We start from the raw sequence: 72,089 nt of genomic DNA, 5'->3' as shown, positions 1-72,089 counted from the left end.
CTTCAATTAATCCTGCAACAAGCATTCTTGCATCTAATGCCAGGCATACAGGTTCAAATGTTTTCTAGGATATGCACTTAGAAATTAAACTGTAGTATTGTAGTGTTTAAACTTTAATAGACTCCTGAATTGCTCTACAGGCTTGCTCTACCAATTTCTACTCTTATTCCCCTATATTTTTACTAGCATATCATATGGTCAGTTTTCCTACTTTGGGGTATGAAATAATAACACATTTATTTTTGATTTCTTTGATTACTGATTTATTTGGCCTTTGGGAGAAGGAAATGGCAACCCACTCCAGAACTCTTGCCTAGAAAATCCCATGGATGGAGAAGCCTGGTAGGCTATAGTCCATGGGGTCACAAAGAGTCAGACATGACTGAGCAACGTTTTATTTATTATTTATTATTTTGGCATTTAGTTTTCCAATTATGTGACCTGCCTCTATATTCTTTGTTCATTTTAGCACTGGGTTGCCTGGATTTTTTGTTGATTTGTAACTAATTTTTATATATGTGGGATCTTAAATCTTTCTGGTTATAGGCATTGGAAATATCTTCTCTCAGCCTATGGGCTATCTTTTAATTTTGATACATAGAATTTAAACATGTTAATGTCAATTCTTTTTTCTACAAATTGTGCTTTTGTCTTCTGGTTAAGAAATCTTTTTGCTGTCTTAAATCATAAAAAAATATGCTTCAGTATCTTATTCTAGTAATTTTGAAGTCTTGCTTTTCAAATACAGCTCTTTAATCTATGGAAAAATAAATGTAAACAAATTTAAATGTATAATTCTGAAAATACTAAATTCTGGCTTTTCTGACATTTGAGGGATAAGTTAAAAAAACAAGATCACATTTTTAAACAAATGACATCCAAAAGTATCTGGGAAAATATCAACAGTAGATGAAAGAATTTTGCCATATGTACTTTTTACCCTTTTTGTCACCTTTTAAGTACTTACAGGATCCTTTCTTCCATTTCTCACGCACTGTGTGATGTTTAGTTCATGCACCACACCAGATCTGCTCATCCTCATGTGCTCTGCAGCCCTGGTCACTTGCCCTTCTTCCTAGATTGGAGCCATCCCAGGGATGGCTCACACTCCAGCTGCTGCCACCATCACCTCATATCCTAACATCTTCAATTTTCTCAGCCTCCCCTGGGATGAGGACTGGGCTGAGACATGGGCTCCACTGTGCCAACAGCATGGGAGCTATAGCAAGTCTGGTGCAAGGCCAAACCTGGCTGAACTCCATGAAGACTGTAGTTTTTCCAGCCAGTGGTTGTCCAAAAGGGCTGAGTGAAACAGGGGCAAGAGTGAGATTCTCAATGCCTTGTAGGCAGGTTTTCACCAATGAGCCAGAAGATAGAAACAAGACTGCAGATACATGTCATGTCCTTATTCTTCTTTCACAAAGGACTGTTTTGAAAAGCAGTGAATCCACATGACTGACCCCTCAGGAGATTTCCCACATTAGCTAGCCATGTTTTCTTGAGAAGTGCAATCGTTCAGTCATGTTCGACTCTTTGTGACCCCATGGACTCTTTTCTTGAGAAGGCATACCTAAACTTGGCAATACACCAACTTCTATTGTTTTCCCTCCATCTCTACTTTAGTCCTTTTTCCCCTCTCTCCTGTGTCCTCAAGATTGCATCCTTTTCTCCAATAAGTGTGCAAATTTTGCTTCATACTCTCTTTTCTAGGGACTGTACACTAACAGAATTTGCTTAAAAATTAAAAAAAACGTGTGCTATCCATCAATAACTAAAACACAAAATTTTTAAATTAAAGCCATAAAGTTTTAATAAAATATTTTAGGAATACAATTTGAAAAATTTGTAAATATTATATAATAAGTTTGTTTGTTAGTGATTTTCCTTATCTGAGCCATATTAAGAAGACACATTGGGAATTTGTGATTGACTAAATGCGAAGGTTAAGGGATAAGGGATGTTAAAGTTTACACCTAGGTTTTTGTTTTGGGCAACTGAATGAATGGCAATGTCATTTGTTTCATTAAAGCAGAAGGAGGTCTATGTGTGCAATAGGGCAGGACCTCGGGGTTTAGGCAAAAGACTGTCAGGGAAAATGATGAGTTTATGGAATCTGAGAAGTGTGAGATAGGTGTCTTGCAGGTATTTGCTTAAATGGGACTAAACTTAATGAAGTAGATTAGGGTTGAAGATATTGATTTTGGGTGCTATGCTTGACATTATTAATTAACCATCCAATGACCACTCCCTCCCGTCTTCCTTGCTAACAGAACTCTAATTTTATTCACGCAGTGATGTACTCAGTTCAAAGAATGAAATAAAAATTGGTTAAGTCAATCCTTAGAGAAGGAAATGGCAACCCACTCCAGTACTCTTGCCTGGAAAGTTCCATGGATGGAGGAGCCTGGTGGGCTACAGTCCATGGGGTTGCAAAGAGTTGGACACAACTGAGCGACTTCACTTTTTTTTTTCTATAGTTCCTTTTGGAAATGGCAACCCACTCCAGTGTTCTTGCCTGGAGAATCCCATGGATGGAGGGGCCTGGTGGGCTGCAGTCTATGGGGTTGCAGAGAGTCGGACACGACTAAGCAACTAATACACACACACACACACACACACACACACACACGCACGCACGCACATGTCAATCCTGGTAACCCCATTTCTCTTTGTCATTGGTATGATACATGACTTACTTCTAAGGCAAGTGAAGTCCACTGAGGAAAGATTTTCCTCCTTATAAAGCAGAGAGCAACATGAGAAGAGAGCCCTCTTCTGCCTTCAAAACCCCCCTCCTTCCCACTTTAAAAGTATTATGTGAGAAACTGAGGTTTGGAGCTTCACCGGCCATCTAGAAACTGGTAAGATGGCTCCGTGAATGCCAGAGCTGAAAGATGTAAAGAACCTTGGTACCTTATGATATCTCTGAACTCCTGAGCCAACCCTGGAACACACTATCTCCAGATTTCTTGTCCTGTGAGGTATCTGATATCATCGTTAGGTCATTATTGTGTCCTCTGTTGCTGCCAAAATCTCTCTAAATAATACAGATATCACTTGCACATCCTGGTAACTGGAGCTATAGGTTAGATGAGACCAGCAGAAAAGGCTTTGGGTATAAGTCTAAAAAATACCAACGTTAAAAGGACAGACAGAGGAGAGTGGAAACAGCCAAGAGGTATGGGAATGATTAGCTCAGGAAATGTTAATAATCCCATAAACACAGGTAACAGGGGTCATAATCTAGCAGCACCACAAGGAAACAGATGAAAAGAAATGTAACTGAAAGCTGTCAGTTTAGCTCTGTTATTGCAACTCTGTTAAAATATTTGGCCAAAGATAAGGTAGAAAATGGGAGTTGTAGGTTTTTATCTAAATAATGGTTTCGGGTTTTTTTTCCAAATTCTGGAAACTTCTTTCTTTTCTTCACCACATTATCCCAATCTAGAATTTGTTTAGAGTCATTCATTGATAAAGCAAGCATCAAGTTTCATGCTTAAGAGTTTCCTGTGGGCTTGGGTCATGAAATTCACTTGCCCTGCTGAAATTATCACTTGTCACCATGAAGCTAGCCTGATGAATAATTTTGACAACACCACACAACAAATCAGAGAACTGGCCAACTTCAAATTTCTCTACTAGCTCCTGTTTATGCCAAGTTTTTAATTGTGAATGGAAATGATAAGGTTATCCCTCTCCCTTTGCATAGAATAAATATTTGTAGACTCATTGACATTACACTATCCATATAATCCATGTATTCTTTCATTGTGCTATGGGTGACTTAAGGGACTAATACTCCTTAGGGTCACGGCATAAGAAATGAGGTCAGAGAATACTTCATATGAGATAACAGTGCAATTTTAGAAATGTTCAAGGTAAACTAAGTTAGCACTAGGAAGAAAAAAGGTCATGGGAAAGAGCTCTGAAAGTCAAACAGAATTGGTATGAAATTTTGGCCCCACCACTTTGAAACTGTGAGAAATTAAGCAAGATGCTTATAAATACTTTCCGAATCTCAGTTTTCTCTCTGCCAGATAGGGGACAAATAACATCAACTTCAGTTTGTCCTCTTACTCTGAGAACTAAATCATGTCTGCAAAGAATTAACACAGTGACTGGATTATAAGTACATTTTTTATAAATATGTTGCAAAAACATTCTTCCAAGCAGTCATACATTTCTCAAATACAGTGTCTTTCTTCGGGTAAAATAACAGTGTCTTTCTTTGGATAAAATAATTTCTATTTTTCTGCAGTCAGCTCTATTCATTCTTTTTCTTCATGGTTCCTATGTTTATATTTTGCTTAGGAAAGTTGTTCTAATTTTCAAGATTTAAATACATTGTCACATATTTTTTCATAATAATTTCTTAGTTAAACATATTCCATTAATCTGAGACTTGATGTTTAATTATGACCTAACTTTTTTTCTTTTCCAAATCAATATTCAATAGTCTCTCTTTTCCAATGCTATTGAAATGATAATTTTACCATAAACTCCATAAATGTATGCCTCTGTTTCTAAATGTTATCTTCTCTTTCAATGATCAAATTATCTATTTTCACATTAAGTGTCACATTATTTTAATTAATATCACCTAATAGTACATTTTACTATATGGTAAGGCAAGCAGACACTTTACTCTCTGAGCCACCAGGGAAGCCCCTAAGGCAAGAACCTTATTCTTTCTTAAAATTTTTTTATTTCAGCTCAATTTTTTTCTAATCAGATGAACTTCAAAAATCAGTTTATTAGTTTTCCTTTTAAAAACATCTAGCTGTAATTACTATTGGGACTGAATTAAAGTGATACTTTTATGAAATTCAGTCTTCCCATCTAGGTCTACTTATTCAAACCTTCTTTTGTGTCCTTTAATAGAACTTTCTATACATTTTTAGGTTTATTTATATATATTTTACAGTTTTTATTCTGTCTACAAATCTTGTTCTGTTTCTGATATGTGTTTTACACTTTTATTGTAAGATAAACAGGAGTTTTATATTTTCTAATTGGTCATCACTGATATACAGGGAAGATGACATGGTTTCTAGTTTTTCATATGATCATGTATGTATCCTTCTGAATGTTTATATCAGTCTTACTAGCTTTTCCATTGTTTTTCTTGGATTTTTAAAAATAGTACATCAGACTTTTACCAAAAGTAACAATTTTATCTCTTCTACTGAAGTGTAAATATTTTCTTCTTTTTCTTATTAAGTTGTATTTTTAAGCCCTCCAGTGTAATGTTGAAATGGAGCAGTGATAATATGCCTCCTTGTCTTATTTCTGGCTTTGGTAAGAATTTTTCTGATGTATCACCATTATATACAATGATGCTTTTCTAACTAGTTTTGTTAGGCAATTTTATCAGGAACATGCATTGACTTTCATCAAATGCTTTTTCAGAATCTACTTCTATCTGTTGATAAATAGCTTTCTGAAAGTTGAAGCTTCCTTGTATTCCTGCGATAAACCCTACTTTGCTGTGATATATTTTTTTCTACATTGTTAGGTTTAATATGTTGATGTTTTGGGTTTTTTTCCCGTCCATTTATAATATGGGATGAGTGTAAATTTTCCCTGTTTATGTGCTCTGAGCTCTCTCAGTTCCAGTTCAATTCAGTTCAGTCGCTCAGTTGTGTCCAGCTCTTTGCAACCCCATGAACAGCAGCACGCCAGGCCTCCCTGTCCATCACCAACTCCCGGAGTCCACCCAAACCCATGTCCATCAAGTCGGTGATGCCATCCTAACATCTCATCCTCTGTTGTGCCCTTTCCTCCTACCCTCAATCTTTCCCAGCATCAGGGTCTTTTCAAATGAGTCAGTTCTTCGCATCAGGTGGCTAAAGTATTGGAGTTTCAGCTTCAACATCAGTCCTTCCAATGAACAACCAGGATTGATCTCCTTTAGGATGGACTGGTTGGATCTCGTTGCACTCCAAGGGACTCTCAAGAGTCTTCTCCAACACCACAGTTCAAAAGCATCAATTCTTCTGCACTCAGCTTTCTTTATAGTCTCAGCTCCAAGCCCACTCTTCTATATGTTGATTTGTGATGCTAGGTTTGGAACTGTACAAACCGCATTTCTGCTTTGCCAACTGGCTTCTTCCTAGTCTCTGACTAACAAAGGAGATGACAAGGCTAGAAGAGGAAGAAGGGATTTGCTTCTCCCTGACAGCTTGCCATGAGCTTGCTGTCTGCCTCCTTTTCCTGTGTACAGTATCCTAGCAACACTTCTTCACCCAGCCAGGGCAGTTTCTTTTCATAGCAACAGCTGAATCCAATTTGTTGTTTTTCTGATACTTGCAGAAGCAGCCTCAGCAACCACCACATCCCTCCATCTCCCCACAAGGCTGATACACCAGCACAGGTATGGCAGCAGCCTCTCTTCAGAGATCTGAGTTTCAGCTCATGGGCCCTTCTTCATATGTCTATATTTTAATATGTTCAACTTCTTTACTCCTTCACACCCTACCATGTAAACTGCTTTCTGCAACTGCTACAATTCTGATACCTTAGACTTCTCCTTTTATCCTTTAGGTTACCTGGGTAACAACTTTACAACTAGTTATCAATTCTTTCCATCATTTTCAACAATTGGCAAGATTTCTGTCTCTTATTGAACCTTCATTGGTCTTCTGTGCTTGTCTGGCTTTGTTAACATGGTCTGGTAGCCTCTTAGAATGAATGAGAAACCTTTTTATAATTTTTTCACCTGTTCTTTGAAGTTCAATAGAACTTTCCTATAGATCCTTCTGGGCCTGGTGCCTTTTAATAGGTATATACTGAATTTAATTTTCAACTTCTATGAATACAGGTCTATATTTTCCAAGAAAATCATCCATATCAACTTTATTTTCAAAGTTGTTCCTATTAAGCTGTCCACATATTCTCTTAAAATTTTACTATCACTCATATTCTAATTTGCCTGGCTATAGAATTTTAGATTTCAAAATCAAATCCTCTAAAAATTTGGTCTGCTAACTTTTAGTATTCTGGCAATGAGAATCCTGTTCCTACTCGGCTTCTCTTTATTTTATACAGAAAGCTTCCCTTTCTCTTTTCTTTTTTCTCCCTTTGTAGAAGTTTTCCATTTTTTCCTTTATTCTTTTAGAGTTATGAATTTTCACAGGGTGGATGTGGTTGCACTCACTCTGCTTATAATTTCTTCAACCCCTTCAGTGTAAGAGAAAGTATCTATTCAGTCCTAAATTTTTTTTTCTATTGCTTCAATAATCATTGATAATTTTCTCTCTGTGTCTAGAAGTCTTATCAGTTGAATATTGGACAGCTTATTCACTTTCACATGCTACCACCATTGATGGGATAACAGGGACTGAATTTAAGCTCTTACCTTAAACAACTAGATAAGCAGACAAAATATATGAAACAATGGGGCTTTTTGGACATTGGATAGTAGAATTCAGGATTATCATCCCTGTGGAAAGTGAAAGAAATGAGGTGAGTCTTATGACTGGCCCAGCTTCTGCATGGAGACAGTTTCCATGCCACAGGGCAGGGAGGATGCAGCCAAACAGAACTCACTTGGCAGTCTTGCTCAGTTGAGGAGACAGACCTCAAAGTATGGGAAGGTACCATTCCTCAGCTATCAGACTGACAAAAATTAGAAATTATGACTGCACTTTCTATTGACAGAATGTGGGAAAACAGGCAGGCACCCTCACACATGCTGATGGCTATACAAACTGGTAAAACCCTTCATGAAGAAAATTTGGCAACACATTACAATAACTACATGTATACTTATTTGTTGAACCAACAATCCCAATTCTACAAATCTACCTTGAAGATATACCTCAACAATAAAAAGTATATATACAAATACTCATATAGTTATCCATTGCATCATTGTTCACAAATGCAAAATACTGAATAATCTAACTGCTCAAATATAGATTAGTCAGATAAACTATGACATATTCACACAATAAAATGTTACCCTGCTATAAATAAATAAAGATGGGAAAGATTTCTATGAGCAGATACTATGGTCTCCAGGATATACTGTCAACTGAAAAAGAAGCCAAGAACAAAAGAATGTATATAGTATGCTACCTTTCCTGTAAGAAAGAAGTGTATGAGAAAACAAACACATTTCCATGAAAAAGAAATTCAGGAAAGATAAACCAGGAACTAATGAGACTGTTTTCTGTGAGGAGTGGGTGGGATGAGATGGGAAGAATGGAGGAAGGGGAATGGGGTAGCAGGGATGAGGTGGGCAGTGATACTTCTCTGAACATACCTTTCAGACAGCCTTGACTCTTAGAATTATGGGAATGTTTCAAATGCCAAAAATAATCAGTTAACATCAACTAAGATAAGGGTACGAATGGAAGCAGGGAGGCAGTGGGTGGGGAGGAGAGACCCAAACAGAATACAAATAATAAGTGAATCTAACAGTATTTCAGATGAATAATATACCCATACTTGCTGCAACCCTGCAAAGCCGAATCAGAATCCAAACCATACGGCAAGGATTTACTGTGCAAGTCTAAGACTGCCATTTAGCCAGAGACCTAACTTTGTCCTCATGCTTCATGCCCAAACCTCTGGAACCCTCCAATAGTTTTTACTGAATTCCAGTTATTTGTCATCATCCTAAGTGACATTCTTGGCTAGCATCCAGAGAAGCTGTAAGTTTAGGAAAACGTTCATTGTTTTTAGATTTGGCTCTTAGTTTTAGAAATGTCTACTACTGGGCCCACAATCATGCCCTGCCAAACAGGGGGCAGAGAAAGGAAAAGGGTTGGTGGAAAAGGAAAGTCTTCCCCTATGAAATAAAAGGCACTGTGGTAGATGAAAAGGTTTCATAATCATCAGTTTCCACATGACTTTCAAATGCTCTTCATGCTCATTAACACAGATTAATTATAGTTAGCCTTTTCAGTTTAATCAAAGTTGCAAGAGAAGCAGACACTAGTTTTAAAAGCCTGGTGAGAAACTGAATAAGCGAGTGTTTAAATGATTCACCGTTGGGGACCTTAAACTCTCAACTTATCATCAAAATGTGTTAGGTATAATGCTGAGAAATGATCAATTATCAAGAAGTCATTTTTTTTAACCTTTAAAATACTGACTGCTGATTCCATGTTTAGCAATTTCTCGTGAGGAAGTCATCAGTCACACACAAATATTTACATGCAAAGATTGCAGCATTATTTTTCATAGCATGAAAACGGAAATGAATTCCAAATAGAGCAACAGCTAAAGACATTATGCTACAGCTATACTGTGGTACATTATTTATCTATTAAAAATGTCTTCTTAAACCATCTATTGACCTAGGGAAAAATATTCAGAATATCAGAAAATAATGCTACAAGGAAGTTTGGTGGTATTATGCTGCTTGCTGACAGAGAAATGCTGAATATGAATAGCTCAAAGATATAATTAGGTTAAGATTTTTTTAAAAGCAGGATAGGGACTTCCCTTGTGGTCCAGTGGTTAAGAATCTTCCTTGCAACACAGAGAACATGCGTTCAATCCTTGGTCGGGGAACTAAGATCCCACATGTCATGAAGAAACTAAGCCCACGCACCACAACTACTGAGCCTGTGTGCCACGGCTAGAGACGGTCCACCACAACGAAGACCCTGTGTGCCACGACTAAGATGTGACACAATCAAATGAATGAATAGTTTTTAAAAAGCAGGATAAGTATGTTTTCTGTACAGAGAAGAAGAGAAGGGGACAACAGAGGATGAGATGGTTGGATGGCGTCACCGACTCGATGGATATGAGTTTGAGTAAGCTCCAGGAGTTGGTGATGAACAGGGAAGCCTGGTATCTGCAGTCCGTGGGGTCACAAAGAGTCAGACATGCCTGGGCGACTGAACAACAACAGTAACAAGATGATGTCAGGAAAAAGATGGGCTGGGCAGATGCCATTCCTGCATTGTTTTCTAATTGGCTTCATGTGAGTATCTCATTCATCTTTATATGCCCTACACATACCACAAGACTCTTCACAAAGTAGGTGTCAGAAAACAGCCATAAAAGGAATGGATTAATGAGTGAGGAAGGAAAGAGGAAATGGAGGGATGGAGGGTGGGGGAAAATGAATGAATGAACGAACAGATAATAAGAACAGCTAGTGTTTCTGGAGCATTTTCTCACAGTTCTAAGGGTTTCCATGTATTAACTCATTGACTGGAGATTACAATTCAGTTCCCCTCGGCTTTATGCACCTTGTATATTTTCATTATCAGCTTCACCCGCAATCAGATTCATGGTGCAAAGAAACTCTCTAATGAGACGGACAGAAAAAGCAGATGTCCTTAACTGAAAAGAGGATGCTCATCAAAGTTGTTCTTATGTAAGTTGTCCAGGTGCTGCTGGCTTATGGAAAGGCATATGAGTACCAGAGGCTAGAAACTCTGAGGGGATGTCCTCATCATTCCATTATATGAACAATCAAAAGTGACAGGCTGAGTCAAAGCAAAGTAATTATCCTGTTAATTAAGGCCTCCCCCAAAGCTGCTTGTCTTGGCAGTTTTCTTACTTAATAATAAACCTAACATAGCCTTACAATTCCCACCCCCAAGGTCCTTGAGTACATTCTCCTCCATCTAGTCATTTGAGTTTGCTGAGCACCTACAATGTCACAGGCACCATTCTAAGTGTGGGTCCAGCAGTTAACCAAACAAATCACTGCTCAGAGTTCACACCGTCTCATAATTGAGACAGCAGAACAGTGATCCCCATCTTACAGAAAAAGAACTTGGGGCTCAGAAAGATGAAGTAACTCTGACCATGATCAAATAGAGAGATAACAGCACTAGATTTCTGATTCTTGAGTCTTAAAAATACTGTGTCTTACATAGAGTGACTGTTTTTGATGAAATAGTGTAAGTATTTTGGTTCCTCTTCACACTGAAAAATATTTTGCCACATGACGCACACATACCGTGAAGGTTCTTGAACCCTCAGCTGCCTTGCAGCAGAATTGCTTAGAAGATTCAGTGGGGAGATGTCTCGTGGGGAAGTCACAGGTATCCTTGATTCCTCTCTTTCTCTCAAATCCTTCAGCAAATCTTATCCAGAACCCAATCATTTCTCTCTCCCTCCATTGCTACCACTCTGGTCTAAGCCATCACCATTGCTTGTCTAGATTTTTGAAGGAGGCACGTATCTGGTGGGGCCATCTTTCTCCCCTTTCACTTTCCTCAACACAACAGCCAGTGGGATCCTTTTACAAAGACTCCCCCATTTCACCGAGAGTAAAAGCCAACCAATATCTTACCTGTAACCTATGAGGCACAATCTGGCCCCCGTTCCGCCTGACCTCATCCCTCCTACCCCACCAACATTCTTCGCTTCCACCCTCACCATGGCTGTCACACTGACTATCCTTACTGTCTCCCAAACCCATAGGACATGATCGCACCTCAGAGCCTTTGCAGTAGCTCCTCTCTCTTCATCAAACATTTCACTTCAGATAACTGTATCTTTAGCCCCTTCAAGTGTTACCTTCTGAGTGAAGTTGCCCTGACTACTCTATTTGAACATGCCCCTTACTTTGCTCTATTTATTTCCCCCATCACATAGATCACTTTGAAAAACTACATAAACTGTTTCTATATTATACTGATTGTCTTTCTTTCCCCACAAGGGCAGAAATTTGTCTTGCTTTTTAAAAACATACCCCAGAAGCTAGAATAATGTAGACACACAGTAAGTATGTGTTATAATCATCACCATCATCATCATTATTTGTGAATGTCAGGAGGTAGGAACTATGAGATCTGTACTGAGATTTTCCCACCTGGAGACACTAGACTTCAGAAAAAGAGACCAAAGATTTTCATAACAGATCTGAATAAAGAGATTTGAATCCTAGTTCTGCCATTTACTTGAAGTTTGGGGTAAGTTAGCCTCTGTCAGTCTCAGATCTCTTGAAAGTAAAAGCAAAAGATAAGTTCTATCTCAAAGGTCACACTACTGATGAAGTATGTGTATAGAATCTGCATAGAAAATGTCCAGTGTAATCAGAGTACAATTCGGATGAATTCTCTCCAATTAGTACTAGCTTCATTTTGCTTTGGCAGATTCTTATTTTACAGTGTGGCTTTAAAAACACTACTTCCCCTTTTGGAGCCTCATTTCACACAGCTATATAATAAAAAGATTCCTTGATGTTCTCCCTCACTGGCTCAGAAAGTCTCAAGAGGGCTCGTGGGAACCCTAGGCCTCACAAGACATTGCTTCACCCTGCTGCTGTTCGTTACTGAGCCTTTTAAAAAGTCAACAGATAATAACGGGAGATAAATAAAACCTTTGTCACTTACTGCTGCCTCAGTTTTACACAAGTGCTGCCAAAAAAGAGTTGCAAGAGGAACCTTTGGACAGTAGACCAGTCAAATGGTACATGCTGATAAACGTTTGTTTAAAATGTAGCTTTTTTTCTTTCCTGGAATTTCTCAGTAATTAACCAACCACATTAACCAACATCCTTTCAGATAGTCCTTTAGAGTAATTGTTCCCAAATTTCTTACCATGAGGCACTCCCTGGGTTCCCCACAGCCTCCCCCAGGAGAGACCCAGGTTTCTGAAGTTTTTTTCTACCAAATAAACTGGTGCCTCTGAGAGACAATGCCTGTATTTTTCTTTTACATTAGTCAAACTAATGAGTATAGTCAAAGACTTATGCTCTTAAGAACTTTTGATCAGCAGGAGTTAGACACACTTTCATACTGAATGGTTATCCTTCCAGTCAACCCCCCCCCCACCGCCCCCCCCCCCAAAATCTGTTATTTTAAATAGCCTAAGCAGCCTAATTTTAAGTATATTCACTCATTCATTCTGCAAATATTTAACACCTATTATCTGGCAAATGAAATTCTAGGTGCTGGGAATATGTGGATGAACACAATGCATCAAATTTCTTACTCTTACAGAGTTTGCATTTTAATGAAGACAGACTATAAATAAGAAAATAAAATATATAGATAGAATAAGTTCTAAGGGAAATACAGCAAGAAGGGAGATGGGATATGCAAAGTACAGTGGGGGGACAAGGGTGTTCTTTTCAACTGTGAGATCAGAAAAGGTCTGAGCGAGGAGGTGACAGTGATCCTTGAGATCCCTGGGAGAAGAGGTGCAGGCAAGAACCAGAAGAGAAAGCCTACCCAGTGCAGCTGAGTACCACCTAGAAGGCCGGGGCATCTGAGACAAAGGGTGGGGCCAGGAGATACAGTTAGAAAACAGACTGAAGAGAGCCTTGGAGCTTGTACTCAGGATTGTCTTTTACTACAAGTGATAAGGGAGTCATTGGAGCATTCTGAGAAAAGGAGTGGCCTGATCTTCCATTTTAATGGCATCATTCTAACATCTGTGTGAGCCAAAGGGATGTTTCCAGTAGTCCCCTTGAAATACTGAAAATAGCACATGAATGTAGAATGTAGTAAAGGCAATCTTAAAATGCAGGATTTAGGCATTATTCATAAAAGCCAAAAAGCATAAATAACCCAAATAACTGATGAATAGATAAAATGTGGTATATCCATACAATGAAATATTATTCTGCCATAAAAAGGAATGAGGTGCTGATATCTGCTACAATGGGCTTCCCAGGTGGCTCAGTGGTAAAGAATCCACCTGCCAAGGCAGGAGACACAGAAGAGGCAGGTTTGATGCCAGGGTGGGGAAGATCCCCTGGAAAAGGAAATGGAAACCCACTCTAGTATGCTTGCCTAGATAATCCCATGAACACAGGAGCCTGGCAGGCTACAGTCCATGGTGTCACAGAGGGTCAGACATGAATGAACAACAGAGCTTGCATGCCTGCATATGCTACAGCATGGATAAACCTTGAAGAAATGCTAAATGAAAGCAATCACAAAATACCATATATTATATGATTCCATTTATATGAAATGTTCACAATAGGCAAATCCATAGACAGAAAGTAGATTAGTGGTCGCCAAGAGATAGGGAAAGGGGAATGAGGAATGGTTGCTAATGAGTACAGGGTTCTTTCTGGGGTGATAAAAATGTTCTGGATTAGACAGTGATGTTGATTGCACAACCTCTTGAATATATGAAAACCACTGAATTATACACTTTAAAAGAATGAAATGTGTGGTATGTGAATTATATCTCAATTTAGAAACTAAAAGATTTAGGTTTTTGAAACGTGGTGCCAGGCTTTTTCTCTCTGCTCTTTGCCCTGTCATTCAGATAACACACAGCATTACGTGAATTTAATTCTGTGAAACTGATCAATATAAATGCTCACCAAAATAATTTAACGCATGAGGGTAAGGCCACCCTTCCCTCCTAGCTGTTACACTACTGACCCATCATCATGACTTGTGACTTGCTTTTTTTCCCCAGATGCCTCTCACATCCACCCTCGACTTTATGTCCCCATCACCATGACCCTTATTCACTGCATGCGGATAAATACACCAGCATGGCTGGGGTACCTACCTCTTTCCTTTTCTTGCCTCTAATCTCCAATCTGCTCTTACAGAACAATCCTAAAACATCACTTTTATCACTCCTGTGCCCCTAGTTAAGGATACAAAGTTGCTTTCTTAAATGACAAGATTTTTCATATCAGAGTAGCTATTAGGTTGGTACAAACGTAATTATGGTTTTGGACTGTGAATTTTAAATCATTATAACTAAGCTCAAACACATCATTATTAACCAAAATAGGAACCATTACAATCAACACATTTTTGCCAATAAGAAATAAGTTTGTTTGTTACTGTAGTATAAAAATCCATGCTTTGGGATTCAGTGAACTCTTGGAAAGCATTTTCTGCCTCCTGCTAGTTATGGAAGCATTTTCCCTGAAAAATGTTAAGATGCTTGAAGAAGCGGAAGTCAGTTGGCGAGAGGTCAGGTGAATATGGCGAATGAAACAAAACCTCAAAGCTCAATTCATTCAGCTTTTGAAGCAGTTGATTGTGTGATGTGTGGTCCTGCACTGTGTGAAGAATTGGGTCCTTTCTGTTGACCAATGCCAGCTGCAGGCATTGCAGTTTTCGGTGCATCTCATTGATTTGCTGAGCATACTTCTCAGATGTAATGATTTCACTAGGATTCAGAAAACTGTAGTGGATCAGACTGGCAGCAGACCACCAAACAGTGACCAAGACCTTTTTTGTTGCAAGTTTGGCTTTGGGAAGGGCTTTGGAGCTTCTTCTCCAACTCATCTTGTTGTATAAAATCCACTTTCCATTACACATCACAATCCAATTGAGAAATGGCTCATCATTGTTGCATAGAATAAGAGAAGATGACACCTCAAAATAACAACTATTTGATTTCCAGTCAGCTCACAAGGCACCCACTTATCAAGTTTTTTCACCTTTCCAATTTGCTTCAAATGTCGAATGATGGAAGAATAGCTGACATTGAATTCTTTGGCAACTTTTCAATTGTAAAAGGATCAGCTTCGATAATAGCTCTCAGCTGGTCAGTATCAACTTCTGATGGCCAGCCACTGCACTCATTATCTTCAAGGCTCTCATCTCCTTTGCAAAACTTCTTGAACCACCACTGCATTGTATGTTCATTAGCAGTTCCTGGGCCAAACGGCTGTTGATGTTGCAAATTGCCTCTGCTGCTTTACAACCCATTTTGAACTCAAACAAGAAAACTGCTCAAATTTGCTTTTCGTCTAACATTACTTCCCTAGTCTAAAATAAACAGTAAGTAATAAGCCATTAGCAAAAATGAAAAGCAAGAAGTGTGCATTAAAATGATGTATAACATAACCACATTTATTTAGACTAATTTCCAATATCAAATGGCAAATTTCAACAATGCAAAAACCACAATTACTTTTGTACCAACCTAATATTTTCTAAAAAATAGTCATTTTAAAAAAAATTCATCATTTTACTATGATTTTGTGTTCCTTCTACCTTAGAGTTGGAGTTTAGATGCTCAAATGTTAAAAGATGTGTTGCTGATTTGCATGGAAAATGGAACACAGTATTTCAAATTAGCTAGTCTGGAAAATTCAGGAAGAATGGTCAATGTACCGACAGCTTATCAAATCAAGTTAACAAGTCGATTCCTGGCATTACTCATTCTGCAATATCTAGTTCCTTTCCCTGTTGCTCCTCCTACATCCTTTCTGAGAGGAAGGCTTTCTTCTTTGCTCCATGTCTCTAAATCTTGCCTTCCCTTTAAGACCCAGCCCTGGTTCCTGCTCTTCTCTGAGGTTTTCAGGCTAGCCAGTGGTCCTGCCTTTTGGCTGCTCTATGGGATCCTTTTGGCATTTCTAGTTGTCTGGAGTACAGCCTGGGCATCACCCCACACCCTCCAGAGCATAGCCAAGGTTGAGGACCATTACAAAGACACATTCTCATCCTTGAATAAATAGGAATAAACAAGACAGACAAAGCCTTAGCTCCCAAAGACCTTAAATTCCAATGGGGAAAATAAGCAATAAGCATATTTTTAAAAAAAGAGATAATTTAGAAAGTGATAAAATAGATAAAAGCATACAAATAATAAAGAGTTGCTAAGAAAGTGGAAGAGGCAACTTAAGACATTCTGAGGGTTCTATTATGTGGAATCTAAAACAGATAAAGTCGGGACCTCCCCTCGCCACCACTGGTGAGCCAGTGGTTAAGAATCCATTCTTCCACTGCAAGGGGCATGGGTTCAGTCCCTGGTTGGGGAAGTAAGATCCCATTTGTTGCACAGTGTGGCCAAAAAAAAATGTCGAACTCACAAAAGCAGAGTAGAATTGTGGTCACTGGGGTTAGGAAGCAAGGAAGGGATATGAGCAGGTGATGGTCAAATGGTACAAAATTTCAGTTATGCAAGATAAATTCTGGAGATCTATTACACAGCATGGTGTCTAGCCAACAGTATTGTATACTCAAAATTGACTAAGTATAGATCTTATGTTCAGTGTTTTCAGCACACACTAATAATAATGGGAGGAACTCTTTGGGTGGTGATGGATGTGTCTATGACCTTGACACTGATGATGGTTTCATGGGTATGTATATATTCCCAAACTCATAGAGTTATATACATTGAATAAGCATAGCTTTTTTAATGTGCCAGTCATACCTCAATAAAGTGTTTTTTTTAATATACTTTTAGTGACATTTAACTAAGACCTAAATGACAAGAAGGAGCCTAGATATGAAGAAGGAGCATTTGAGACAGGGAGAACAACAAGGTTAGGTCATTTGAGTAACAGAAAGGAGGGCAATGAATGAAGGGAGGCGTGGAACAATACAAAATTGAAAAGGAAGTCAGAAGATGTAGGGACTTGGGAGCCATAGTGAAAATTTGGTTTTTATTTTAATTGAGATGAGAAGTTATGGTAGGTTTGCTGCAAAGATGATCACTATAATCCTTGCAACCCAATATAGATGTCCCATTGCAATGTGATTTTGAGGCTCCTTCCATCAGCGGGTGAAATCTATCATCCCTCTCCTTGAACTGGGGATGGCTCTGGAACCAAAAAATGTGGGAGAAGTGACACTGTGAGGCATCTGAGACTTAGCCTCAAGAGGCCCCTACTGCTTCCATTCTCTCCTTCTTACAATATAAGAAGTACAATATATCTATTATATCTATAACGTCTATCATGTAATGAAGCTGGGTCTAGCCATTCAGAGGATGTGAAGCCATGTGTTAGAGAACCAGGGCACCACAGGCAACAGCTAACACCAAAGCCAGTAAAGCCATCTAGGTCATCCAAACAAAGTCAAGCACAAGATGACTGCAGTCACAAGGGTGACCCCAGGGAAGACCAGTAGAAGAACCACCTGGTTGAATCCAGCTGAAATAGCCAACCCATAGAGGTGTGAGCCAGTACATAGTTTTGTGTCTCAAAGACATAAAATCAGTGGTGATTTGCCCTGAAGTGATAGACAAGTAATACAGAAATCTCTGGGGTTTTAAATAGAAGTAAAATAACATTTGCATATTTTAAATACCAGTTTCATCCTTAAAACAGTAATGAATCCATCCATAAAAGCTATGGTCTTCGATCTCTCTAAAAAAGAAAAATATTATAGCCTTCATCAGAGAGAGAGTGCAGCTCACAGAGATATGCTGAACAACTGGTGCCTTAACTCTTTCTCTACAAAAAATGAAATCTTATCCTCAAGCATATTAAAACTGTGTGAAACCACAAACACTAGACAAAAAAGAGCCCAAAGTCATTTGACTCTTTACCCCATTTCAGCCAAAAATAGAGTGAGAGAAATTCTGATGAAAACCAGGATCACATTTTAGACCAAAACTCATTATGAAATGTGTTCCTAAAGAAGATTAAAAAGGAACTATCTGCAAACCTCAAACCATGGAATTTCCATTTTATGTTATGTTGAAATAATCAAGAAAGCATTACATCATTCTTAAAAATGTGATAGACTGAAAGATGATCTTTGAACATGAATCCTTGGGAACAACTTTAAAACAATCAACACTATCAAAATATAAAAAGCTATTTTGTGGGAAAAAAATTCTGTAATTAGTGAAAGTCAAGATGCTTGCTCTTGCTGTGCATAATTGTTTGATCTGCAGAGAAATGGGATTCACTTTGGTTATATAAATAGCGTTATTTCTTAATGGTTCTTCAAGTGATAATATTTAACCAGGCTTTATGGCTATTTATTCACAGTACTTCATAGTATTTTCCATTAATAGTTACATTCCAATCAAGGATGTTAACACTATCTTTCTGTGGTGTTTCTCATCACCCTTTAGCATTTATCATGGTCAAACATCATGTAGCTTGAAAAGACACCATGCAGGTACTTTCAAAATGAGTTTATCTACTTAATGTCAATATTTTATAATCACTACTAGGAACCATGTGAAAGATGATAAATAAATTGGAGAAGTTCCTGCCTACCTGATTGCCCCACCACTCCAAGCCAAGCTCCCCAGTGGATCTATTAAACAGTAGAGAAAGAAGAAAGGGGGTATGGAAAAGGATTAGCACAAAGACTCCAAATGAAGGAAGGAGATGGGAACTATGATAGAAAATGAAGTTCCATGAAGAAAAAAGAAGATAGGACTATAAGAAGGCCAGATGCCTAAGCTAGAGAACCAGTCTTCCACAAAAAGCATCTCAGGCAGTGACTACAATTTACTAGATTTCCTTCAATTTAGTACTGGTAGTTCTAGTCAAATCTTATTTTATTTTTTTGGCCATGCTGTGTGTCTTGTGGGATCTTAGTTCCCCGACCAGGGATCCAACTAGTGCCCCATGGTAGTGCAAGCCCAGTGTCCTGACCACTGGACTGCCAGGGAATTCCCAGTCTTTGACTCTTTGGGATCATGGAAACCTTTGAGACTATGACAGCAGATAAGTCTTCTCTCCAGATGACTTTTGGAGAGAAGTCACAACTTACCATCTGGTTCACATTTTCTTGGGTGTTTGCAGACCTCATGTTGAGAAATCAACAGGTCTCCAGTACCTACACCTCACAACCACGACCCACAACATTAGTGGCTTTAACCCGCATCAGGGGGCTTCCCTGGTAGCTCAGGTGGAAAAGAATCTGCCTGCAATGCAGGAGACCCCGGTTCCATTCCTGGGTCGGGAAGTTCCCCTGGAAAAGGAAAGAGCAACCCACTCCAGCATTCTGGGGCTTCCCTGGTGCCTCAGACCGTGAAGAATCTGCCTGCAATGCAGGGGACCTGGGTTCGATTCCTGAGTTAGAAAGATCCCCTGGAGGAGGGCATGGCAACCCACTCCAGTATTCCTGCCTGGAGAATCCCATGGACAGAGAAGTCTGGCGGGCTGCAGTCCATACAGGACTAAGCACACAACCGGCTTCAGGATCTGTCTTTGCTCCTTCTTTCCTGTGAGACTGTATCTGTATGAAATTTGTGGCAAAGTTAATTTCATCAACAAATGTTCCCCTTCTTCGCCTCGTTTTCCTATGGCAGGTTAGTTCTGCTCGGCCACAAGCCTGACTGAAACGTGGCTCCATCCAGTCCCACCGGATTAAGCTGAGGAAAAAAAAGAGAAGCAGATCCATCTGGGAGCAATTCTCTAGCCTGTTTACCCGGATCCTACAGAAGTCATCATACGGATAGTCGAAAGGGTCCAAAGTCTCTCACATCCATGATTATGTCTAAGTTATTTGACTTCAGCTTTACTTCAGGATCCAGACGTTATGATTAGGCACGAGAAGGTTAACTCAACTTGTCAGGATACCAAGATGGCCCCGCCCACATTTGCAAATCACATCTCAGTCTGCTCTTGACAGGATACACCTGACAGGGAAATCTAACCCCAATCAGTCCTCCAGCTCAGTGTTGGTGAGCTCATCTCCTTCTAGAAAATAGGACCTGCACGCCTTATTAGGACATCCTCGACCTCCTAGCCAAGCACACCCAGCTTCTGAGTTGTCTCTTCTAACATTTTGTAAAATTTTTCTCATGTCCCAAATCCTTGGGAAGACTGCTTCACTGCTAGTAAGCATTAAACTACCCTTTCCTACTGCCCCTCAGCCATGGGTTGTTTCCCTTAAATAAAGGACACCAAAGTCATTACTAAATTGTTTTAATTTTGTCATGTGATGGCAGAGAGAGAGAGAGAGAAGGGAGAGGGGAAGGGAGGAAAGGGGGAAAAAGAAGAGAAAGAGGTTACTTTGTGCTGTTCCTGTTTCTGTGTTTAAAGAGCTTTCCAGCCCTGGAGTCGTAGTCACCTCCCAGACTCAAAATTCTCTCTATCTAGCCGTATCTGCGTCTCTGGACATTTCTTCCTTTAAAAAACAAAAAACAAAGAAACCTATTTTTGTGTCACGCACGCAGTGACACAACTTTTCTTCTCTTTTAGATTAAGGTTTGTTCTACTCCCTGCGATGTTGGGTTTCCTCCAATTACCTTCCTCCCTGTCAATGTTGGGTTCTGTCTTTAGTATCGGAAACTTTTCTGAACTCTCAGCAATCTTTGGCTATCTATTCATATGTAAGAGGAAGACAATAAAAAGTCCAGCCTTTGTTGAATACACTCCATCAGGCTTTTATCCTCACCGCTACATTGAAACGATTCTTATCAAGGTCACCAGTGACCTCCATGCCACCGATTCCAATGGCCCATTCTTAGCCCTCTTACTTCATTTAACAGCAGCTTTGATGCAACTGACTGTGCCCTGACCCTACGCTAACAATCACCCCTCCTTCAAGCCATTCTTTCTTCACCTAGCAGCAGGGTGCCATCCTCTCTGGGTCCCCTTCTCTAGCCCGCCTCCTCCCTTTTCCATATCCTCTGCCAACTCCTCCTCATACCCTACGTCTCTCTCTGTTGGAGTGCTCCCAGGGCTCAGTCATGTGCAAGTCTTGATGATCTCATCCGGGTCTCGTGGCTTTAACTACCATCGGTGTGATGTGACAATGACTCATGAATGTACAGCTCCAGCTCTGACCTCTGCCCTGAATCCCAGACTGCCTTCTACTGCCCACTGGTATTGCTACTCAGCAATCAATCAGTTCAGTTCAGTTCAGTTGCTCAGTTGTGTCTGACTCTTTGCAACCCCATGAACTGCAGCATGCCAGGCCTCCCCGTCCATCACCAACTCACAGAGTTCACTCAAACTCTTGTCCATCGAGTCAGTGATGCCATCCAGTCATCTCATCCTCTGTCGTCCCCTTCTTCTCCTGCCCCCAATCCCTCCCAGCATCAGAGTCTTTTCCAATGAGTCAACTCTTCACATGAGGTATCCAAAGTACTGGAGTTTCAGCTTTAGCATCATTCCTTCCAAAGAACACCCAGGACCAATCAATAGGCAAATAAAATTTCCAAGTCAAACATGTCCAAAATTTTTGATCCTGGATTTCTCCCCCTACCAAGTCTGATCCTCCCCAGTCTTCTGCTTCTCAGCAAATGTTCTGTCTTCCTTTGAAATATGTCTAGAACCTGACCACTTTAAAAGACTTGGTGTTCTCTAAATATGCCAGGTATATTCCCACTTGTGGTGCACGGCCTTTGTACTTGCTTTTTCTTATTCCTGGAACCCTTGGCCCAAATAGGCTCCTGACTTGCTTCCTCACTGCCTTTAGGTCTCTGCTGAAAGTTCACTACATCCCTGAATATGCCAACCCCCTCACTCCCTGTCCCCTTACCCTGTTCTATGTTTGTCTTTAGAACTTATCACCCTCTCACATGGCATATACTGAATTTAATTATCAACCTGCTTACTTGCAGTGTCTGTCCTCTACAATGTAAGCCCTATGAGAGCATAGACTTATTTTGTTCACTTATTTTCTATTCCCAATGCCTAGACCATTATAGGAGAAGGCAATGGCACCCCACTCCAGTACTTTTGCCTGGGAAATCCCATGGATGGAGGAGCCTGGTGGGCTGTAGTCCATGGGGTCGCTAGAGTCGGACACGACTGAGCAACTTCACTTTCACTTTTCACTTTCATGCATTGGAGAAGGAAATGGCAACCCACTCTGGTGTTCTTGCCTGGAGAATCCCCGGGACGGGGATGCCTGGTGGGCTGCCGTCTATGGGGTGGCACAGAGTCGGACATGTCTGAGCGACTTAGCAGCAGCAGCAGCAGACTATTATGGGTGCTCAATAATTGAAATGCTCATTATAGATGATAAATAATTGTAGATTGAATGAATGAATGTTTATTCCCATTGGAAGGGCATGGTGGGTGGCCTCCATAGGGAAGGATTGGGCAGGGGTCTACTTATTTTGATGGGGAAACCCCCAAATGTCAATGACTGCAAGCCTTTCTCTTAGAAAGTGAGTTCCCACCCCTCACACTGTAGATCCTTAGGTCTCTTGCCTAGAGGGTATGAGCTTGATGACCAGCATTTTGGAAACTTGGCGCATGAATGTGGCTGAAAGTTTTCAGTGTTTAGGATGGAAACTTTTAATTAATACCCCTGTGTCTACTGAGGTTCATTCATTCATTTATTCACTTATTCAACAAATATTTACCAAGTGACTATTAAATGCCAGACACTGTTCTAGGTACTTGAGATTCATCAGTGACCAAAACAGACTGAAGTCTCTACCTTTTGGAATTTATATGCAGCTATGACAAGTGTTCTTGAATCCAGAGATTTACTGTCCAGAAAATAAAGCTCCCATTTTGTACTAGGTGTGGGGAGGGGCAGTTTAGTGGTTGAGCTCTGCAGTTATAACTGCTTCTTACATGCACTTCCACTAGGGTTGCTACATCAGGCATTTCTAACCTTCAACCAGCCCTGTGTTTTCAGTTCCCCTCCTCTAATGTCAGTCTACCCACTCCCTCTGTTCTCCAGAGGTACCTGTCCCTGGTACCTCCAATGTCTCAGCTTCCCCTCATTTGGTAACACAAAACAGCTTTTTTCTTTTCTGATTTAGTTCTGCTGAAGTCAGTTAAGGCTGATGTATCCCTATTTCACTCCCCAAATGTGGTTGTCTCTTCCTTTCTCTTTGTCCTGGAAAATTTATGTGCTCTTTTATTCCTTATTTATAGTCTTAGGAAGTAGACTTACATTTAACCTGCCATGTTTGACCAATCAACCTGAAAATCACCTCCAGCATAATCATCCTTAAGTACATCAGATTTTGAAGAATATGTTTATTGAGCCTCTATTCTGCGCAGGGCATGTACTTAGCATCTGCAGAGTGTTTGTGTTTCCATATCTTGGATGTCTGAGAGAAATTCAATCTTCTGGCAACCCCCTGCAACTCCACAACAACACCACCACACACACACACACACACACATACACACACACACACACAGAGTAAGCACTGGGTTCAGCCTTCCTATGGGGTAACCAGGGAAAATTGGGAAAATAGAGGGGCCCCTATTTTCCCTAGGGGTTTTCTTCCATCTCACTCCAGGTCAGCAGTTGGTGAGAAGAGGGATCTCACCTGTTCATCTGGTTTTTCACCTGGCCCTGTACTGGGATCTGGATCAAACTACCAGAGCTCATTCCATCAGTTTGCTCACACCTTCCTGAAATTACTGGGACATTCTCCTGACTTTAAAAATTACCATTGTCTGAAATTACTGCACCCAAGAGAAGAGGTGGAGAACAGATTAAATATTGAATTAAGATTAATATTTAGTTAAGATTAATATGATATTGTAAATCAATATACTTCAACTTTTAAAAAAGAATTAAGATTAAAATATGGCCATTAGAATTCTTGACTATAAGTTCTGCTCTGAAACACCATTTATATTTTAATAAATAGTTAAATACTTGGGAATAAATAGTTGAAATTTCCTCATTGAGTGGCTATGAGAATTAAATCAGATTATATATGGAAAGGGCCTAGCATAAGGTCCAGGATCCAGTGAGAAATGAAATTTAAAGAAAATTTCAGCTTCCTTAGCTTTTCAGAGTGGTCTGCGTGGCTATTAAGGCCAGGTTTGAATCAGACCAAAATCTACTGTACTTTAATGACTTTCGATTCTAATAAAGATAGTAATCTCTGTGGTTTCTCCTGGAAGGGGCCCAAATAGCCCTTCCATACAAGATTTGCTCCGTATAACTTAGTTCCAATCTCCCAGAAAACCGTGTAGCACAGTCACGGCATTTTTGGCACTCAGGGTTAGGAGAATCTTTCAATATGCCAAGTGAGAGTTCACAAGACCCCTACTTAGTAGAGTTGAGTAACAGAACTAGTGCTCTCTCAGTAATTCACATGCTCTCCTTTATTCTCCACCCAAACTAGGAGCAGAAATAACACTGCATTTCCAGGTAAGGTAGTGAGATGCCAGTGTGCCTCCTTCTCCCTCCCCACTTCTTTGTTCACAGTGAAATCAAATCTTATAGAGAAGTGTGGTATATACATACAATGGAATACTACTCAACTATAAAAAAGAATGATTCCCATGCTAAGTGAAGTAAGTCGCACTGAGAAAGACAAACATATAATATCATTTATATGTGGAATCTAAAAAATTATACAAATGAATCTACATACCAAAAAAATAGACTCAGGCATAGAAAATAAAGTTACCAAAGGGAGGCGGGGGGAGGGGTGGATGAGTTAAGAATATGTGTTAAGAGATACACATGACCTCATATAAAATAAACAACAAAGATTATTACACAGGGAAAAATATTCAATATCTTATAATAACCTATAATTGTTCTCAGGTTTCTTAAAGCTGAGTGCTGAAGAATTGATGCTTTTGAACTGTGGAGAAGACTCTTGAGAGCCCCTTGGACTGCAAGGGGATCCAACCAGTCAATCCTAAAGGAAATCAGTCCTGACTATTCATTGGAAAGACTGATGCTCAAGCTGAAACTCCAATACTTTGGCTACCTGATGCGAAGAACTGACTCCTTAGAAAAGAGCCTGATGCTGGAAAAGATTGAAGTCATGAAAAGAAAGGGACAACAGGGGATAAGATGGTTGGATGGTATCACCAAATCGATGGACATGAGTTTGAGCAAGCTCCGGGAGTTGGTGATGGACAGGGAAGCCTGGTGTGCTGCAGTCCATGGGGTTGGAAAGGGTAGGACACGACTGAGCAACTGAACTGAACTGAACCTGTAATGGAAAAGAATCTGGAAAAGTACATTTAAAAAATTGCTTATATGTTCCAATTGTGAACAACAAAATCCTGGGTACCTGACTGACTGGAATAAGCCTCTGGTCCACTCAATCCAACCCACACTCAGCTGGTAACACAAGAGAGAAATAAACATTTGCTGATATTTGAGGTTTAATTTAATACCACAATAACCCTAGGGAAATAAATTAGTTCTAGAGAACTTGTAAAGATAAATTAAAAGGGACTTCAGCATCCATTAATGGCAGACTAGGTAGTTCAGACCAACTCCACACTAGAAAAGACAACAAAAAATGTTTTTAATGTCTGCTCAAAAGCACTGTGGAACCATCATGGCAGTGAAAAATCACCTGGCCACCATCTGGCCATCTGGGAGAAGATGAAAGTCCAGAGAAGTAAGCCTGACATTTGAGGTCACTTTTCTCCTGGGAGCATTTGCTAATTATAACAAAGCCAGTATTTGATATCTGAGTAGTTTGATAACCTGGTATAGACATAAAAGTTGGATGCTGGGGAAAACATAGTAGTGTGGGATGGGACCCTGAAGTACTGTATTCCAGGAACAAGAGTGAATTGAAAGAGAAAGAGCCTCCACACTGCCTGTAGCCCAACTTCAGATCATCTAGGTGGCCCAGAATATCTCAGGCCTTTCAAATGAATTAAAGAGATTCCAGATTGCTAATGCCTTCAGGCTCTTAAAAGAAGTAAATGAAAATCCTTTCTGGAGAAAAAGGAAGCAAACACACACACACACACACACACATTATTTTAAGCCTAAAATAAACATATTTTTTCTAAAATATTCTGCAAGCAATTTTCAAATATAATTTTGGATACAATCAAAGAAAACGAAGTGTAGACTGAGATAAGATACTGTGAACAAGAGTCAGCAAAACCAGTCGAAAAATAGACGCACTCCAGATAGTGAGACTGATCATACTTTAATTAGCTCCTTGAGTTCCAGGAAATAAAATACAGTGTTGAAAATTTCAGTGGAGAACTGGAAATATTTTATTTAAGGATATAGCAGGATTGAAAAAGAACCACTAAATGTTCTAAAATTGAAAACACAATAACTGAAATTAAGAACACAGTGTGTGGAGTTTAACTGAACCTTGTAGAGAGAGAAATAAAGAACTTAAAAATAAGTCAGAAGATATCCAAAATAACACAGATAGTGGCAAAAAGCCTGGAAAATACAGAAGTGATGGTCAGAGTGCTACCCGCAGACTAGCATCCATTTTGGGTTCTCAGAAAGAGCCTACAGAAAAAAGGGGCCAAAAGCAGTATAGTAGGAGAGAGTGGCTGAAATTTTTCCAAAAGTGATGTAAGACATTGAGCTCCAGATTGAAAATAAAATTAAGTGGACTTGGCAGGGAAGAGAGAAAAGGCTACTTTCTTAAAAGTCAAAGATGACTCAAAGATTTATTTCCAGTGAAAGGGTGATGTAATTAACTGAGATAAGAAACAGGGAGGGAGGAAAAGGTCTGTTGGGCTCAGAAGGAATCAGTGTGAAATAGAAATAGTAGGTTCCAATTTTTACTTTGAATTTAACACCCAGGCAGGGATAATAAATGTGTCATTATTTCTTAAACAATTACTATTTTTCTTGTTATGTTCATGTTCCAAAACTTTCATTGTTTAAAAAGGACCAGTCAAACTTTCTTGTCTCAAGAATCTAGCACCTCAGGTCTCCTTCCCTTCTTGCTAGAATCCATAGTTTGCCTCTAAGAACTGACCTACAAATGGATATTTGCAGCAAAATGTACAGTGACTTGCAAACCATTCAATACATTTGCCTGATGTTCCAATATAATTATTTGTTCATTGCAACCTTTACTAACCCCATCACAACAAAATAATGTGTTTTCTACTTTTTAACACCATAACTTAGGACCCCATTTTTTAAATACTGTAAGGACAAGTGACAGGTGCCCTAAAGGCTTTGATTTATCAAAGTAATTTGTCAAATTTCTACATATGCTGCTGACTTCAAATGTTGGAGTAAGTACAACTTTGTGTCACATTCTGCAATATTGCCTTAAGGATTACCATGAGTTCTTAAAATAGTTATTGACTTCATTAACAGAAGGAAAAAAGAAAACGCTGGCCACCATAAATTTCTCTCTGTAATTTTTTTACTTAGAAAATGGCACAACTTTCACAATAAATCCTATCAAGAGTGAAAATGAAACAGCATGCTTTCTTTTCAACCCATAAAAGGTTAAAATATGATAATGATGATGATAAGTAATGTTTATTGAGCACTTTCTATGTGCCAGGAATTGTTCTAAGTTACATAGTTTCACTAAAGAGATTTAAACACATATAATAACATAAATGATATACCAGTGACATAAATAATACTATTTGATAGAGAGTCAGGCATTTTCCCCCTAAAAGTATTCTTTTATAAAATACATTATAATTCTGCTGATACAGTTAGGGACCAGAAATATATATATATGGGAGAAACTAGAAAAAAAAAATCCTACTATAACAAACTATAAGTAAATTTACCATTTTTTCTATAATACTATCTTTTTCTTCTGAAAGTAGAATTTAAAATTTCAAAAACAATAAAAAGGAAAATCATTTTATTTTCAAGCAACATTTTTACATGCCAACATTGTTTTCAAATATCATTAAATTTTAAAATATATTTAGAGAGTATCATGTTATTGCCTTATGCAAAGATAAGTTTTCCAGCACTAACTATGGATCTAGTTGTCCCAGATGTTTACGTTCAGTATTTCACTGTTTAACTACTGCTATGTTATTGTGGTTTCCCTGAATATCATTCTGAGTAAAGTCAGGAATACTTCAATCATAGTTTTGTCTAGTTGATCAAACTTCCATCACCAGCCAAAATGCCTAAAGACATACATTTTTTTTTTAATAGAGGACTCTTCTAAGAGAATTTTACCTAATAAAATGCATGAACCAACTTCTTAAATTACTAAATGTCTTAAAGATTTACAAGTAATGTGGGACATTATTTAACCACATTGTTGACATTATGACGGGTTTAAATTGTATTTTTTAGCTCACACAACACAGTTTGTGGGATCCTACTTCTCTGACCAGGGATTGAACTGGGCCCCCTGCAGTGGAATGGCAGAGTCCTAACCACAGGATGCCAGGGAATTCCCTGAAGGGGTGAAATTTAGTTTACTTCTTCTCAGCCATTCTGACCATCAGATTCCGGGAACTTTGCTATTTTGCTTAGTTTTTCATTTTTCCTAACCTATTTGAATCTCTCATATAGTCTGTAACTCTTGTTATTAAAAAAATATAAGAAAAGTATGAATTCACGTTATGAGCTTCCCTGGTGGCTCAGGTGGTAAAGAGTCTGCCTGCAATGCAGGAGACCTGGGTTTGATCCCTGGGTTGGGAAGATCCTCTGGAGAAGGAAATGGCAACCCACTCCAGTATTCTTGCCTGGGAAATCCCATGGACAGAGTTGCCTGGCAGGCTACAGACCGTGGGGTCGTAAAGAGTTGGACACAACTTAGCAACTTTCACATATATATGAATTCACAGACTCATCTGGCTCTCAGATTACCTAGGGCCCTAAGGATCTTTGAATCCAGTCCCCCATATGATGTTTGAATGTTCTCTGCCACATCAACCCAAATGTTCTCCATCCTCCATGCCTGCCAAGATAGGGAATTAACCACATGACAACACACTCCATTTACAGTTTTCATTATTAAAAATATCTCTTCTAACCTGAAGCAAAACCTTCTTCTCCAAAATTGACATCTATTTTGGACTCCACCAATCTCAACACTTGGAGTAGGAAATGGTAACCCACTCCAGTATTCTTCTCTGGGAATCCCATGAACAGAGGAGCCTGAAGGGCTGAAGTCCATGGGGTTGCAAAGAGTTGGACATGGCTGAGCATGCATGCATGCACACAATCTCAGCACTGCCTCTGGCACGATGACCCTGAGCAAGTCCATCTTTTGTTGCTTTCTTTTCCTCAGTTGTAAAATGGGGATAAGCATTGTTATATCATGGGGTGTGGAGATTAAATGAGAATGTAATAAAGCATCTGGCACAATAGAGGGCCTTTGAAAGCAGTGGCCTTTATTAGGAATAGGAAACCCACCCCTGCATGGCTGCTCTCAGAAAGGTAGTAACAGCTATTTTTTTCTCTCCTCCAGGCCAAATATCCCCATTTCCTTCCATTTTTCTTTGAAAAACATGGCATTTTGTCTCTTATTCTTCCAATCATTCCTTCCTGAATAGTTTATTCTTTGAGATAAGAATCAACTGCAAATCAAAAAACTTACAGCCATACATTTTATGAACTTAGAGTAAGTTGTTTCCCTACTGCTGAATAAATCTCTCCCTGCTCCCCGACATGCAACGTCCCTAGAGTTAACCCCCTGGCAAGCCAGCCTATGGAGAAGAAAATGGGTATGGATACTTTCTGGTTCTAGAGTGCAGAGGAGCCAAAAGTGCCCCTCAGACATTAGGATGCATCTGAGAAGTCTTCCCCTTCATTCTGGTAGGATGTCAGCTCTTCCTCGTTGAGGGTCACCCCTCTCTGTCCTCTCCATTCCTTTCTCTGGGCTTCACAATTCTGGGTGGTGGCTCCATATGACATCTTCTTTCTGGGACTTGCAAAACTCTCATGGTTGAGTTCTGTCTCCTCAGCTAATTCATCCTGGTCAATGATTCCACACTTCTCCTCAGAAAGGTTTTCGGGATCTGCCCACTCCTGTTTCTCCCCAGAAGCAAAGACCCCGTAGAAGATGACGCCACTGTAGTGCACCAAGGCAGCTATGAGGAACACATTCTGCCACTCCTCACGGGTCTGAACAAGAAAACAGTACCAATTAATATTTTAACCAAAAACGGAAATTAACAGTATCTTCTGGAGTCCTCCACTGGGACAAAAGCACTTAGTCACCCCAAAGCAATGCTGTGCTTCCTGGGAAGATGTGTGGCAGATGCATGCCCAGGACCCAAATGGAATTTGAGTGTTTAAAAAAATCAAAGTTAAGACTACAGTGAATATGCATTTTTTTTTAATTTAGAAAAATACTTTATAAAATAAACCTCCTGTAATTTCCTTGCTGCACCATTTCACAGCTCTCCTAAATATACAAATGAGGTTAAATTAAATTTGCTTTAGGAACCCACCATTGTAAATATCAGAGGTCTCCTTCGTGCTTGCTTTGGATACATGACAATTTGAGTCACGAAAATGCTCAGTTTGGACTGCCAGTAGCTTATGTATAATCATATCTTCTGTGAAAATATATTGTATAAAAAATAATGGGAATTTGTGTTGAAAGATTTAATAACAGAATTAATAATCATATTACTAATCCTATCATCTCATGAACAGAGACATAGTTTGGCTCCTCTGCCCGTAAAGTCATCAGAGCCCACCTTTCTTTTCTATCAAAAATAAGAAATGTTATCCCACACTTTCTTCTCCAAGAAACAGGAAGAATTTCTGAAGTTATATTTTTAATAGGATGTGCAACAACAAAGAAATAGTTGGGTAAAAATGCCATAGTATCAAACATGTTAATTTGCAGAAGGCAGGATATCTAAAACCCTTTCAAAGACAGAGATGAAGAATGTGGCCTGTGGCTGAATTCTGGATGGATCTGGGATCCTCCTGTACTACCCACCTTAGTCTAAATACACAAATGTGCAGTAACGACCTGCTGCCGCACCTGCATAGGTTCTTAGGAAGGGTCATTAATGTCTTGTTTGTTTTCTTCATAATAAGGAAGTATAACTGCACTAATATTTTCATGCTGGAGCATGCTAAGCAATAATTGGAAATGGTGATAAAGTCTAATTACTTGGAATTATAAAACAACCTTGGGTAATTTATTTATCTTGAGTTGATTGCCTCAGTTTCTTTTTTGTGTCTTTAAACAGTCTTTATGGTATTATCACTTCTTCTACACACACACACACACACACACACACACACACACACACATACACACACCACACACACACACCCCCCTTCTATTTCTCAGTTTAAGAAACATAGAACCAAACATCAATCAGTCCTGCTGCCATCAATAAATGATAATTTTTTTAAAAGAAGAAAAAAAAATAGAAGCTCAAGTGACTCAGCCAAGTCAAGGACATACACATTTACACAGGCTGGGATAGGGCCTTGAGACTTTGTACAGTATTTCGGTCCTCTCATACTGTAACCCACAGCCCCAAAGGAAACCATTACCTTGTGCTTGGTCATTGCACCCACAATAAGGGGACAGACCATTCCAGAGAGGGTTCCCACTCCATTTGAGATTCCCATGAGAATGCTGGCATAGCGAGGGGCAATATCCAAGTGGTTGACATTGAAACCTACAGTGAAGCCAAACATCTCAAAATCAGACTCAGGAACAGAATTCCAAATACATTTTGGAAAATATTTAGCTTTCCCCAACTCTCATCAATCTCTTTCCTCTACTAATGGATACCTTTACCAAAAGGACTGGCTTGAGGATTGTCAGGCTGTGTCTGCTCATAGCAGAAAACCATGGTATGATTGATTCAGTTCAGTTCAGTCACTCAGTCGTGTCAGACTCTTTGTGACCCCATGAATAGCATTAGCAATGGCTAAAATGGGTTCTTCATGGGGAGAATTATGGCACCTCTATCTTCTCGGCTTGAAACCCCAAAATAATGATGTTTGGGGCAATACTGAAAAGCACAGCCTGGATCACACATATTCAGAGTAAGCCATCACACAATCACATTGTTGTTGTTTAGTTCCTAAGTTGTATTCGACTCTTTTGCAACCCATGGACTGTAGCCCTCCAGGTTCCTCTGACTGTGGGATTTCCCAGGCAAGAATACTGGAGTGGGTTGCCATTTCCTTCTCCAGGGGATCTTCTTAACCCTGCACTGCAGGCAGATTCTTTACCACTGAGCCACCAGGGAACCACCTGAGCCACCAGGTAAGCCCACACAATCACATACAGTGTGATTAAAACTATACCTTGCTGCATAATATCCTCCTTCCTAGCTCTCAGCTCACTCCCAAAAGGCTACCACAGGCAGGTCTGCCTTAGTACCACAGGGCATATTATAAAGGGCTCTTTTTGGATAAGAAAGATTTATACAAACATTTGCAGGATCCTCTGTAATTTACAAAACACTTCAACATACAGACTTGATTTGGAATTTGTAAATCTGGATTCGAATCTTATTCTTATCTCTTAAACAAGTCATCTTTAGGACTTTGTTTCCTCATCTCTATTTTGAGGATCATATTACTCCTTAACTCATAAAGATGCTGTGAGATGAGACTTGGGGGAAATATGTATGCGAGAGCTCTTGGCAAACAGCTGAGCTCTAGCAACTATCACGGTGCCAATATCAGCATCACTGCTATTGCTGCCACTGTAAAACACACCCGTCACTCTGGGGTCTTTTATGAATAGGTAATGCTGCAGGGAGTGGTAAAATAAAAAATCACCAGTACCTCACTATTCATCTGTTTTTCAGGAGAAAAGGATGAGTGGAATGAAGGAAGCGGGAAGGCAGAGGGACAAGGCTTTGAAAGAGGAGGCATTGGGCACTGGGAACCAACTCTGCCAGTGTAGCCTAGCGTTGCATTTTAGAGTCAGACCTTGGATCTGGCTGTTTAATTGAGATGCAAACCTGGACAAATGATTTAATCTTTCTGAACTTCAGCATCTTCATCTATAAACTGGGATGATCATTCTTATAAAACTGTTGTAAGAATTAAGATAAATAATATATGTCAATTACATAGGTACAAAGAGGTGAAAGCCAACACGTTCTTTGCAGTACAACCTCCATCTACCCAGTTTACTTTCCTGAGCTGGCAAAGTATCCGGTGCATAGTAGGTACTCTATATATAGTTGTTTAATTAATTACCAACTTGAACTCTGAAATTACAGCAGTGGGTTATAGGTCTTATTTACTCATATTTTTATTTTCCCTTGTCTTGCTTTTTAATGCTCTATTTTGTGCAAATAACTAAAAATATAATTTAAAAAAAATTTCTAAACCAGCCTATTGGCTGCTTGTTTTATTTCCTACCTCTGTTCAGAGAGAATTTTAAGAAAACCTTTCTGGAATAAACATACCTTCTCTTTCAGACCAAAGTGGCAGAATATCAGAATATAAAACAGCTGCAAGATTAATTAATCTTACTATTTATTTGAATGTGATAAACACTTTATTAGAAAAGAACCCAGAGATAAGAAGCAATTAATATGATTGGCGAGTATTATATTCTGATACAAAGCCTAGACATCTGCGTTCAGCTAAAGATAATATGAGAAAAGCCATTTAGGTTTCTAGCTACACAATCCTGGGGTTTGGGGGAAAAATCATTGGGAAACTGAGATACTAATAGATTTTTTTTTTTTGAAGCAGACACATTAAGCAAGTTACACACAAGTTGAGAGAGTCTGTCTTCTCTACATAAGACATCTTCTAAAGCAGATATCACCCATTCTTTGTATCTTTCTAATCTCACCTGTCTCAGCTCTTATATTTATAATCCGTTCCTAAACTGAGCAAGTCCCCCGTGGCATCCCTATTAACTCCTTGTAAAGTTGACATACAGCAGATCCTAAGGAATCATCCTCCCCATGACCATAGTCCCTCCCATAGTCTCACTGTGGATCAGATAAACCGTTATTCCAATCCTAATCACTTAATTTACCGAGTAAGTTAAGTCACCTCCCAAGCCTCAGCGTCCTCACTAGTAAAATGAACATAGCAATACTCTTCTCATCAGGCTGCTACAGGGATTAAATGAGTTCATACCTTAAAAGTGACCAGCACGGTGTAAGTGCCAGAAAAAAAAAATTTCTGTCTGTTTGATTGTTGCTTAAACTGGCAATCTGGGGACAATATGAGCCTGAATATTTCAATATCTCTGTGGACAGGATATGAATCTCTTTTGCATTACAGGGCTATCAAAAGAAGATGTCCCTTAACATCCTGCTGGGAACAATACATGACTGCTCTATCCTTGCTCCTCAAAGTGTGGACTATTGATCAGTGGCGTCAACTTCACTGCTCGAAATGCAGGATCTCAGGCTCCACTCTACACTGGCTAAATCAGAATCTGCATTTTTGCAAGATCCTAAGGTGACTTGTATGCACCATTAAATTTTGAGAAGTATTGGGCTAGATTGAATAATAATTGAACAACCGTAGTGAATATTTTTTAATTGTTTTATGCATTTAGTACTGGGACTAAGAGCTTCAAAAGCTTTATTTCCACTAGAATGTAAACTTTATAAGGACAGAAACTTTTCTCTTTTTCACTGCAGTATCTGCTGTGCCAAGAACAGTGTCTGACTCTTGGGAAGTGTGAAGGAATGAAAGAATGACCTCAGTTCACTGCAATCTCCCAACAACCCGATGAAGTTGCCATTATATCTCTCTAGTCTCTAGATAAGGAAACTGAGGCTGAGGGTTTAAATAACTCAGCTTTTTTTTTTTTTTTTTTTTTTGCCTTCTGTAAATAGTAAGTACTAAAGAGGGGCCTTACACCTAGGTCTTTGCATCCCTAAACTCAAGTTGTTAGCTTCAGGCTACTTAAAGTGCAAACTTTTTTTTTCCAATTTAACTATTCATCAGCTCTATTTATAGTTGACCCTTGAACAAAGTAGGTTGGAGCTGCATGGGTCTAGTTACAGGCAGATTTGTTTGTCAGTAGTAAATACTACAGTATTGCCGGAGATGCAGGAGACACGGGTTCAATCCCTGAGTCAGAGAGATCGCTAGGAGGAGGAAATAGCAACCCGCTCCAGTATTCTCGTCTGGAAAATTCCATGGATGGAGGAGCTTGGTGGGGTACAGTTCGCAGGGTTGCAAAAAGTCAGAAATGACTGAGCAACTAAGCATGCAAGCACGCATGCACAGGATCTGTGGTTGATTGAATCCTCAGATGCTAAATCGAGGATACAACAAAACCCAGGATGCAGAGGAATACTTTGTATAGGAGGGCTTCTCTCATAGCTCAGTTGGTAAAGAATCCGCCTGCAATGCAGGAAACCCTGGTTTGATTCCTGGGTTGGGAAGTTCCACTGGAGAAGAGATAGGCTACCCACTCCAGTATTTTGGGCTTCCCTGGTGGCTCAGAGGTTAAAGCCTCTGCCTGCAATGAGGGAGACCTGGGTTCAATCCCTGGGTCAGGAAGATCCCCTGGAGAAGGAAATGGCAACCCACTCCAGTATTCTTGCCTGGAGAATCCCATGGACAGAGGAGCTTGGTGGGCTACAATCCATGGGGTCGCAGAGTCGGACTCGACTGAGTGACTTCTCTTTCTTTCATTTGTGGCTCAGCTGGTAAAGAATCCGCCTGCAGTGCAGGAGACCCGGGTTCAATCCCTGGGTTGGGAAGATTCCCTGGAAAAGGGAAAGTATATCCACTCCCGTATAGTCAGATTTTTGACTATGTGGGGTAGGGGATCAGCACCCATAACCCCCAAACCGTTCAAGGGTGAACTGTATTTTGATAAGACCAAGGCCCTGTTTAAGAGTCGTTTTGACCAGAGGTCAAACCAGAGGTGTTTTTCTGTTCTAGGATGTTATCACCCTGTTTGATCTTTAAGACAGCCCAGAATCATGGAAAGAGCTCAGGCATGAAGACCAAGCAGGACACCTTAGTTCTTCCTTTGTCCCCAGTTGTGTAACAATAGGAAAGTCCTTCATTTCCTAAGCTTTAAGTTATTCCTCAGTAAAATAATGGTAATATCATTTGCTTCACAATGTTGTCAGAAATGCAATACATGTCAAGTGTTCCGTTAAATGACAATTTTTAGTATTATAATCTTTTTTAAAGATAGGAAAAAAATCCCTAAGTTTTGCTTCTTCATCCAGTTTTGCACAGGGAACTTCTGAAGTCTGTAATATGCTAGCGCTGTTACCGCTCATACAGTAGCTGGTTTCTGCTTCTATAAAATGGGGAGACTGAAGGCCCTAGGGTAGCTGTTAGAATTGCAGGGATTAATACACAAGAGTAGGCTGTGAACAGCCCCCAGCACAGAGTTTGTGCCTGATCAATGTTAGCTCACATCATCATTACTATTCTTCTTAAGTCTTGCTGGCTTAGCAAGTCACATCACCTCTCTGGACCTGCATGTCCTTGTTTGGAAAATGAAAGCCAAGGATGAGACAGAAAACTAAAAAAAATTCCATCCTTAAAACTTTTTGATTCTATTTGTGTATGCATGTGCTCAGTCGTGTCCAACTCTGCGACCTCATGGACTGTAGCCCACCAGGCTCCTCTCCCCTTGCAATTCTCCAGGCAAGAGTACTGGAGTGGGTTGCCATTTCCTCTTCCAAGGGATCTCCCCAACCCAGGGACTGAATCCACATTCCTGGCACCTTCTGCATTGGCAGACAGATTCTTTACCACCAGCGCCACCTGGGAAGCCCTTCTGATTCTATAACTTTATGTCAGATGACTACATCATTTGATTGTGAGTTAATGTTAGCAGTTCTCCTGTAGGAAGTGAGAATCAAAAGAGTCACAAGAGTCTCTGTTAGGTCGGGTGGCCTGGTGCTTAAGTTTGAAGGTGCCACTTTGCCCAGCAACACATATTCTGCCCATGCCCCAGAGAGGGCTCCTGCATGTTGTCTTTCCAAAGATGGAGAAAGTAGTGATAATTCCAGCTTGACTGGGCTCCTAAGCCCAGTTCTCAGTGATACTCAAAATCATCCCCACTAGATCTCTAGACAGTGGCCCTGATCCTTGGGAATGGCCTGGCTGCCAAAGGTAGATGCTCAATATCCTTTCCTTCCTTTTTCCCCAAGTGTTGCTATGGAAAAGATTTGGAAACACAAAGGACACTTTACCTGAAATAGCAAAACCACTAAATCCTACAGCAAGCACCAGAAAGGAGATAGCCATCCCTTTGGTATGGGAAAAGCCAACCACAAGGAGCAAGGTTGCCTCCATGCCAAAACCTGTGAATGGAAACAGCAGGGGAAAATGTCATTTTCGTGTCAGTCACCCCAAATTCATGAATTCATCACAAAGAATCTATTTTCATGGACCCAAGCTTTTAGTACACATATTCTGGCACAATATTTACAATCTTATAGGGATATTTCTTGACTATACGACTTTGCTAATATTACCCAGGTGTTCTGTGAACTTTTCAACAATTTCCTGGTGTGCCTTGAACACTGTATAGTCCCAGGAGGTACAATGATGCCCATGGGATGAGGAATGTCTATTATCAGTTGCTCATGGGTAGTTGCCCCTGCCATTTCTAAGACTGTCAGTGATTCTCCATTGATTACACCAGTGATGGTCTTTCATAGAAAATGAAACAAAAATAAAATAGTATTATTATTGCCAAAAGTGATTAGAAAGCAGTAGTGAATATCTGAAACATAAAGCAGAGCCTCACCACCTAGAAAGCATAAGACAAAATTCTTCCTTTTCAGAAGTTTGCCAAGCCTTCAGGCCTCTTTATAATGCCATGAGATATTTGCACATAAAATACAGTGGGACAGAAGTACTTTTTGCTACTTTCATTCAAGATAAGTGAATCCAGCACAATAAAAAAGGGTAAGGAAATGATGAAGATCCTTCTCACCAACACACAAAAACACATACATGTTCAGTTGATAGCAGATAGAAAGATGATATAAGTACTGTTTCCAGGGACAGGAAGTACCCTGGGAGGCAGAAGACAGTGAAATGATGCTTCATCCTAGAGACGGTTTGCTGATTCCAGACGTCGCTACACGATTGTCCTTTGAGTTAGCTCAGAGATAACAGGACCAAATCAAGTCTCTGTCCCCTATATTCACTCCAAAACATACAAAAAACCACCACCACACTCTTTCTTCTCTCAATTAATCTATCTGCCTGTGTTTAGAACCCAGACTTTAACAGGGTTCAGATTCCTGCTGGGTTCAGATTCTATCTCAAAATCACTAATGGTGTGATCTTGGACGAGCACTTCATCTCTTAGAGTCCTCATTCCTCCCTGCCAAAAGCTCATAATACAACCTTGGAGCATTGGAAGATTAAATGAAATTGGGTATACAAGGTGTTGAGCAAGATCGCCAGCCATGGGCATGACTCAACAAATGGTAATCGAATGTTTAACGCAGAAATCTCAGAATGAACTTGGACTTTTTTCTCTTCTTCAGTGTTCAGATAAGAATCCATGACATTGGCCTTAGAAATATCTGCTTTTCCTTCCCCTACCACTGTCTTAGTTCTGGACGCCACTACCTCTCACCCGGACAACTTCAAAAACCTCTTTATTGGTCTTCCTATCTCTTTTTCCTCTGATCCAGTCTCTGGATCACTATTTTTATAAACTACAAATCTGATCAGTTGCCCCTTTACTTAAAACTCTTGTCAGTGGTTCCATACTAAGTGCCTATAATAAATTCCTCCTGCTGTCCCGGTTTCATTTTCTGTCACTCTTACCCCCTTGCTCACCATCCGAAGCCCGTGGAAAGCCCTCTACTGTTGCACACGTCTCTCCACCATTTCCTGACCACAACGCTGTTTTGTGCCACACTGTACTTCCACAGACTGTTCCTTCACCTGCAGTACTCCTCTCGCATCACTTACTTCTCATTTCTGGAGAAACCCTACTATTCTTTAAAGTCCAGTTCAAATATTGCTTTCCTTAGGAAGCTGACAGCCCTGCCACTCACCACCAGTGAAGCTGACATCTCCTTCTTCTTAATCATTTCATAAAACTTTTCAGCATTGCCCTGTAGTTTTTCATTTGTGTTTCTGCCTTCCCCCACAAAACTGTGATATTATCCAGGGAAGGTGCCATGGATATAGTACAGAGCCTGGCAGGTAGGTAGTGGGAACTTGATAATTAATGCAAAGGAAAGAAAGGAAAATCAAGATTAAGTTGAAATACAAGCCAAGGCACTTTTTTGTAAACCTTAATAAGTTGCTTACCTTTCTGAATCCATTCTTCAAAACTGTTCTAGAACTAGGGCAAGCATCAATGATTGTTTTAGATGGTCATCTAAAGAGAATCAGTGAAATTATGGGCACAGAGGTGCTTTTTAAACTGTGAGCTTCACAGACTCACTGATATACAGAATAAATTAATGCTTGCCAGTGGGAGGATGGAGAGAGGGAGCGGCAGTATAGGGGTAGGGGAGTGGAAGGTACAAACTACTGGGTGTGAGACAGGCTCAAGGATGTGTGTACAACACAAAGAATATAGCCGCTATTTTGTAACAAGTCTAAATGGAACAAAAGCCTCAAAAATTGTATTTAAAAGTTTTTAAATTTTAATTAATCAATATTTTTTTAAGCTGTGGACTTTATACCATTACTGGGCATCCATGTCCCATCACCTCATGGCAAATAAATGGGGAAACAATGGAAACAGTGACAGACTTAATTTCCTAAGGCTCCAAAATCACTCCATATGGTAACTGCAGCCATGGAATTTTGCTCCTTGGAAGAAAAGCTATGACAAACCTAGACAGCATATTAAAAAGCAGAGACATTAATTTGCTGACAAAGGACTGTCTAGCCTAAGCTATGATTTTTCCAGTAGTCATGTATGGATGTGAAAGTTGGATCATAAAGAAATCTAAGTACCAAAGAACAGTTGCTTTTGAACTACCAGAGTCCCTTGGACAGCAAGATCAAGTCAGTCAACCCTAAAGGAAATCAGTCCTGAAGATTCATTAGAAGGACTGATGCTGAAGCTGAAGCTCTGGCCACCTGATGCAAAGAGCTGACTCCCTAGAAAAGACCCTGATGCTAGGAAAGATTGAAGGCAGGAGAAGGGAACGACAGAAGATGAGATGGTTGGATGGCATCACCGACTCGATGGAAATGAGTTTGAGCAAGCTCCAGGAGTCGGTGATGGACAGGGAAGACTGGAGTGCTGCAGTCCATGGGGTCACTAAGAGTCAGACACAACTGAGCAACTGAAATGAACCGTGCATCCACGCTCAGTTGCTTCAGTTGTGTCCGACTGTTTGTGACCCCATGGACAGCAGCCCCCCACGCTCCTTTGTCCATGGGATTATCTCAGCAAGAATACTAGAGTGGGTTGCCACTTCTCCCTCCAGGGGATCTTCCTGACCCAGGGATCAAACCAGTGTCTTTTGCATCTCCTACATTGGCAGGTTATTTTTCCCTGTATATAATTCAAATTGTGGAAACAAAATTAATAACAAGTAGTAATGCTATAAGGGCTTCCCAGGTGGCTCAGTGGTAAAGAATCCGTCTGCTGATGCAGGAGAAGTGGGTTCAATCCTGGAGTCAGGAAGATCCCCTGGAGAAGGAAATGGCAACCCACTCTAGTATTCTTGCCTGGAAGATTCCATGGACAGAGGAGCCTGGCAGGCTATAGTCTAGGGAGTAGGAAAGAGTTGGACATGACTGAGCACACACACACACACACACACACACACACACAAACACACACACACACAAACACACACACACACCATTGTATACTAACTATTTGTGTTTTGAAACTGGCCTGTCTTATACAACAAGGTACATGGCTCAAACTTCCCTTATCTTAACACTATCAAAAAAGTGGAACCAGAAAGTTAATTCCCCCAAAAGAATTAGAATAAAGACATTGTGTGAAAAACCTATAAATGATACATTGATTCATCAATAAGGGAAAAAAAAAAAGATTTTTGCCAAATAGTAGACTTTCAAAGAAAGAAAAATCATTTAAGAGCATAAGTGACTCCTATTTATAGTGAAAATGCTAGGACTGTATGTTTCAGGAGCTGAAGGATAAAATTTAAACTTTATGGGTAATCAAGAGATCCTAGGAAGTGAAACTATTCCAAGCTGAGAAGAACTAGAATTGAAAGGTCTGAGGAATTTTTTCATTTCATGTTAAAACAACCTGAGGTTCACATAGGCAACCAATTCAGCCAGACTAGGATTTTTTTTACCTCAGTCACACTTTCCATCTTCTATGTTGTTGTTCAGACACTCAGTCATGTCCGACTCTTTGAGACCCCATGAACAGCAGCACGCCAGGCTTCCCTGTCATATATTTTTAAAAAATATCTCTTTTTTGACCACATGACCAAAATAGTACCCCACATCTTAGTGCCCCAACCAGGGATTGAACCCAGGCCCTTGTCAGTGAGAGCACAGAGTTCTAACCGCTGGAGCACCAAGGGATTCCCAAATTGTCATATCTCAGGTTGCACAAGCACAGGCTGAATGACCACTAGGCAGGGGTGTGATGGACTTAGGGGCCTTTAAGAGCCTTCTCAGTGCTTAGACATAACCTCAAAAATACGGTTTGCAATTCAGTTTCATCTCATTCTACAAAAGCTGCTTAAGCCACCTATGAAATCCACAGTACCTCCACAGTTCATGATTTTTCTGACAGCAGTTGTGGTCAAAATTTTTCTGCTTCTTAAATAATCAGCCAATTGTCCTCCAATAGGCACAATGATCGTCATAACCATGTGCGGGACTGCTGACAAGAGACCCACCTGGAATGAAAAGAAACAGTGAGCTGTTTTTAGCTACTTCTGAGAGATGTACTTCTTGAATGCCCTCACCATCTCCACTGAGCCCCTCACCCTCACCACCAAATTTAATCATCTAATTATACGGGACTGAGACAGGCCTGAATTTTGTAATGAATAAACAATGAATGAGTGAGCAACTTTAAGAATAGACCTACTCGTCTCCTCTACCAGATAGGAAGCTCCTGGAGATGGGCAGGTCTATTAAAATCGTTCACAGAGGCCCCACTACCCAGTGGATGTTTAACTACCTGGCACATAGCAGTTAGACCCTTGGCACAGGGTGAGTGCTCCCTGATGGCAGCCACTACTGGTTAAGCTAGCTCTTCCACAGTCACTTCTGACAGTACCTGTAGCTATGCAGATTTCTACCTCTACTGGGCCTCTGTTCTTTATCCTGTGGGAAGGAGACTTAATACTTTCAGGATGACAGCTTGTGTTTTACCATCCACACTCTTCCTACCTGAAACACAGGCAACCTAATCGCAATGGTTGGGGACATTGTAAAAGGTTCTTTCTAAACCATAAAGTACTGGTCATTAGCACTTGACCAGTACTTTAGTACATTAGTACAGCTATGACTGTGATCTGCAAAATGAGCTTTAAGGTTCTTACTGCTCCTCCCTGAATAATTTATAGGAAAAAAAACACCTCGCACCCTTAAATCTTTTGATCCTTGCCCAATATGCAGTTCTTGAGTCAGCGTCAGAAACACTTTGAGAATGGTGAGAACATAAATCCTTAAAAGCAGCTTAATACAGCTCTGATCCTTACTGGGAAGAAATTAAATAGCTATGTGTTTGTGCATAGAATGCATAACTTGTCTGACCTCCAGGGTATTAGGTGTCACAGAACTATTATGAATTTTGATCAGTAATATAATTATTTTATCAAGTAAAGATTTTCTCAGTAGAAGTAAGAGATTTAAAGTTCAAGAATCAGTATATTACCTTACTTATTGCAAATCCAAAGACCTCTTCAAAGTAAGCAGGCTGACTTATTAACAGCAAATAAAATGTCCAGCTTCTGCAAAAATTGGCCACAATGATTGCATACACTGGCAATGACGTGAAAAATCTTTTCCATGGTGTATTAAATTTCTAGAAAGTGAAAATACAGTGAGATTTTTAGTGAATATACTGATAGATTATTTTTCTTATGAGGCCAACACAATCACTGAAAGAAATACTCATAAAAAAGAGGGAAGTCTTCATCTCTCCGTCTCTACTTACACTGAGACTAACCAGGTTGGCTCCTTCTCCTATACTTGTCTCTATATAGGTCCTCTCCTCCTGGGATATTGTTGGGTGAGCTGCTGGACACTCATAGGCTTGCAACAGCCAAAACATGTACCAAATAATCCCCAAAATACCTGCAATTGAAAAACAAAAAGCTTGATGACATCGTCTCATTTTCTTCCACCTCTAAATTTGTCAAATTTCAAAGTATTTTCAAATGGCACTATATTCAGCTAGGAGAAAGCATTTGGTTGATTTTTCCTGTCATTCTGTTATTAGCTAGTATTTAAAGAAAGATTATGTTCTGCTCATTAAGAAATTTAACTTTTATATACACATTAAATGAATCATCGTTAGACAAGTATTCCATTTATGTGATAAACTTGTCTTAGTGATCCCTATTTTCACACAGTAAACTCTTAAGCCAACCCCATTAGATAGTCAAATGCCATATCTATCAATTACCCAGGTGTGTGTGTGTACTCAGTCACTTCAGTCCTGTCCATCTCTTCATGACCCTGTGGATTGTAGTCCACCAGGCTCCTCTGTCCATGGGATTCTCCAGGCAAGAATATTGAAGTGGGTTGCCATTCCCTCCTCCAGGGGATCTTCCCGACCCAGGGATCAGACCTGCATTTCCTGCATCTCCTGTATTGGCAGGGGATTCTTCACCACCAAGCCACCCAGGAAGCCCAGTTACCCATGGGAATTCATGGAATCAAATCACTCACCATAAATATAAAAGACAGAGGCCCATCCAATGTACTGGACCAACACCCCAGCCAGTGGCATGGCAATCACTGCTCCTGCATAGGAACCTAGACAAGAAAAGTTGAAGGAAACTCACCAGTCATCAGGCAAGCCCATCCAACCCATTTAGAGTTCAGCAGTCAACCTGAAGACCAATCACACTGAGTGGGAGTTAGGATGCCTCTGTGCAGAGGAGCTGGCCAACTCCCACCATGCCTAAAAAGAGGCCTCCAAGAGAGAAAGGTCTCCAGGATACCCTTTAACTTCATCCAGATGCCATGGAAGGATTAGACAGAGATGGCTCAGGCACCTCGATTTGGAATTACAAGAAAATGGAATGAGAAAAAATGTGACAGAACTCTGAAAAATTCAACCAGGCACAACATTGGGTGCTGAAGACAGAAAGTGAAGGAACAGGGAATTCCCTGGTGGTCCAGTGGTCAAGACTCCGTGCTTCCATTGCAGGGGGCATGGGTTCAATCCCGGGCCAGGAAATTAACATCCCACGTGCTTGGAGTACAACCAATAAGTAAATAAATAGCCAGAACATTAAAAAGAAAGAAAGTGAAGGCACTTATGTATCTATCTCTCAGGGTTCACAATTCAGAAGGATTATCACCTATATCTTTATTTAAAAAATTTTTCTTCTCCCAGTTTTATTGAGATATAATTATATTGATGTATAATTCACCTAGGTCTTTAAATAAGGAACTTCAAACTATGAAAGGATCATGCTTTTTAGTGTCTCAATTTTTTTTTTAATACCAGAAAACTGTTAAATGTCAAGATGGCAGGAGGACCAGGATAGCTACTGTCTTCATCGGCCTCCTAAATGGGTACATTTTTTGGTTTCTTACTTTGAAATACTTAACCTTGTAAATAGTTACCTGTGTGTGGATGTTTATCTTGTCTAGACAAGATAATAAGGGCTAGAGGCAGTGACCTCACCTTCACTATCTCCTGCAGCTCTGTGATATCTGGTGGAGAGACACGAGCCCTGCAAACTCCCAATAAATATTAACTGAATAAAAAAAATTACTATATGAAATTTCCTCTGGGTATGAGTGGAAAAAATTCTTGCTTCAGCACAAGTGAGCAGCAAAAGGAAATGCTGTATCCCATAACCCAGTGCTAAGGAAGATCTTCAGGAAATGGGAGCTTAGAGAGCTTCCAGACAAAGAAATTAAATCCCATCTTTCCAAGGTGGGCCAAGCTGGCTATGAAAGGCCTGACCTGGAATCCAGGATCTGAACATCAGGACCCCTGAGGAAGTCTCTCAGTTCCTCCAAATCATTTTTTTTTTTCAGATGGAAGTGAAATCTCTGACTTACCAGGTTGTTTTGAGGAGCAAATAAGTTATTACATGAAGGTGCTCTAATTAAGTGTTACATAAACACCAACGGAGAAGGCAATGGCAACCCACTCCAGTACTCTTGCCGGGGAGATCCCATGGATGGAGGAGCCTGGTAGACTGCAGTCCACGGGATCGCTAGGAGTCAGACATGACTTCACTTTCACTTTCATGTGTTGGAGAAGGAAATGGCAACCCACTCCAGTATTCTTGCCTGGAGAATCCCAGGGACGGGAGAGCCGGGTGGGCTGCCGTCTATGGGGTCGCACAGAGCCGGACACGACTGAAGCAACTTAGCAGCAGCAAACACCAACTAACATAGTGGTTATCACATCTGCTTTATACACAGAAGGTCCTGGGTTCAAGTCCCAATGGAACCAAGCCAAGAGGGCTGCTTTTTAGAGCTTCCCAGGTGGTGCTAGTAGTAAAAGAATCTGCCTGCAGTGCAAGAGACCTGGGTTTGATCCCTGGATCAAGAAGATCCCTTGGAGAAGGAAATGGCAACCACTCCTGTATTCTTGCCTGGAGAACCCCACAGACAGAGGAGCCTGGTGAGTTACAGTCCATGGGGTCACAAAGAGTCAGACATGACTGAGGAACTAACACTTTCACTTTCAAACACCAACTGGGCTTCCCTGGTGACTCAGATGGTAAAGAATCAGCCTGCAATGCGGGAGGCCTGGGTTCGATCCCTAGGTCAGGAAGATCCCCTGGAAAAAGGAATGACAATCCACACCAGTATTCTTGCCTGGAGAATTCCATGGATAGAGAAGCCTGGTGGGCTACAGTCCATGGGGTTGCAAAGAGTCAGACATGACTGAGGGACTAACACTTTCACTTTCAAACATCAACTATTAATGCTGCTATTGTGTACAGAACGATAGAGCACTTTTAACTTTTTTAACCTTAAACTTCCTCAGACTGATAAGGCAAAGGTTCCAGGACATATCGTCTATAAAGAAGAGCTACAGATCTGATTCCTCTGTGGGTGTGGAGAAGGTGGTCTCCTTTCCTGGAGCAAATACCCTGGGAGTGGGAGGTGGGAGCTCCAGTTTAGATGATGCAAATAGGGAGGGTCAGAGGATAACCATCTATTTAACTTACATGCAGAGTACATCATGAGAAACGCTGGGCTGGAGGAAGCACAAGCTGGAATCAAGACTGCTGGAAGAAATATCAATAACCTCAGATATGCAGATGATACCACCCTTATGGCAGAAAGTGAAGAGGAACTAAAGAGCCTCTTGATAAAAGTGAAAGAGAAGAGTGAAAAAGTTGGCTTAAAGCTCAACATTCAGAAAACGAAGATCATGGCATCTGGTCCCATCACTTCATGGCAAATAGATGGGGAAATAGTGGAAACAGTGGCTGACTTTATTTTTCTGGGCTCCAAAATCACTGCAGATGGTGATTGCAGCCATGAAATTAAAAGACGCTTACTCCTTGGAAGGAAAGTGATGACCAACCTAGATAGCATATTGAAAAGCAGAGACATTACCTTGCCAATAAAGGTCCATCTAGTCAAGGCTATGGTTTTTCCAGTGGTTATGTATGGATGTGAGAGTTGGACTATAAATAAAGCTGAGCTCTGAAGAATTGATGCTTTTGAACTGTGGTGTTGGAGAAGACTCTTGAGAGTCCCATGGACTGCAAAGAGATCCAACCAGTCCATCCTAAAGGAGATCTGTCCTGGGTGTTCATTGGAAGGACTGATGTTGAAGCTGAAACTCCAATACTTTGGCCACCTGATGCAAAGAGCTGACTCATTGGAAAAGACCCTGATGCTGTTTGGAAAGATTGAGGGCAGGAGGAGAAGGGGATGACAGAGGATGAGATGGTTGGATGGCATCACCAACTTGATGGACATGGGTTGGGTGGACTTTGTTGATGGACAGGGAGGCCTAGTGTGCTGCAGTTCATGGGGTTGCAAAGAGTCGGACGCAACTGAGCAACTGAACTGAATTGAATATAAGATGCACTGAGTGCTTTCTGTGTGATTTCTAGTATTGTGATGAATACTCTGGACCCCTGATTTTATTTAACCTTTTTTTTCAACCTTGTAACATGGGTACTAGTGTCATCCCCATTTTACAAGAATGCTTGGGATGGGAGGTAAATTTCCTGAGGTCACATGGGTATGAGTGACCAGAATCTAGGTCTGCAGGAATCCAAAGCCTTTAACCTTAACTGTTTAATAATTCAGTCCTGCTTCTTCCATTCAACAATAGCCAATAATTCCTCATAGCAAGAAGCATTCTTCCACTGAGGAAATTTTACAGTTTGAAATTGTCCTTTCCTATCTTTTAGACAACTCTTCCTCATCCTTCCAATTGTGGCTGAATGTAATCTCCTATCACACCCATAGGTCCTGAGCATACCCCAATAGGGCTCTCCACCCATATTGCCCTAACTGTACCTTGATCCCTCTGTGTGGTCAACACAGAGGAAGAGGAGGGTGCTTATTGAATGGCATAGACAGAGAGGAGTAGCTGAACTGGGGATGACAAAGTCCCCAGTTCTGTCCTCACTTTCCATGAAAATTTGTATCTTTTTTCCCCCTCCCTGAGAATCAGTCTCCTCTACTATAAAACAATGGAGTTAGAAAAAGAATTAAGATTTGCGGCTATCAGAGGCAGGAGTTGGTAGAGGGGAAATCATATGAAGGCAATCAAAAAGTACAAATTGCCAGGTATAAGTAAGTACTAGGGGTGTATCATACAACATAATAAAGATAACTAAACTGATATATGTTATAAATGAAAGTTGGTAAGACAGTAAATCCTAAGAGTTGTCATCACAAGGAAAAAAGATTTTTTGCCTATTTCTTTGATGTTGTATCTGTGTGAGATGATGACATTCACTAAACCTATTGTGACAGATATTTCATGATGTATGTAAGTCAAATCATTACATTGAACACCTGAAATGTAAACAGTGCTATATGTCTCTTCCATCTCAATAAAACTAGGGGAAAACAAAACCAAAAAGCTATGTCTTTGAATAAAGTCAGTTTTATTTCTTAAAAAAATAACGTTAATTAAAAAAATGAAGCAATGAGTGTGACTAGATGTTTTCTAAAGACTCTTCCAACTGCAATATTTTTTAAGTGTAAGAATCATTTATCCCCAAGCATGGGTTTACTTCTAATGACATTTTTGCCGTGCTCTTCTTTGAAACCAAGGCCACACCTTAGCTGGGAAATGCAATAAAGCCTATGACCTTGATCAGGTAATTTTCCTTGAGCATCAAATCATTTCTTAAATTAGCCATTTTAGGGCTATAAAAACACTAAGAATGGGGAGTGGCTGCCAGTTGTTCTTGTTTGCTGGCAAATCAAAATAAAAGGCCTTAGTAAATCATCTGAAGAAAACAGGTCAAGGTCAGCTGGGGCAGAATCTTACATTCTTCTAGAGTTGGTATAAGATCAGTAGGGGAGGTGGAGTTGATCTTGAACTACAAGCAAGGGACAAAAATGGTTCCCAAGGATAGGGAAGATTAAAGATGTAAAGGCATCTCAGCTGTGCATGCATTTCCAAATGAGACACAAAATAGGCACATGGGTGAATGTTTCACACCAAACTCCCTGGGATCCTTTATTACTACTATTGCTGCTACTACTACTGCTGCTGCTAGCACTATTACTACTTGTGCAAGTAAAGAAGAGAAAGTCAAAGTGTTAGTCACCCAATTGTGTTCAACTCTTTGTGACCCCATGAACTGTAGCCCACCATGCTCCTCTGTCCATGGAATTCTCCAGGCAAGAATACTAGAGTGGGTTGCCATTTCCTTCTCCAGGGGGTTTTTCCAACCCAGGAATCAAACCCAGGTCCCTGCATTGCAAGCAGATTCTTTAATATCTGAGCTATCAGGGAAGTCCCAAAGAAGGAGAGGGAAAAATAAATAAATATATTCAGAGAAGTAAAGCTTCCTCCTTAGCTAAAATGTACAGGTTAGCTTGTGTTAGGAAAGATATGCTAGCTTGAAAAACTAAGCAGACCTCAATTCTGATCCGAATTCTGTGTGAGCCCATTGTTAACTTTTGTGGCCTAAGTCGCTTTTGTCTTCCTGGGCCTCTTCCCCCATTAAAAAAAATTTGCAAATATTGGTGGCAGCACATGCTGTTCTTGTTCAAATATTGATGGGTACCTAGCAGAGTCTTCTGAACACTGATTACTCTCAGAGACTCACAGAGGGGCCAGTCTCAGCATGGCTTCAAATGAGGCAACCTTAGCAAGGTGAAATTTGGAGCTCCAGGAGTTAAAGTCACATCAGTACTTAAGGACTATTAATTTGCTTTTGGGTAAAATGGATCATGTCCTTTTCATTTTTTTTTCTGGAAGATAATAGCAAAAGTTGATTAAATGGTCTCTATGACAAATCACTGCAGATGGTGACTGCAGCCATGAAATTAAAAGACACTCGTTCCTTGGAAGAAAAGCTATGACCAACCTAGACAGCATATTAAAAGGCAGAGACGTTACTTTACCAGCAAAGGTCTGTCTAGTCAAAGCTATGGCTTTTCCAGTGGTCATGTATGGATGTGAAGGTTGGACTATAAGAAAAGCTGAGCACAAAAATATTGATGCTTTTGAACTGTGGTGTTGGAGGAGACTCTTGAGAGTCCCTTGGACTGCAAGGAGATCCAACCAGTCCATCCTAAAGGCAATCAGTCCTGAATATTCATTGGAAGGACTGATGTTGAAGCTGAAACTCCCATACTTTGGCCACCTGATGGGAAGAGCTGACTCATTTGAAAAGACCCTGATGCTGGGAAAGATTGAAGGTGGGAGGAAAAGGAGATGACAGAGGATGAGATGGTTGGATGGCATCATCGATGTGATGGACGTGAGTTTGAGTAGGCTCCGGATGTTGGTGATGGGAGGACACGGACAGGGAGGCCTGGTATGCTGCAGTCTATGGGATTGCAGAGTCGGACATGACTGAGCGACTGAACTGAACTGATGACAGTGTGTACAAAGTAGTGTGAGGAAAGCTTTGAATCAAGAATCCAATGTTCTAGCTCCTGCTCCATTCTTTGGTAGCTATGTGATCTTGAGCAAGTCACTGGACTTCTATTTTAGTTCAAGGAAATGAGACTTAAAATTTTAGTTTTAATTTCTCCATTTGTAAAAGGAAGAGGATTGGGCCTTGACTATTCTATATCTTCTACTTTCAACTTTGGGAAATATTTGTTGGCTAATCCTACAACAACTTCCAATGACTATTTTCTTACTTTTCTCTATTAAAGATGTTAGAAAAGCTAGGCACTGGCTTTCCCAGCTTTCTCTGCAGTTAGTAAAGCCTATGACACAGTTAGGACCAAGCAAATAAAACTGGAAGCCTGCTAGGGGGATTGGGAAAGCTTTTTCTTTCCTGATGAAAAGAATAGAGGTGGTTAGGACACTCATCCCCTCTTCTTTCTGCCTTTAGTATGGACTTAATGCCTGGAATTGTGGTAGCCATTTTGTGAACATGAGGAATGTGCATGAATGCAAAAAGTTATCACTCTAAGGATAGAGGAGTAGAAAGTCAGAACATGCACAGGCCCTGGATAGATTACAGGCCAATTACAGGCAGAATCAACACTAGCCACCAACCATTCACCTTTGGACTTCTGTTATGTGAAAAAATTAATTCTATTTAGCAAGGTCTTCATCTAAAGCCAAAAGCATTCCTATATGAAAGTTGCTGTTATTCCAATACACTCACCACAAAAGGAGGTTGTAGCCAGTCTGCTTCTCTCCAAAGGTGGTGCCCACTTACTCCACATCCCGTGACACGCTGGGTATGTCACACCCTGGCAAAACAGTTGAAAATGGATGATTTGACTTGACTCCAGTTTCTTTTTGTGTTTAAAACTTGGACTTTGCCTCTTTGACACTACAGTATAAAAGCCCAACTGACAGAAACTAAATAACATGTGTCAGCTATTTTGACTCACAGCAGAGATGCTAAAATTCAAATACTAGTTCAAAGGTAAGCAAGGTGGGGAATAGGGAAGGGGGTCTTCATATTTCTTCTTATTATTTAATATCAGTGTGGAAATGGATTTCCACCATCAGCTGATCTATCCTCTCATTTAAAGATATGGAACCTGAAGCTGACAGCCATTAAGTGACTAGATTCTAGTCTTCAGGGCTGCTAATATCATGTTCTTTCTACTGTGTTAGTATTTTCCAAAGTGTGGTATATGTCCCTCCAGTGGGATAAGAATTGGATTTAAAGTACTAAAACAACCTACATTTTTTATTATCATTGTTACTTATGTATTCTAATATGCTTTAGAAAAATATAACTAGCACATTAAACCCATGATATCAAAAATATTGTTGCTTATGATGAGGTTCTTTTATTTTGTTTTGTTTTTAAGTAAATTGACCAGGGAAAAACTATAGGCAAGTAACAGCATGAATCATAGTGTGAATATGACAAATGTGACAACGGTTAGAGGCGAATGACTGAGTTTGGGAAACATTTCTCTACATCAGGTGGTAGCAAATTATGGCCTGATACGGCCCACCATCTGTTTTTGTCCAGCCCTCAAGCAAAGAATGGTTTTTAAATTTTTAAGTCACCAGAAAAAATTATTTTTAAAGAAGTGCATTTCCTGGCATGTAAAAATCATATGAAATAAAAAATATCAGTGTCCAAAAAGTTTCACTGGAAAGTAGCCATGCCTACACATTTTTATATCTCTGGCTGCTTTTGTAAACAATGGCAGAGTTGAGAAGTTGCAACAGACCACAGTATGGCCATGAGAGTACAAAATATTTACCTTCTGGTTGTATATTACGCTACCCACTTCATCAAGCTAAATCTCTGTGTAAGACTACACCCCTGGAAATTTACAGATTTATTAATAAATCCATTTAAATTGTTTTAGTGGAAAGAGCCTTCGTTATGTGAACTGACGGCTTTGGGCTTCAGTTTCAAAATTTATTAAGCAGAAGTGGTTGGATTAAATTACCTCTAAGATCACTCCTGGCTCATCTGAAATTCTGCACTCTGTGCAATGATCCTTCATTGTGTATAAATTTGGAATCACACATGGAATTTTAATTAAAGTATTCATAATTATAATCATAACCAGAAAGTTGAGATAGCCAGATAAGGTGGGAGATAGGAAAACTGATAAAGGAGGTTTTCTTCAAAAATTAAAATTTCTAAAGGATCATGCTGTCTCCAATAATATCAAAATTTGTTAAGAAAAGAGTCTCTTACCTCCACTAAACCTTGCAAAATCCTAACACACATAACGCAGCCGTAATGTGCTCTGGCTGCAGATGGAATCAACATGTTCAAGGTCGATGTTAAGAAGATGGCAGCCCCAAAGACCCTGAGGGACCAAAACACTGTGTTACTGGGCAGGCCCACCATGGACGTGGCACAGTAGTCAACATCAGGAACAAACCTACCAGTTCATGGAAGATCACCACATAAACCAATAGAGAAGCAGATGTGTTAGGGTCTGGGGTGTGCCATGCTAGGCTGTCAGGCTGCTTTGATTCGCAAGCCCCAGTCCTTGGGCCAATAATAGGAAGGTTGGGGGCAGCACAGGGGTGTTCTGCCTAGATAAGATCCAGAAGCTGGAGATTGACCTGCATGAAGTAAACTTACTGGAGACCCACCATTCTTCTAGATTCTACCCGAATGATCCATTCTGACTGCTACCTCATGACTTCTGCACATTTGGGTTGTATCTCCTGCTTCCCAGTTCCATCCTCATGTTAGCAGATGGGGATACCAACTATCTGAGAAGCATGCTGTGTCCTGGGACCAGCCAAGCACAGGACAGGCTGGGTACCTGTCTCAGCCCCACAGCTTTCTGCCAAGTACTGTGTGTCTCCTCTTTGCCTGGACAGGAGTGTCCCAGGAAAAGAGAGCAGGCATCATTTTATTTCTTTCTCACACATGCTAATGATGCTTCATATCTTTTATATTCTGGGAAATATTGTTATGTGTTCTTTCTTTTTAGGGCAGAAGTGTGAATAGTGACTTCAAAGACCATAGGAACCAGGATTTTATCACTTTGTAAGAAGAATACCACAGGCAAGTGACAATAAATAAAGGACACAAATTAGATAAGAACATAAGTGAAATATGAGTCATGCTCATAGAAATGACTTTACATATGGATATGGCTTTCAGACTTTTTTTTCTTGATCCATATAACAAAATAAAATTTATATTGCAACCCAACACACACTTATAACACACAGATGTAACCAAAACAATTTCCAAACTACGATTCTAAAATGTGCAATGAGCTAAGATATTTTCTATTCTATGTGATTATCTTTCCCTTTATTTCTCTCTCTTTTTAGAAAAGTAGATATTGGTAAATCACTATTGATTTTATTACCATCTAATGAGTTCTGTTTTAGAGTTTGAAAAATACTGCTTCATAAAATATACACTTCACAAAATCCATATATGTTAAGTCAATTACAATCAGAAATGACCTGGAAATAATTAGTACTCTCCTAGTACACTCCTTTTCTAGTACATATACATATTACACATCTCCCAAGTGGCCATCATCTTTTGCTTGAATACTTTTAGTGACAGAGAACTACTGCTCCTTGAGGCAGCTCATTTTTTCTTGGACCTACTTTTATTTGCTCAAACACCTCCTATAGAATCGCAAGGGTATGAAAGACATCTTACAGTCTAGAGACAAGCCCCTCCTACTCACATGACAAAACCAGTATAGTACAGGATAATATCAACATAGTAAACAGCATCACAGAATGTCATTGGTCAAAGGGAACTCAGACACAATCTAATCCATGTTTCATTTCACAGATGAGGAAATGGAGGTCCAGGGAAAAAGAGGAACTCAGTAGAGGTTACCAAATGAGTTACTTAGGGTCCAGAAACTGTTGCTCCAGACTCAGATACAGTTGATTTTTTTTTTAAACTACATAATCAGTTAAAGAATTGCAAGATAGATTAGAGTAAACAAAAAAGTAAACAAAAAGAGATTCTTAAGAACAGGATCATGTAAGATCAATATCTGTGAAGCATATCTTTAGGAATGACTTCTATCTATCATTCTGCACCCCTAAATTGAGAGCCAGTTGTGTAGAATTGATAAAAGCATACAAAGCCACATTATGATCTGTGTAGCACTCACGTTAAACCAATTGATCTTACCTGTTTGCAGCAAATTTATTTGAAATGAAACCACCTGGAATTTGTGTCACAATATAACCCCAGAAAAAAGATCCATGGATAAGGCCCACTGTCTCTGGATCCCAGTTAAATTGTGCTGTCTGGAAATGAGAAATCAGATACACTTGGTTTGTAAGAAAACATTTGCCTGTCATCATTCTCTGATGATCCTATATAATAACCCTACGAAGTCTTTCTTTCCCTCCTTTAAATTCTGCAAATATCTTTTTAATTTTTTAATTTGTATTGGGGTATAGCAGATTAACAATGCTGTGATAGTTTCAGGTGAACAGTGAAGGGATATTCAGCAAATATTGATGGGGGGGCCTCAATGACAGCAGGGACACAGCAAAGTCCTTGTTGTCATTGAGCCTAACTTCTAGTGAGAGAAAGGAGAGACTATGAACAAGTTAAAAAAAAATGATGAAGGCTAAGAAGAAAATAAAACAATTTGTAAAGAAAACAAAAGGTAAATTCTAGGTTTATTGGGTTATTTAGGTACCAGTTCAGTCAGACACTAAGGGAATGACAGTCATGCCTCTCTTTTCTTTATGAAGATAATAAAACCTACTTACCCATAGGATGTCTGGGGATAAATGCCATGAATATTTCTAGTAGTTTATTCCTCTGCCTAGAGATTTTGCATTTAACACATTAGTGTAATGCCTGGAGCACAGTGTAGACTCAGTACATGTTAGCAGCTGTTGTTGTCGTTATGATGATGACAATGGCAACAAAACACCCTTACACGACTCTCAAACCACTGAAGCCTTTCCTCACTTTCTTTCCCAGCAAAGTAACTCACCCTTTTCAGATTTCTCACAAATCTCCCTCCTCTGAGAAAGCTCCTCAGCTGCCCTGAATTGGAGTGGTCATTTTTCCTAGGCCTTGGTCCACAGACCTCTGTTCTTGCAGTCATGGCACCCACCCTGTTCTCAAACTAGCCTGTCACACGTCCATTTCCCACATGAGGTGGCAGGTGACTCTAAGGTGGCAGCTGTGTCCTTTTGACTTTATAACCTCTGTACCTAAAACAAGTGTCTACAACATAGAAGATGCAAGTAAATATTTGCCAAATTAATGAAGGGCTTTGTAAAGCATTGGTATCAAAATCCAAGATGTTCCTGTTATGGAGTAAGAGTTCTTAATTATCAACATAGTACCTTTTATGAATTTTCATCACATTTTGTTTTCCTGTCACAAATTGTCATGTACTTATTTGCTCATTTATTCAATATGCACCGTGTGCTTCCTGTGTGCCAGGTCAGGTGATAGTATAAACACAAACTCAAGTGTTGCCTTTGCCTTCTAGGAGATCACAGTGCAGGTAATATTGGCTTATGCTCTGCACTGTAGTTCCCATTTTGTAGACTAGGAAGTTGAAGCTCAAGAGTAAAATGAACCTAACCATCATTCATTCAAATCAGTTCACCAAATTTTTATTTTATGATACGAAGTGCCACACATTGTACTAGATACTGGGCATATAGCAGTGAACAACAACAGTAACTGTTGTTTTCACAAAGATGTCAGTGGGGAGGGCAGGAAGTATATACAGGTGCTTACTGTGTTAGATGGTAATCAGTGAGGAAGAAAGAAATATGAAGAGAGAAGGGGACAGAAAATGTTGGGCAGGAGTGAAGTAGGGAGATATTTTACATAGAGTGGTCAGGGAAGCTTTCACTGAAGAAATGATTTCTGAGTGAACTCCTAAAGGAAGAAAGGGAGCAAGTGATGCTTTTCCTTATCAGAAGAAATTGCTTTCTAGACAAAGAAATAGCAAGTGCAAAGACCCTGAAATAAGGATGTGTCTTGTGTGTTAGAGGAACAGCCAGATGTCAGAGGAGCTGGAGGGTGATGGATGAGGAAGAGAATAACAGGCATTAAAACAGGAGAAATTCAAGTGATGAAGGGCCTTCTAAGTCACCATAAGGACTTTAACTTTTACTCAAAGAGAGATGGAAGCACTGAGCCAAAGAAGGACATGATTTTAAGTCACTTTCCATGTATTTCCTCTTTACAACACCTAGAGTTAATTACATCATTTTCTATAGAAGAGGAAATTGAGATTAATTTACTTGCCCCAAGTCATAGAACCAGTTGTAAAGAAAGCCAAGACCAAGACCTCTTACCAAAAATCTATATTCTTTCCATTGCTGTGGAGACTTGACTTTCTCACTAAGAAGAGACTAGACTTCCTTGCCTTGAGTCACAGAATGCCCCCACGAAAGCAAAGATCCAAGACAGAGGGATCCACTTCATTCAACAACTAACTGTTAATCACATAGTCCCTTGCTCATGTCTTTCCCTCTGACAGAATGGTGCTTCTTTCCATTTGGACAAAGTTACCTGAAGAAAAGTACTTGTCCCTGCCAAGAACTGACTTTCACTATCATTGAGTCCATGAGAATCATACTGGTCCTATGTATGAATTCTTATAATAAGCCAGGTGCTATGTCATAGACAGTATTAGGCTGAAAAAATGGTCCCCAAAGATACATGCACAAAACCCCCAGAATCTGTAGATGCTGTCTTATTTGAGAAAAGGGTTTTGCTGATGTGATAAAGTCAAGGATCTCAAGGTGAGTTTTTCTGGATTATCTAACTGAGCCCTAAATGTGATGACAAGTGTCCTTGTAAGAGAAAGGCAGGGAGAGACATGAGACATAGAGGAAAGAAAGCCATGTGAAGATGGAGGCAGAGACTGGAGTGATGCTGCTACAAGCCAAGGGACGCTCGGAGCCGCCAAAGCTGGAAAAGGCAAGGACGGATTCTCCCTTGGAGCCTTTGGAGGGAGTGTGGCTCCCTCCGAAGTCGAGTTGATTTCTGGCCTCCCAGACTATGAGAGACTAAGTTCCCATTGTTTTTAAGCCTCATGTTCATGGCCATCTGTTACAGCAGCTTTAGGAAAGTAATAGAGGTGTTTAATATATTGGTACCAGATTATCTCATTTGATCTGCAACCAGGCCTTTTATTCCCATTTCACAATACAGCAATGAGACTTAGTAAAGAATTTCTAGAAATGCCATTTCCTACCTCCCTGCTCACATTTCCTTCTAAGAGGATTCTCCTCCTCCCCTCAGTGCCAAGGGGCTCTCCCCTGTGACTGTGGATGGACACCTGAATAGAGAGAGCCAACGTATAGGCTGGACTCAGCCTATCTGTCTGTCTCTCTCTCTTCTTTCTTTTTCTCTCTAATCTGAACCCAGAGATTCTGGTTAGACAATACTGCACACTTGAAACAAGTTCCATGGGAGTCAGAGCCAGGTAAGTCAGCTCCCCGGCAAGGCAACGGCTTGAGGAACTTCGGCTTTGGAGAGCAGTGAGATACCATGGAAAAGAAAAAACAAAATAAAACAGTCCATGGAGAGACCTGAGAGAATGGAGCCGACTCAGAGAGAAGTAGATGCAAGACCCTGAAAGGCCAGCAAGTTGGAGAGTAAGCTGAGGATTTCCTAGTTCCCATGAGGTCCGGCTCCATTCTGCCCCTCCTGACTCCTTATCCTCCCCACAGTGCGGTACAGCCTGGATCTCAGTCCCACCTCAGGCTGGCTCCCTCATCTGGGGCACAGACTGCACAAGCATACACAGCAGATAGCTGTCCACCCTTCACTTTCCTGAGATCCCCTATAGCCCTACAGTCATTTCCTTTTTAACTTGAGCTGGTCTCCCATTTCTATTCTTTGCAACAGCAATCCCTGGCCAGGACAGAAGGGTAACTTGCTCAAGGTCCCAGAGCTAATAAACAACAGAGTCAAGTTTGAAACCAAGTCCGGCAGATTCCAAAGCCCAATTCTTAACCCTACAGGGCTCATGATTCATGAGAAGGTGTTTGGATTTTCCCTGAGGGTAATGAGAACTAATTTCCAAGTTTCTCAAACTTCAGTCATGTATTGTTTACCACATGCCAGACACTGTTCTAAGTGATTCACATGTCTTAAAACTCATAATTATTAAACTAAAAAAATGATTATGATTCACACATCAACTGAAGCTAGCATTTATACGACTAGCAGAATATATGCCAGTTATTTGCAAGGCCTACCTATTTATACCTGGAGTAGGAAATGGAACCCACTCCAATATTCTTGCCTGGAAAATTCCATGGACAGAGGAGCTTGGCAGGCTATACAGTGTATGGGGCTGCAAATAGTCAGACATGACTGAGCAACTGAGCACATACACCTATTCATACTACTTACTTTTCTCCCTCTGTTTAAAATAAAGATTTAAAAATATCTCAGTGCAAAATATCTAGTTTTTCTCCAATAAAGCCAACCAAACAAAATTACCAGCCATTGAGAGGTTTTCTTGATACAATTAGTGAAATCTTTGCCATTGGGTTGAACACGCTCAGATGATGTCTCAGCTTTGTTCTGTTCGGATAAGTGAGAAATGGCCTGCTATAAATTGGAACTTCTGAAATGCTACTAAACTCTTACTTATGAGACCAGAGAAAATGATGTGAAGCATATTTTAGATCTTAATCAGTTTCTCTAAGACTCCAGAGGGCAAAACCATAGAAACCAAAGAGCACACACAGCATTGTTCCTTAAGTTTATCAAAATGCCTTTTCCATTTGCCTCAAAGCAAATTCTGTTGACCTAGGCCTATCTTTTCATGCAACAAACAAATGCAAACCAGCATCTCATTTTGATCCAGGCCTTAGCAGACAAGTTTAATTAGCTGCCTTTCCTCACAAAAGGCTGCCAGAATGCATGTGATACACATCTGAAACCTCATTAATGTCCATCATTCTTTATTTTAAAAATGTATGACATCCCTCTTACACCTCTACTCCCCTCCCTGCCCCTCTCCCCCAAAATAAACAACCAGGATATCCTTTTAAAAACAGATTCAACTGTGGCATAAAAAAGAGAATGGTTAGAAGAATCTCCATGGTACCCTTTTCTTCTGGTAGAATAATCTCTTAGTTAAAAAAGAAAAAGGGCGGGGGAATCTGCAGGCCAACTAAAGACTTCTTTTTAATGAACTGAAATCAAATTTTCACTAACCAATATTTGGCAGAAACTGTTCCAGGTAATGCTGATAGACACAGTGTGAAGGAAAGCATTCTGCAGTTAAGCCCAGGAAATAATGCACACCACAGCCCCCTCTTGGAGATTCTCATGGAACACAGCACAGTACAGGTTCCTAGTTCATATGACACCTTCTTCAAAGCACAGCCTACAGAACAGTGGCGTCCAGACACCAGTTTGGGAAACTCTGATCTAAATGTTTTCCCAAACATGGGTAGGGACTGGAGAACTATTAGAAGTCTCTCTGCAAGAAAGGAACCCTCCTGCACTGTTGGTGGGAATGTAAATTGGTACAGCCATTATGGAGAACAATATGGAGGTTCCTTAACAAACTAAACATAGAGCTACCTTATGACCCTGCAGTCCTACTCCTGGGCATATATGTGTAGAAAAACATGATCTGAAAGGATACATACACCCCGATGTTCATGGCAGCAGTCTGCAATAGCCAAGGCATGTGTGTGTGTGTGCGCGCGCGCATGCTTAGTCACTCAGTCATGTCCAACTCTTTGCAAATGGACTGTAGGCCACCAGGCTCCTTTGTCAATGAGGATTCTCCAGGCAAGAATACTGGAGTGGGTTAGCATGCCCTCCTGCAGGGGACCTTCCCAACCCAGGGATTTAACCCAGGCACTGCAGGCAGATTCTTTACCATCTGAGCCACCACGGAAGCCCCAGCCGAGACATGGAAGCCACCTAAATGTCCATCAACAGAGAAATGGATGAAGAAAATGTGGTACATATACATGATGGAATATTACTCAGCCATTAAGAAGAACGAAATAATGCTACATGCAGCAACAGGGATGGACCAAGAGAGTGTCGTACTGAGTGAAGTAAATCAGACCAGAAAGAGAAGGAGAAATATTTGCCATCCCTTATATATGGAATCTGAAAAAAAAAAAGATACAAATGAACTTACTTACAAAACAGAAAGAGACTCACACTGAGAAAATGAACTTATGGTTGCCAGGGCTCGGGGAGAAGGGGTAGTAAGTACTTTGGAAAGGTCATGTACTCAGTGCTAGAAGTCTCTCTGCAAACAGATGGATTTCCACATGAGTCACTCCAGTGTGTGCATTCAACACAATGAAACAGATATATTGGGTATCCACTGGGAATACGTTTTTATTTTATTCTCCTATAATCTCAATATTTCTCAAGGCTTATCATTTAGGAAACAAATCAGATTTCATCTTTTCAGTGATTCATGAAAACAGTACTGTTTAAGTGACATCACTATAGGCTTGCTTATGACTACAAGAGCCTTTGAATGGGTGTATGTATCCTTTGAATGGGGCCTTCTGCTTCTATTCACTCCAGTCCTGATCCACTGGATCCATTGGGAGACGACTGGCTGGACAGTGATCATCCTGGAGTATGGATCTGATGGCACCATTTCTCTGCTTAAAGCCCACGCCTGACTCACCTTAGACTTGCCAGGCTCTCCACGACCTAACCTTGCTTTACCTGTTGCCTCCTTCTTTTGATGCTTACCTCATTCTATCCTTTTACCAGGATTCTTAACTAGGTCTGTGGATGGAATCCTGTGGATCTATGAACTTGGATGGGGAAAAATCAGCATCTTTATTGCTAGTAACTAATAAAGCAGTATTTCCTATAATTGTGAATGTAGGCAACAAACCCCAGTCATATTATCAAGACTTGTAATTTTATTACTAGAGGAAATTATAAACATGTTCGTATCCCATGATGGCTGTTGCCATTATCTCAAATTATTGTTCATCCTTCAAACACCAAAATTACAGAAATTATTAGACCCATTGCTAGATTTTGTCATCTGATGTGCTCATAAAGAAACCCATATGTTTCTATATCACAAATTCAATTCTTAAATAGTTTGTTATCTGTATTTAAAATAAATGGCTTTCTTTGTGATCCTATGTGTTTTTTAAAATTTTATTTTATTTACTTATTTATTTAAGCTGCACTATGTGGCATGGGGGAGCTTAGATCCCCAACTAGGGATCAAACCCTCATCTCCTGCAGTGGAAGTGCAGAGTCTTAACCACTGGACCACCAGGGTAGTCCCCTATGTGTTTTACTTTAAGAATTTAAAACATTAATACAGCTGTTGCCAAAAGACACTGACATAGACATAGACAGACACTGACCTGAATTTCTGGTTTTCCATCAACATATACAGTACTGTTATTGACCATTTCCACAATGGCAACTCCAAGATTGCACCGAATCCCAAAGGAAATGCAGAACCCCAGCCCACTCATGACAGCAATGATGTAGCGCTTAGGGACCCCACAGCAGTGGCAGTCACAGAGTGGGGGCCTCTGCCTGGATGTCTGCACTGGCCTCCCTTCTTCATTCAGCTCAATGTTACCTTCTTCCTCATTGGTCCCGTCAATTTTCCTACAGCAGGCAAATGGACAGGGAAGAAAGACCAGGATTACAAAGTATACTAGGCAAGAAGAAAAAGTGTACCAAGAAAGAAAATGGAAAACCTAGAATAGGATGCATCCTGCATGTTTTAACATCGTCATCATCATTACTAAAATAAATTAAAGTGGTTAAAATTTACTGATATTCTGGATATTATGTTGCACCCTTATAGACATTAATTTATTTTAATCTCATAACAGCTACACAAGATAGATAGTGTTATCTTGTCCATTTATAGACAAAAAACTAAGTCCTCTGAAGTAGGATGCAAGTTCAAGGTCAGAGTTTGTATCCTCAACAATATGCCTTACTGAATATCCTGCTGAAAGAGTATCTATAAACTTCATCCGCGTGACATGACCCAGCTAACTATTATGTTTGACTTTAATTTTAATGTCACTTGAAGCCTGCTAAAAGATATACAGTAAAAAATCAATTTATTTTCAGATTCTTTTTTCTTCTTTTTCTAAGTCTTAATAAAATACTAGGTAAGGAGGTACATTTTCTATCACAGCACAAACCAGTTTGTTGTGTATCCGTTCTTTCTTAAGTGGTTCTAACATGATTCTCTGGCACTGTTTAAACAGAGGGCATGATTTCTCATTGAGTCCCATAAATTCAGATTATGGTAGTCCATTGCAGTGAATTTATTCTCTTCTTAAAAAAAAAAAGTAATTGGGCAAACTGAACACTATCTGTCAATAATAAAAGGAGCTGTTTGCATCATCACATGTATCATAACCCTTCTGAAGATGCCCGATTAAGGTCCAAGTCTTTGTAAAAATAAGCAAAGCTTCTGTGTTTTCAAGAGTATCATATTCACTAATAACTAATACAATGTCTAACAGACTACATAGAAGCACAGATAATTTGCCCACCAATTCATAGCAGAGATCATCTTAGTAGCTTCTTAGGACTCAAGCAAATGAGGCTAAAGCACATGTGGAGAGAGCATGGACAGGGAAGCCTGACGTGCTGCAGTCCACGGGGTTGCAAAGAGTCAGACATGACTGAGCAACTGAACTGAACTGAGAGAGAGCAAATGTACTGGATTTAATTCAGCTCATCAAATATTTACTGAGCACCTACTGTGTGTCAGGCACTATACTGAGTGTAATGGAAGAATAAAGAAAGTGATATGGTTTCTGATCTCCTTCAGCTCTTAGAGGAAGAAAGACACATACACAGTTGTAATTGCTGGATGATGTAGGTTTTCTTGAAATCAAGGTGAAGTACAGTGATAAAACAGGAAAGGAACTTTCAATCTTAATTTGTGAGGTCAGAATGGTAGCTTAATAAATATGCAAGAATATGGAAGTAATCAGAAGAGAATATTATCAACCTCCCAATGCACTTTTGTAACCTAACTGCGTGTAGGCTGATGTATTCTACATTTTCTTCTATGATTGTCTTCCAAGCTTCTAGCTAAGGCCAACCTCTTTCCCTGGGCACTAGATCTCATTGCCTCTCATGTATTCAAGGAAATCCCTATCCACATATTTCATCAATTATTTCTCCTCTCTACTAGAACATTCCTACTGTCTACAAATATGCCCTTTATTTGTCCCACATCAACATTTAAAATAAAAACACTTTCTCTTTCAGCTACCTGCCTATTTCTCACCTTCCTTTTATAAAAAACTCAGAAGTCACTGTCTCACTTCCCTTTGTCCCATTCCCTCTTGGACATACTCCAAACAGGTATATCTCCCAACCTGTCCACCAAAATTGCTCTTCTTGGGCTGTCAATGCCCTCCACATGGTTCAGTTCAGTTCAGTTGCTCAGTCGTGTCCAGCTCTTTGTAACCCCATGGACTGCAGCATGCCAGGCTTCCCTATCCATCACCAACTCCTGGAGCTTGCTCAAACTCATGTCCATTGAGTCAGTGATACCATCCAACCATCTCATCCTCTGTCATCCGCTTCTCCTCCTGCCTTCAATCTTTCCCAGCATCAGGGTCTTTTCCAATGAGTCAATCATGAGTCCACATGGTTCAACCCAAAGGCTCTTTCCAGTCCTCATCTAGTTGACCTGTCAGCAGCACTTGACACTACTGATTATTCTTTCTTCCTTGATGACTTTGATTCCTTCATGGATACCACACTCACTTCGTGGTCCTTCTAATCCCCTGAATACTCCTTCTGTTTTGTCTCTTAAGCTGAGTTGTTACTTCCTCAACCTGTAAACACTGGGATGCCCAGAGCTCAGTTTATAGATTTCTTTTGTTTTCTGTCTGTACTTTCTAGGTGACCTCACTCATCACTGGGCTTTAGACACCATGCATATGCTAACAGATTTCAATTTTCATATCTAGATTTATTTGACATCTTTGTAGACACATGATCAGCATCTTATACCTAACATATCCAAACTGAGTTCCTCTAAAAAAAAAGTTAATTCCTGAAGCTTTTCACATTTCAAGTAATGACAGTTTTGTTCCTTTGGCTGCTCAGAAAAAAAACTTGGGTGACATCCTGGATGCATCTCTTCTCCAATCTCCATCCAATCTATGCATCAGCATTCCTTAGTTTGAATTTTTACTCTTCCATTTACTTAGCTGTGTGACTTTGGCCTAGTCTGAGCTTTCTTCCCAAGTGGCACTAGTGGTAAAAGAATCCACCTGCCAATGCAAGAGATGTAAGAGACATGGGTTCGATTCATGGGTCGGGAAGATCCCCTGGAGGAGGGCATGGCAACTTATTCCAGTATTCTTGCCTGGAGTATCCCATGGACAGGGGAGCCTAGTATGCTGCAGTCTGTGGGGTCACAAAGAGTTAGACACAACTTAGCAACTAAACAACAGCAGCATAGATCATTTAGAACAGAACTTGACACATGTGCCACTATTTTTATTATATTAATCCTCATAACCACTTAATGAGTCCACTCTGCTAGGATGAGCATAAATGCCATTTACTGCCATTTATGTTGATATCTAAGAGTTATTCAGATCATAAGACTCTTTATAATGTGCAGCCCCAGTGGTATCCATGAATTTCTGGCATGAATGAATATAATACTTATCTTATAGAGCTGTGAAAGTGAAAGTGAAGTCGCTCAGTCGTCTCGGACTCTTTGCAACCCCATGGACTGTAGCCTACCAGGCTCCCCAGTCCACGGAATTTTCCAGGCAAGAGTACTGGAGTGGGTTGCCATAGAGCTGTGGTTAAGATTAAATGAGTTTCTACCACCAGACAGTTGATTTGTGTGGTAGCACAGTGTAATGATTAAGAAAGATGGGCACAAAATGTCTGGTCTGAAACCCAGCTCCGCCACTTACAAGCTGTGTCACATTGGGCAAATTACTTAACCTCTCTGTGCCTCCGTTTTTTCATACGTAAAACTGTGATTATAATTGGCCCTCCCTCATAGAGTTGTTAATAGAATTAATGGTACCTGGAACATAGTGTCATTACTATCATTTACTACACACAAGCAGTTAGATAACATTCATCATTTAAGCTGAAAAAGACTGTATATCAGTTTCTGGACGTTAATCTCCAAATGGAATGCCTTCTATCTGTTCCAACAGTGGATGATAAGTGAATGCATCATCTTTCTTCCTGCATTTCAAAAATATTAATGTACCTTTAGCTGGTGAATTGCTCAGCTGCTTCTTATCAATGACTGCTCTCCAGGAAGACTAAGAGTGTCTGGCTGTAATCAGCCCCATGTGTGGACTTCAGGTACTTCTCTATGCATTTACCTCTCCCTTGACCATGAGGAAGACCCCATAGTTCAGAAGCATATGGAAAATTCCATTTAGATGATGATCTCAGTAGTAAACATTATTAGACATCTATGACTTATAGTGATTGCTAAGTTAGAAAGTCGGGATTCTTAACTTCCCAATGTTCCTGCCCCTTACAAAACAGAAAACATTTCTTTATGACTTTTTTCTTACACTGGATCCTGTCGACTGGTTTTATGTAAAAATCAATGAGGGGAGGAAACACCCACTACATACCAGGTTCTGGGCAAAGCATTATATATATATATATATATATATATACATACATAGATATACATATATACATACATAAAACTATCTTATAGATTTGAGGTTAACACCAAGTGTTAAAACAGCAGAGCTGTTTTTGCTGGAGGAACCCTAATTCTGGAGCTCTGCTCAAAGACCACTAGAGTTGAGAATCAGTTCAGACTGCCAGTCAGTTAATGCCTACTTGTGCCAACAATTTCTCTCTAGGGATCACTGAAAGACGAGGTATGAATTTGGCTTTATTCTAAAACCAATCATTCTATAATTACAACAACAATGATAATATCTAGCATGTATTTAGTGTGCTATCTAGAACGATGATAGCAGGGTTTTTTTTTTTTTTTTTTAATGTTCAGTGAGCCAATTCTCAGAAAACTCTTCAGAGTAATAGACACATAGCTTAATTTGGGGTTGAAGTCACACAACTTGGAAATTACTGATTTTGTTATATCCCTAAAGCAAACCAATCTGGTAAACAAAAGAATATTCAAGTGGATCATTCAATCAAACATAGTAAAATCAGCACTTAGGCCTGAGAAAAGTGATTAAATTTTAAAAAGCAGCTAAAGTTGAAAAAGAACACTCCTAAGTATTTATCTAAAGCTAAATAATTGTTGGAGATGACTCTTGAGAGTCCCTTGGACTGCAAGGAGATCCAACCAGTCCATTCTAAAGGAGATCAGTCCTGGGTGTTCTTTGGAAGGAATGATGCTAAAGCTGAAACTCCAGTACGTTGGCCACCTCATAAGAAGAGTTGACTCATTGGAAGACTCTGATGCTGGGAGGGATTGGGGGCAGGAGGAGAAGGGGATGACAGAGGATGATATGGCTGGATGGCATCACCGACTCGATGGACGTGAGTTTGAGAGAACTCCAGGAGTTGGTGATGGACAGGGAGGCCTGGCATGCTGCAATTCATGGGGTTGCAAAGAGTCGGACACGACTGAGCGACTGAACTGAACTGAACTGAAATAGTTGTCATCACTTGAATACGCCAATTAAGCCACTATGCTTCCTTTTGTATTTTTAATCAAATGAAACTCTGCCGTAAAAAGATGTTACCTGGGAGTGGTCGGCAGAAGAATAAAACACTCTTAAAAGAAAAGGTTATTATAATCATTTCCTGTGTTTAGCTAGTTTATCCTGCTGTCACTGAGGTAGGTTTTCATTTATACATGATAATTCAGTGTAGTTCTGACTGAAACTTTTTGTTTTTAATTACCAGAATAATAAGGTGTCCAACCCAGTTCTCTTGCTAAGCTCACCAAAGGGATACAGTGGAAAAATTAACACTGGCAGGAGTCTGTGTATTATAAAATGCAAGAAGTGGAATGAATCTGTGGGCTAGTTTTTAAATTTATGAGAAAACATAGAAAAGTTAAAAGCAGATGCCAAGGGAAATTTTCATTCATCATAATTAGAAATAATGATAAAAATTTTATCAAAGTTATTTTCACATTTATTTACATCAAAGAAATTAAAAGAATCATTTTACCTTGCACATAAGTACTGCTTATTAATTCATTTATAAAACCTAGGAGGGCATTTACTATGTCTATTTTAAAAACCACAAATTAAATATCACATCAATTCATTCATTTATGGCAAATTCTCCTTTCAATAATAATATATTTTACTTTAAAAAAAGATCTATTTTTTGTTTGGACAAAAACATTCAGTTCAATGACACCACTTAATACTTTCCCATTTAATCATGTAAGATTTTCTGCTTTAAATACTAATTTTCAAAGTTACTTTCTTCATATTATTGTGCAATAATCCTTCTCTTTGAAAACCACACAATCAAGAACCACTTCATACAGTTTATATTACAAGCTATATAATTTGAAAATACCTAATTTTCATCTGCAGTGAAAAATTCTTAAAAATTATTTCAACTCAAAGCATAACCATGCAAAGTGGTTCTCGGTTTTGTTGTTACTATTGAATTAACAAAAAGTGTTATAGCCCCAAATATTTTCTAATTCAATGCCAAACACACAACTTGCAATATTACTGTGTCCAGTAAGTGCTAATCTTGCTGCATAAAAGGAGTGCTTGTCTTGGTGTTTTCCTAATTCAACATATCCTTTTGATGCATCTTTTTTTCCTCCAGGTGTAGTCTGTTGGAGCTGGAAGGGGCTCCAGAAGCCCTTTATTCTGACCCTCCCACTTCTTTTTAAAATGTAGCTTTAAAAACACGAGACAAATTCTTTCAAACACCAGCAGCAATGTGAAGCTACTCTGAAATAAATCTAAAGTTTGCATTCAGACTTTACCTTTGTAAAATCCCCAACGAATCTCCCACAGCGTTCTTCACTCCCTCCTTTCCAGGTTTCAGAATTTTTTCTTTGAAGGTATCGAATGCTTTAAAAGGCATTGTGAGACGGGGGTACCTCCAAGCCTTCAACAGTCAGTCTCAGGAACTCTCATCGCTTCATTTCCAGCATGGGGATCGCTCTGCTTTCCTCGATGAACACCTGGAAGTCAGTTCTCAGGGAGGTGACTATTTAAAATCAAAAAGGCATGAAACCCAGCCCAGATCTTTCCAGATGAGATACAACACCCGCCCCCCAAAACAGGAGAGGCCAGATGATCTGTGAATGGGAATTCAGCCCCTCTCAGCTCCCAGCTCAGCAGCAGCCTGTGGTGCTGTCTCAGGCAGCCACTCTCAGGCTGAGCGCAGCCTGGCTCCCTCCTTGGGCTGCAGCTGGAGAAGCTAAAGGGGGCTCCAGCCCACGAAGTGTCCTGCAACCAGCGAAACCCTCTGCAGCCTATCTCCAGCCCCTCCTGCTGTTTCTGACCACATTCCCCTCCTACCTCACTCAGCTCAGCTGTGGCTTTCACTGAGGGATCCTTTCCAAGGTGATGCCATAGTAACCGGCACAATACCTGTCCCTTGGCCGCTGGGCTTATTAATGGGCTCTCAGCCAGAGCAAGCACCCAGGGCGAAGTGTGTTAAACACCCACAAGTCCTCTGCTTTTCTGAAGTCTGGCCCCCAAGACAGGCTCTCAGCCACTGCATTAGGGCCTTTTATGCCTCTCTTGGGAGAGTTAGACACCGGTACAGATGTGGTCCTTGGAGGAACATTTGCACTTGAGGAGGCTAAACGCAAAACCCAAGCCATATGCCTCTGGGAGGGCATTTGTCTAATCAACAGAGCAGGCTCACTCAGGGTGTAGTGTGTTGAGTTCCATTGGGACCACCAAACTGAAGGTAACTGAGCCGGTCCCAGAACCTGCTTAGTGCTCTTCCCTGGTCTTCACTGTCTTCAGAATAAACCTAAATTCTTTATCATGGCACAGAAGGCACTCTGTGTGACTCCAGCCCTGCTTCTTGTCACTCTGCTCTTTCTATCAGCTCTTCACTGAATTCTGCAATCTCCCTGTCACTTCTGGGGTTTACTCAAGCTGTGCCTGGGTAACTCTCCTCACCTGGGTAACTCTCCTCACCCTTCATCTGGGAAATGCCAACGTATTCTTGTCTCACAGAGACATCACTTCCTCTAGAAGCCCTCTTACACAAGGTTAGGTGTCCCTCCTCTGTGCGCCCAAATCCACTGTCCTCCAAGCCAACAGAATTGGCATGAAGCAGTGAAAAATCCTTGTTGGACTGGAGTAGAAACAGCACATATTGCTCCCACATTGATGGCGGCAGGATGACCCCTCCACGAATGCTGCTGCCATGAGAAACAGCATGCATCTGTGAGGCTCCAGAGGTCCAGTCTCCCAACTTGCAGCGGGACCCTGTGCTTTAGACTCTCAGACTCCCCCAGAGTCATTTCCACAACATCAGTCCCTGCCTTCTTCAGCCTCAGTACAAATCCTTCTCCAGGATTTGAATTAAGTTGATCTAAATGAGCTGGATCCTTGGCAGGTTAAATACTACCAACAATAATAATAATTATTATTATTATGGCTAATATTTATTGCTGTCTTTATGGTCCAAACTTTGTGTTAAGCATGGTTTACATATTATCACAATCTTTCCAACACTACTTTGTGGATAAGCTAATTATTTTTTTCCCCAACCTCACTGACAGGAAACTGAGGCAAAGAGAAGTTGCTAGGTTTCAGATCCGAACATCCTGACTTCATGCAGTCCTGTTCTCATGCTCGCTCTCTCCTCCCTCTTTCTTTCTCCTCCTCCATCCTTCCATCCCCCCAACCCATACTACCTCCTCCGAATTTACTGAGATATATTTTGCACATCATATACCTTACTGATTTCAAGTGGACAATCAATGATTTCTAGTAAATTTATCATGTTGTGCAAGCATCACCATAAAGCACAAAGCAGATAGAACATTCCTATCATCCCAATGAGAACCCTCATATCCACTATTAATCCTTGTCTCCCACCCCTCACACTGCACCAGCAACCATCAATCTTTCTGTCTCTATAAATTTTCCTTTAACAGACATTTCCTATAAATGGAATCAACACACTATATACCACACAGTATATTGTCTCTTGTGTCTGACATCTTCCATTTAATATGATGATTTTCAGATTTGTCCGTGTTACAATTTGTATCAGTAGTCTGTTCTTCCTTCACTGTTTTCAGTGAAACAGTTTATTGCATGGACATATCACATTGTATCTATCCATTGACCAGTTGATGGATGTTTAGTTGCTTCTAATCTCTGGCTATTATGAATAAAATTGTTAAGGACATCTGTGTGCAAATCTTTCTTTGGACAAATCTTTTCATTTCTCTTGGGAAATACCTAGGATTGGAATTGGTGGATTGCATGGTAAGCATGTTTTCAAGAAACTGCCAAATTACTTTCCAAAGTGACAGCACTATTTTACATTCCCGGTAGCATGTATGAGGGGTCCCATTTCTGACATTGTCACCAATATTGATTGTCTTTTTTAGACTTTCAAGTGGGTATGAAGTGGCATATCATTGTGGTTTTAATTTGCATTTTCCTGATGACTAATGACATTGATTGTCTTGTCATGTGCTCATTAGTCCTGTGTATACATTTTGGGTAAAATTTCTATTTAAATATTTTGTCCATTTTTAAAATGAATTTTTTCCTTATTAGTGGGGTGTATGAGTACATATTCTCAATAGAAATTCTTCATCAGATAATATGCTTTGCAAATGTTTTCTCCCAGTCTAGTGCTTGTCTTTTCATTTTCTTCATGCTGTACTTAAAAGTGCAAACTTTCTTTGTTCATTCATTCATAGACTGTGCCTTTTTCATACACCTAAGAAAGAAATCTTTGCCTAACTTGAGGTCTTAAAGATTTTCTATTTTTTTTCCCTAAAAGTTTGCTTGTTTAGCTCTTACATTTAAGTCTACGATCCATTCATTCATTCATCCGTTCATTTTTACATATGGCATAAGGTAAACATCTATGTTCAACTCTTCCCATGTGGATCTCCAGTTGTTAGTAGGCTATTCTTTGTCTAATGAATTGCCTTAGCACCCCTGTCAAAAATCAGTGAAACATAAACATTAAAAAAAAATTATTTCTGGACTCAGTTCTCTTCTTTTGATCTGTGTCTATCCTTCTAACCATTTATACTCTGTTGACTGTAGTTTTATAGAGTAAGTTTTGAAATCGGGAAATGAAAGCCTTCCAACTTTGTTCTTTAATTAAAATTGTTTTGGCTATTCTACGTCTTTCATAATTCCATACAAATTTTAGAACCAGCTTATCAGTTTGTGTAAAAAGTCCTGTCCAGCCTTGTGCTCTTAAAAGGATAGATATTTTCAGGCCACATTTGCCACCCACACCCGTCAAGGCTGAGAATGCTAAGACTCCAGGAAATCACATATCTAATTACTCCACCAATATATCTTCATTGCTGTCTCCAGAAAGCTCACTTATTCATCAAAAGCAAATACAATCTAACTAAAATATGATAAACACTCTTGCTACAGAAGTCATTGCCTGGTGAAGTTTTTAACCTTTTTGTCAATCCCCAGATACCCTCAGTTACTGATCTCTTAGAGCACATAATGGAAGCACCGATAGGCAAAGACCACATGAATCTCTTAAGGGTCAATGACTATTAAGAGCACTAACCATTCCTGCAGAATGTATTGCTCATGAAATGCGTCTGAACCTGCAAAGGATTTTTGGTGGT

At 40.1% G+C, this 72,089-nt stretch overlaps 1 protein-coding gene across 2 annotated transcripts; it reads right to left on the bottom strand.

The window, feature by feature from the left end:
• Positions 1–27,770: 27,770 nt before the first annotated feature.
• SLC17A8 (solute carrier family 17 member 8) lies at positions 27,771–68,622 on the bottom strand. Of its 2 annotated transcripts, XM_068970287.1 has the most exons (12): positions 68,262–68,622; positions 61,699–61,951; positions 54,506–54,624; positions 52,571–52,685; positions 51,059–51,146; positions 43,980–44,066; positions 43,243–43,382; positions 42,961–43,110; positions 41,842–41,974; positions 37,346–37,456; positions 31,731–31,858; positions 27,771–30,332 (listed from the first exon to the last, which is right to left on the bottom strand). In XM_068970287.1, exons 1-12 carry the CDS (start codon positions 68,360–68,362, stop codon positions 29,988–29,990), a joined length of 1,770 nt encoding a protein of 589 aa, XP_068826388.1. In that variant the 5' UTR covers positions 68,363–68,622; the 3' UTR covers positions 27,771–29,987. The 2 variants fall into 2 exon arrangements, with proteins under 2 accessions (XP_068826388.1, XP_068826389.1); XM_068970288.1 differs by lacking the exon at positions 42,961–43,110.
• Between the last annotated feature and the right edge of the window lie 3,467 nt (positions 68,623–72,089).

The sequence above is a fragment of the Capricornis sumatraensis genome, chromosome 4 (assembly GCF_032405125.1).
Source record: "Capricornis sumatraensis isolate serow.1 chromosome 4, serow.2, whole genome shotgun sequence".
Classification (NCBI taxonomy): Eukaryota; Metazoa; Chordata; class Mammalia; order Artiodactyla; family Bovidae; genus Capricornis; species Capricornis sumatraensis.
Note: the sequence above shows the minus strand (reverse complement) of the source record. Positions and strands in the feature narration are given on the sequence as shown.

Coding starts and splice junctions, on each gene's coding strand:
- SLC17A8 (XM_068970287.1), bottom strand. CDS start 68,362: ATGCCTTTTAAAGCATTCGATACCTTCAAAGAAAAAATTCTGAAACCT. Junction 54,625..61,698: donor ATGGAAAACCAGAAATTCAG/GTCAGTGTCTGT, acceptor TCTCATTTCCAG/ACAGCACAATTTAACTGGGA. Junction 41,975..42,960: donor TTGGATTTGCAATAAGTAAG/GTAATATACTGA, acceptor TTTTCATTCCAG/GTGGGTCTCTTGTCAGCAGT.